The 60,948-nt window shown below is 39.9% G+C and overlaps 3 protein-coding genes and 1 long non-coding RNA gene across 7 annotated transcripts; 1 reads left to right on the top strand and 3 right to left on the bottom strand.

Moving 5' to 3' along the window:
- The first annotated feature begins 206 nt into the window (after positions 1 to 206).
- LOC130175205 (G-protein coupled receptor 37-like 1) lies at positions 207 to 11,127 on the top strand. The gene is made up of 4 exons (XM_056385556.1): positions 207 to 1,547; positions 4,779 to 5,087; positions 5,826 to 6,197; positions 6,955 to 11,127. The coding sequence occupies exons 1-4, from the start codon at positions 837 to 839 to the stop codon at positions 7,126 to 7,128; spliced, it is 1,566 nt and encodes a 521-aa protein (XP_056241531.1). The 5' UTR covers positions 207 to 836; the 3' UTR covers positions 7,129 to 11,127.
- Positions 11,128 to 19,718: 8,591 nt separating this feature from the next.
- LOC130174594 (ADP-ribosylation factor-like protein 8A) lies at positions 19,719 to 35,204 on the bottom strand. Its single transcript, XM_056384567.1, has 7 exons — positions 34,630 to 35,204; positions 32,605 to 32,685; positions 31,788 to 31,861; positions 31,003 to 31,096; positions 30,487 to 30,554; positions 29,637 to 29,707; positions 19,719 to 26,723 (listed from the first exon to the last, which is right to left on the bottom strand). The coding sequence occupies exons 1-7, from the start codon at positions 34,750 to 34,752 to the stop codon at positions 26,671 to 26,673; spliced, it is 564 nt and encodes a 187-aa protein (XP_056240542.1). The 5' UTR covers positions 34,753 to 35,204; the 3' UTR covers positions 19,719 to 26,670.
- A 1,756-nt stretch (positions 35,205 to 36,960) lies between these two features.
- LOC130174234 (tyrosine-protein phosphatase non-receptor type 7-like) lies at positions 36,961 to 54,494 on the bottom strand. 4 transcript variants are annotated; one of them, XM_056383887.1, is made up of 12 exons: positions 54,291 to 54,494; positions 47,786 to 48,055; positions 46,741 to 46,906; positions 46,036 to 46,216; positions 45,800 to 45,884; positions 45,625 to 45,704; positions 41,012 to 41,149; positions 40,538 to 40,729; positions 39,432 to 39,625; positions 37,844 to 37,957; positions 37,669 to 37,753; positions 36,961 to 37,523 (listed from the first exon to the last, which is right to left on the bottom strand). In XM_056383887.1, the coding sequence occupies exons 3-12, from the start codon at positions 46,845 to 46,847 to the stop codon at positions 37,437 to 37,439; spliced, it is 1,263 nt and encodes a 420-aa protein (XP_056239862.1). In that variant the 5' UTR covers positions 46,848 to 46,906; positions 47,786 to 48,055; positions 54,291 to 54,494; the 3' UTR covers positions 36,961 to 37,436. The 4 variants fall into 4 exon arrangements, with proteins under 4 accessions (XP_056239862.1, XP_056239863.1, XP_056239861.1 ...); XM_056383888.1 differs by lacking the exon at positions 54,291 to 54,494 and adding an exon at positions 49,850 to 50,045; XM_056383886.1 differs by lacking the exon at positions 47,786 to 48,055 and having other exon boundaries at positions 54,291 to 54,493.
- A 4,786-nt stretch (positions 54,495 to 59,280) lies between these two features.
- Positions 59,281 to 60,610, bottom strand: LOC130174340 (uncharacterized). The gene is made up of 3 exons (XR_008828583.1): positions 60,436 to 60,610; positions 59,452 to 59,493; positions 59,281 to 59,362 (listed from the first exon to the last, which is right to left on the bottom strand). It is a non-coding gene; the product is annotated as an uncharacterized LOC130174340 (long non-coding RNA).
- Between the last annotated feature and the right edge of the window lie 338 nt (positions 60,611 to 60,948).

Raw genomic sequence — 60,948 nt, 5'->3', positions numbered from 1 at the left:
CACCACCAGGGGGCAGCAGAACTGAGAGTGTTTAAGTTGTGTGTGTGTGCATGTGTGTGTGAGTGTGTGAGCGTGCGTGCGTGAGAGCCGAAAAGAGCAAAAGAAAGTATGCATGCATGATTGTGCAGACAAATGTGTGAGTTTGTGTGTGTGCCAACCTTGTTTGTATGCTTGTGTTTGTAGGCCTGTCAGTGTTTGTGTGTGTGTGTGTGTGTGTGTGTGTGTGTGTCCGTCCTAACAAAGGCTCCATCCAGCCATACTGCAGAGGGCTGCTTGTTCCCAGAGACCCTCAGAGCTCCAGGACGCCCAGTCTCTCTGCTGCCGGCAGTCCAGACACAGCAGCCCCGACGCGGACCCTCACCCTGCTGGCCCCCCTCCTCCTGGAGCTCCAGCACACCTGTTTGGATTATACTAATGGATGGGAAAAACAAAGAGTTTTAAATTGGGAAAGTTTTGATGGCTCAGAGTTTGAAGAGAGAAGTCTGAGAAGAAAAGAGAAGACCTTCATATTGTCTGGACTACAAATTCATAAAAACTCTAGTAAAAAATCTGCCACTTTGAGGTAAATCTACCAAAATTGTCCAGGAATTGTTGACTTTAATGAACAAATTATCGCCTGCATTTTCCAGGATTTTGGAACAAGATCGGACACTTTGCTGATCTCAAACTGATCATTTTGTTCCTGAATATTTGGGACTTTTTGGAAACATTGCCGGAATTGTACTGGAGCATTGCACCGAGTGCTGTTGTCACATCTTTTAAAGCACGGAAACAACCAATAGTGAACGTATCTGGTTTGAATTTAAGAGGAATCTTTCACATTTAGAATCTGCGTCATGGCTCTGTCTATCAGTCTGTGGCTGTGTCTGTACCTGCCACTGCTCTTCACGGATGCAAAGAGTGTTGGGCAACATGACAGTCAGCACGATACTGTTGATAAACCTCATGTCAAATTGGAAACCCTTTGGACCACCAAGCAGCTCAAAGCTCGGGAAGACACCTACACCCAAAGCCTCCCCCTCCCGGAGATGTTGGATCTAGACGTAGAACAGCACCGCCGCCTGGCCCGTGGTGCTGATGAGGAGGAGCAGCAGTCCACCTTCAGCCAGTCCTTCGAGAACGACTCAGTGACGCCACCGCAGGTCACTGAATTCCACAATGTGACAAGAGTGCCAACAGAGGGCGGCGGTAATGATGATAACGATGATGATGATGTAAATCTCCATGGAAACACCTCCAGTCCAAACCACGAGACACCAGGACTCTTCAACCCGTTCTACCCGCTGGTGGAGAGCTCGTACGCGGCCTATGCTGTCCTGTTCCTGGCTGGCCTGGTGCTGGCGGTGGGTGTGGTGGGAAACATGGCGGTGATGTGCATTGTCTGGAACAACTACTACATGAGGTCCGCCTGGAACTACCTGCTAGCCAGCATGGCATTCTGGGACTTCTTGGTCCTGGTACTCTGCCTCCCTGTGGTGGTCCTAAATCAGCTCTCCCATAGGCGGATTCTGGGTGACATCACCTGCCGTATGGTGCCTTATATGGAGGTGGGTGGGGCGTATGCTAAGATGGGAGGGAGTCACTGTGATTGCTTGATTGTTGTTCTTTTTCAATATGTTTCTGCAGTCCCCAAGGCTGCAGTTTCAGGACTTTCAGGATCACAGTCCTAAAACCACACTTCTAAGATGATAGTTTTTTGCTATAGGACCACCCACTGAACTGATTAGGGTAAACATTAGCGTTGTCCTACAGACAGGTTCAGAGCATACTGGGTTTCCGGTACGCTGGCAGTGTCACAGGTCTGCAGAAACATGCTACTCTTCCTTTTGGTTCCGTCATATAAACACTCAATGATGCTCACGTGTACTGGGAGAAAAACTGACATCTGGTCCTAAAGGTGGTGCTAGAGGAAAATGTAAAGGGTCGATCCTCTGGAGAGCATGAAGGTGTTCGGAATTAGAAAGAATTGTAAGAATTCGCTATTCTTTGTGCAAGGAAAAATTTAGTCCTGATATTGGCGCTTGAGGAAAGATCGGGAGTTGTTAGGAGGGTGATCATCAAGACTCCATTTATTAATATTTTATGTTAACTGTGAGCCCAAGTAAGATATTAAAGCTATCATGTGCACACAAGCTTTAAAATAAACAGATAATTCAGGACTCCGGGGGCCCCATAGGAATCGGGATCAGGAAAACTGGTTTAACAGGTGTAAATGGAGCCGAAGAATTACCATGCAATGGATTGTCCCGATGGTCTGACTTGCACTGTGATCAGAAGTCAGGTGTAAACATCTGCACAGTTTGGACATATAAGAAATTTGAAACACTTGACTCCTCCTCTTCTTGTTGTCTCAAACTGCCGGTCAAAATAAAACCTTCAGACAGAGTACAGCTGATACAGAAGTATCACTTCAGGAGACTAAAGACCTGTGGTCAGATGTCATTATGTAGATCCAGATCACAGGGGGAGATGAGGTCCAGATGGATTTACCAAACCTTCCTATTCTTTATCTCATGCAATTTTTTTTTTTTTTTTTTTAATGTATATATTTTTTGGGCTTTTTTATTTTTACGCCTTTATTTGATAGTACAGTAGAGAGACAGGAAATGGGGAGGCAGAGAGAGGGGGAATGACATGCAGCAAAGGCCGTCCGATGCGGGACTCGAACCGGGGCTGACTGCAGCAGGGACTGTAGCCTCTTCACACGGGGCGCCTGCTTAGACCACTACGCCACACGACGCCCCACGCAAAATTAATTGTCGTTTTTTTTTTCTTTTTTTTAAAGGTGCACAAATACAGTTTGTGTGTTTGTTTGTTTACATGTTGTGTTCTTGGCATGTTGCTGCCACCAAGTGTCAATCAGAGGAGTAGCATGAAACATGCATTGTGCATGTGCATGTGAACGTAGGCCACAAAATGAAAGAAACGGGCATTTGCCATATAATTGCTCCACAGTGTCACTATATGTCAAACAGGACCTAAACTGACAAATCTGTTTCATTTGGTGTCTGTCAGTTTTGAGGTTTTGGAAATCAAACTGCCCACAGCAGAGACTGAAGCTGGTCCTCATTGAGAGTCAGTTGCCATGGTAACCTGTTACCAAGTCTACAGGAATGTCCTGCTGCTGCTTTCATGGCTTGACAGGAACAAATTTGGGGTGGAAATGTGCTTGTATGATTTGTAACCCTGTCTCTGGCGGCCATATTGGAGGTCTGAGCAGACATGATTAGTCTGTTTGAGGTCTTCCGCAGAGTCAGTCAGGCAGACAGACAGGCGTGGAGTTGCTGAAAGGTGTATTTTTTCTTCTTTTAATTGAGCTAGCTAACAGTTTCCTCCTGCTTCCAGTCTTTGTGCTAAGCTAGGCTGAACGGGTCCTGGATCTGTCTGTACTAGACAAATAGCAATAAAGCTGAAATCTGGGTGTTTCATTAAGAGTCACAGTGAGTCTCTGTATTTTACTGAGCAGGTTTCCAGAGTGAGCATGTGGAAATGTATTCATCAACACAAAAGGCATATTAACAGATTACATGTATACACTTTACTTTTGTGCTGACCATTTTCTAAATCTTTACGTGATATCAGGAGATTGATCTCTGAACTGGACTGGCCTGGGTGACTGTAAACATGGAGAAGAGAAAGGAATGAAAGTTACAGAGAAAGACAACCTGCCATCCAAAGTTTGATTGCTGATTTGAATCCTCTAAAACTGCATCTACAATGAAACACTTCAGGTGGATCAGATATCTGATCTTGGATTTTAAAATCCAAGAAACATTCAAGACGGACTGAAATCTGATTGTGCAAACCACAAGATTCCAGATATCCATGGTCTGTCTCCTCTGTCCTTGTGATAACAGGTAAAATGACTCTGAAATTAGTCATTGTTCTGTCTCATTAGAGCAACAAGGAAAAAATGCTCCAGTCATTTCAACACACACAATCAAATACAAAGAGCTTTAATCTGATCCCTGATCAGTTCAACCCCTGAATGAACTTTGTCTCACGCGTGGTTGAAGAGATTCTTCTTCTCGTGTTTTTTTCAGTTTCCAAACAGCTTCAGGTGCATTATCACCTCCGTCTGGACGGGAGGAGAACCGACCCTGGTTTACACAGAACTAACAAAGATGTAATCAAATCAAATTGTTGATCTAACCAACAGAAATACAGATTTCTGCCTGATTGTAACTGTGGCCAATGTTTAGGAGGCAGCCTTCAGCCTTTAGGCAGTGATATTTTAGACTGATTCCCTACAACCAATGCAGCCATTTGGTGTGGGAGATATGTTGTTCAATCACAATAAACTTTTAAATTTAGTTATGTTACATGTCTGATGATACTTTATGAATGATACTTTGGTTTAAACAGCAACAGAATGATAACATACTACTGACAAACGTAAAAAACAAACGAGACACAGCATGTTAATCGATGAGCTTTATGTTGTAAGTAACTTTAGACAGATGCAATTGTTTCCCCCTGCTTTCAGCCATTATGCTAAACTAAGCTAAGCTAAGCTAAACACATCCTGATTCCAGCCCTGCACTGAACTCTGACATGAGGCTGAGCCATCTGAGCATCTCATTTTCACAGACAGGAGAATAAGAGGATTTACCTAAAACATTAAATTGTTGAATCATAGTAATCAGTTTAGTGCTCTGAGGAAATTACAGCTTTGGATTTTCAATTTTCTGCAAAGGTTTTTCACTTTGAGAAACTATTTGATGAAACTGAAAAACAGCTTTACTCACAGATGTATGTTCTCCTCCTCCTCTCCACAGATAGTGTCTCTGGGCATCACCTCCTTCACCCTGTGCGCTCTGGGTATCGATCGTTTCCACGCCGCCACCTCCTCATCCCAGCCGAAGGCCCGGCGGGTGGAGCGCTGCCGCTCGGTGCTGCTGAAGCTGCTGCTGGTGTGGCTCGCCGCTCTGCTGCTGTCCAGCCCCGAGATCTTCCTGTGGCAGCTCAGCCAGGCTGTGTCCCCCTCCACCGGCCGGCTGGTGGACTCCTGCACCATCACCCCCTCCTCTCCCCTGTCCCTCTACCTACCTGACTCCCTCCACTCCCTGCTGCTCAGGTATCACCAGGTGAGTCTCTGCTCTGTCCATCTAACTATACCACTACTTGTTTACACCTTTAGGGTGATGATGCATGTTAAAACGTCAATATGCACCATGTTGGGGGCAGTGGTGGCCTAACATTAAGAGAGGGAGGTTTGTGACCGATGTAGGGATTGAACTGGTGATCTTCCGTCACAAGCATCCTTCTTGTACCTCAAACTCTTGATGGTTCATCCTGAATAAACCTGGTTAGTGGTCAGATCAGCATTGTTTGATCCTGGACAAGCAGGATACATTTGGATGGAATTTAGTGAACAAGTGACCATTGGATCAGACTGCTGCATTGTTTCTAAAAGTCTCATTTTCAGCCGGTCCAGACTACAATTCAACCCTGGACTTTTCAAACTAAAATGAGTCCAGCAGAGTTTCCATACGTTTTAGGGTTGTCTAGACGCCAGGAGTAAACAGCAAAAGTACCATTGTGGATGAGAGCTTCTAGATGTTGGTTAGGAGACTTTTCCAGTTAATTACTCAGCCTTACTGTCTTTCATCTCTTTTTGCAAAGCACAAAAAGTCTAATGAAGCTACGCAAAACTGGGTCTTTACTGGGTTAGTACAGCAAAGTACCACCAAAAAGCATTACAAAAAAAGTCAATCTTCCATTAATAAAGGAGCTTAAATATTATCACACACCACCAAGTATGATTGTGTTTCCATGTCATGTAATCAGATTACTTCTGTACTGTCTACCTGTCTTTGTTTCAGGGGCGTATGTGGTGGTGTTTCGGCTGCTACTTCTGCCTCCCTGTCCTCTTCACCATCCTCTGCCAGCTCGCCACCCGCAACGTCAACAGTGATTACAGCTCCGCCCAAAAGCAGCGTAACCAGGACGACCGCTCCTCCAATCAGAAGCGTCAGCAGCACCAGGCGGTGGAGCGACAGCTAAACTGCACGCTGTTAGCATTAGCTGTGGTCTATGGCATATGCGCACTGCCTGAACATGTCTGCAACATCACGCTGGCCTACACACACATTACCGTCTCAGAAGACACAGCCGCCATGCTGGCTCTGCTACATCACTTCCTGTTGTTCTTCAAGTCATCTGTGACACCGGTGCTGCTGCTCTGCCTCTGTAAGGTAGGTCAGATGGTTAATAGTTCACCATGTCAGTCCAGACACATCAGGCAGGATCTGTCAATCACTCTTACTTGACCCAAACCCCAACACCTGCAATGTTTATGAGCAGGGGGTCCCAAAAAACTCAATTAATACCAAAGACCACCTGAAAATCTCAACATTCATTTCTTTGTGGGGTCTCAAAAATTTAGGCCACAGTACCCACTGTAGCCATTATACTTTTCTTATTCATTATACAATTACTGCTATTAACACTACTACTGGTTCAATTAGCCCTGCAACAGACAGAACATACTACTGACTCTGATAAGTCAAGGCTGTACAAACAGCAGTGTGTTTGCTTACTGTTGTTTGTACTGAAGTGGACTTGAATGCCAATGTGACCGCTTAGCTTAGGAAAAGAGTGAATCTTTGAATTATACTGATCAAAGTGATTTGAATCAGCTAATTTTTTGTGATTCCAACCTGTACCTGTAAAGACATGGTTACAGCACATAACTTCCCCTCAAAGCAAAACTGAATGTGTTTTTTACATTTCCAAAACGTCCGCAGGTTTATCTCTGACTTATTGTGCATTGTTCTCGTAAAGAATTTTAAAGACATATTTTGTGGACTGAGACACCAAAAGTGGGTGTGGTCCAGACCTGATGGTCAGATAACAAAAGTGGGGGAATAGCAGTTAACCAACACTCAGAGATGTTGTCATACTTTAATTAAGCTGCTGTGGTCAGAGACTAGAGATGTTGCTGTGTTTCAGGCTCTCGGTCAGGCCTTCATGGACTGCTGCTGCTGCTGCTGTCAGGAGTGTCAGCCAAACACGACTCAAGGCTCGCCAGGCTCCGCCCAGGTCAAACTGAAGGCAGCCAATGAGACATCCATCTTGTTCGACAAGGCTAAAGACACGTCGGCTATCTTGTCCATCTCCAGCTAGAGCCATGGGTCCCTCTTTAACTATCAATTCATCATTTTCTCCTCCATAAATCCTGTCCATTCATTTCTTCTTTTTTTACTTCCTTCATTTTTTCTTAAGTGGTCAGTTTCCCTTCTCCTCCTTCTACATATTCTTTCCATCCATACTTTTCTCTCTTTTCCAGAACACTCAATCATTATCTCTCTCTCTGTCCTTTCCTCCTCCTCCAGAGTTCTGTTTGTATGATATTCCTCTATGGACACTGTTACCCCTCCAGTTTCCTTTGTGCAGGAAATGAGGTTTAATCTGTAGTGAGATTAGAAAAGTTGCTGTACTTGCACAACCGGCTGTTGTAAAAGCAGGAGCCTGTTTCAGGGCACTCCCAGCGGACTCTTCCCTACAGCTTCCTGCCGTAACGTTCGTCAAGTATGATGGAAAAATCACAGGTTCAGAATAGACAGAAGACTCTGGATGTCCTGTTTTGGTTTCACTTAAGACGGATGTGAAGCTGAAGTTTAAATGTGTTTTATGGAAAAGCAGCAGCCTATACTATATACAAGGTTAGCTTGTTGCTGTGATCTGATGCTGCTTGAGCCAGGAGTGGACTTGATGTAGGGTTGGGTGTTAGTTTGAATCAAATCAATCAATCAAATCAAATAATCAAACTGATGTTAAAAGTATTGAACCGAGTTCCACTGGAATTTATTACATCACGAAAATATTTTCAAACGTGTAAAACAAAGATGTTCAGCTCATTGTTCAGTTTTTATTACAATTTGTTGGAAGTTATTAAATTGGATAATATTTTTTAAAATGTTGACACAATATGTTCACAGCAACAGCTTTGGCATGAATGTTAAAGTTACACTGTTGCCAAAGCTATATTACATATAATCTGCTGACTTTCAGCAGAATTGTACCAACAAAAATATTGCATTAATGCCCAGCCCTAAACGAACATTTCTTGGAGATTAAGTTGCTGATGAGGCAGAAAGAAATCCATCGGCTGAGTTAAACCTCAGTGGGATTATTAAACTCAAGAGGCTTAAAAGACTGTGCAGTTGTTGCGTACTTGTGGCTTTGACTTGTTTTAGACTCACTATTGTTGGGGTCAAAGGACATGATGTCGGTCTTGTCCGTGTTAGTAAGATTTCCATGAACTTCATGGTCCCCTGAGGATGATTCATCATTTTTTGGTGACCCCCTGACCTGTAATCTCACAGCCACTCCAAGGTCTGGTGAAAGATCAATGAAATTTAAAACTGATATTTTTCCATTTTGGTTATGAACTTTTTGTTACTTCACGTGCAGGTGGAGTCAGACTGGATTTCATCATCCCTGGCTAGTGAGCTACAAACAGCAGAGACAGTTTGTCTAGTGCCATCCTCAGGACAAACATTTCTAGATCCTCCACTGGTGACACTAAGATTATAGAAATCATCAGTATGTTGTTTGTTGTGTTGAACACTTTAATATTGTGGCTGTTATGAACCATGCAGCCTCTAGGGGACAAGTGGAACTTTAGATTGAAGGTGGAAGATTGGTAAGACCTTGTAAGGCTAAGTTGAATTATGTGCTAATGAGTCGACTCCATCTTTTCTGCCTCCAAAGCAGCTTCGGCTTCAAGAAATTTTCCCACGTGGAAGAATTTGATCACACTGTGATCCCAGAAATGAATGTAAGTACCTGTATGAAGATAAATCAAGGCATTTTTGAAAGGTTTGAAGTAATTGTTATGAGTTCTCTTTCTGTTAAGGATATGGTGCTTAATTAAGCTACTAATCCAGTCAGGATGTTTCTAAAGATGAAGAAAGTGAAGTAAACAGGGCAGGGAGGAGATGTAGAGTATTTGAACAAGACTCGAACCCTCTCAGTATTGAGGTGGCCTCTTTGTACAGGAAATTAAACTGTGTAGGAAGTTGTTAATTAATGTCTTTAGCACAGTGCTTTCACTGTCCAACTCAAACAACTAGAACAAATGAAGAAACAGTTGATATGAATGTAGCTCATTTTAATGCTAGATGTTTGACTAATTACATCTTTGTATGAAGGGAAGTGAGATAGTCATTCTTTTATGTCACGAGAACATCTATGCCTTTATAATATTCAGTTTCACAGTGTTAAAGTCATGGTATTATAATGTGTGTCAGAGCCGACTGTGCCTTAGCATCATCTCAGCCCTCAGCCCCAGACGGTCAGTCTTGAACACAGAAGACTGAACACCAGCCAGTAGCAACTAGTCAGACTAACTTTACTTTCACACTATGAGCAGATCCTTCAGACTGCTGCTGTAAGAGAGAAAACTGCTTGTACAGTATGTCAGGATCTGTAGCTACACATTTTCAACAAAACTCAGAGGTGTTAATTACATGGATGAACGTATCTTTAATACCGAATTGTCAAGCTGAACCGACAGAGCGTCACTGTTCAAAATCAAACTATATATATATATCTGATCTGTTCCTATTTAAAATTCAGCCTTCTGCATCCCTGCAAGTTTTCTTTGCTAACAGAGAAAAAAAAGTGGAAAATCACAGCACTAAACCATCACATTTTGGATTCGACACCGTACAGGGGTAAGACTGTTTACTTACTTTATAATAGTAACCGTAAATTCTACATTGAGTGGAGAATTATGCTGCGTGAGTTAACCATGTTCAAATTAATTCAACCAAATTACGCTGGTTTTAATTTGTCAAACTTGATTTTTTGAAAACGCAACAGTGAACCAGGTGGAGCTGGAAGGTAGAGTTTGGAAATCTAACCAACACTACACAAAAATTAGCAAAAGAAAAATGACAGGGGAATGTTGTGTATTTCTTATTAAAGTCACATATCAGTAAAAATAAACAAACTTTTTATTATTCCCCTTTTGGCTTCTTTTCATTACCCATATTATAGTTAATCCTAATGAAAAATGGAAATAAGATAAAGTTATCTTCTATATTTGGTTCTGTTGAGAAAACTGAAGTTTGCTGTCTCCCAATTCAAGGGCCACATCCTTTGGGAGACACGGCCTACACAGACGTGGCCCTTCGTGACCGTCGTAGACCACTGAGACTGAACTGAAATGAGATGGTTTTACCTACAGAGGATTTTCGCTTTACATCCCCAGCTGCGTTTGCCCTTACCATTGCGTCGCAAAGAGTGGCTCCTGTTGCCTAGCAACCTTGACAACACGCACCTTTTTCTTTTTTACTTGGTTTTAACAGTTGTACCGTTTTTGCTGTTGAGCTGAAGAGCTGAAACCCGATACTTACATTTAAAATTGTAATCCTCAGGCTCTCTGTGTTTTTGTTGTTGTGCTGGCATATTATTTTCATCACCAGTGCGCAATAAATCTTAGGATAGGTTGGGCCACAAAGGATCAACACTTTTGAGCCTTCGATGCCCAGGAAAAGATGATGCATTTCTCAGCTGCTTTTAAAAGAGCCTTTGAAATGGGACAGCCTAATCATCAGCTGTGACGTAATTGGTTTTCAAATGCAGCCTCTGAAGGATGTGGCCCCTGAACTGGGACACAGCTGTTGTTCATAAAGTGAGACAAGTCAGTGACAGTAGATTTTACCAAACCTCATATAATAATGCACATGTGGACCGTACAGACTGTTCATTCAACTGGTTTACATTGATAGGGCAATGCTGCTGTGAGACTGATCATGTTTTCATACAGATAGTGAATATGTTTGTGTCCCGTTTTGCAGCCGAACCTTCACATGCACTTTGGTCTTTTGATTCTTTACTTTGTCGTATCAATAATTGGACAAAAGAAATAAGTCATACTAACAGCTCAGGCCTCACTGGTGTTGTGTTGGAGTTTACTGTAAATGTGAACAAAGTTGACACAAACAGCCGCTACTCTCATAACGTTTTAATAAAGGGACAGTCCACACAAAACAAACTGATGAAGTCTGTTGAGTGTTGTGTCTCTCCAGGTTATTTTTATTTTGTGAGCAAGGCATGTATCAACCAATCGGATGTAGTTGGTAATTTATAAATAAATGTGTCATTCAAAATACAGTTGTCTGGAAAATTTATTGACGTAATAATGATGTTATTGATCAAGCTACATGTGGAGTCCCTCACAGTTGAATTCTCAAGCATCTATATTTTTCAATCCTAGAATGCCTCCTTTAGGCCAAATCCTGCAGTAGAGTCACAAATGGGAGGGTATTTTGGACACGTGGTTCTGGAAGCAAAAGTCCCATTCACTTTCCCAAAAGACAATGTTACACGACTCATAGTTGGAGCTCTTCAACAGCTTGAAAGTGAATCCCCATTAGAAAAGATGAACTGTGTTAAAAAATATCTGGTTCATTAATAAAAAGTCAAAGCTACAAGCCTGTGGACATAAAAACTGAAGGAGAGAAGTTTACCATGACTTAAAAGGTGCATTTTGGCCGTAAAAATCCAATCAATTCCGGGTCAGTTTTGGACGAATTTATGACATAGTTTGTTTACCACTGAAACCATGAAGGGATTTAAATTTGCTAATGCTCTTATTGGCTTCTTCTTCATGGCAATAACAGCCAAGGGTCATGAGTACTGTAATATTCTGCGCCATCCACCAAAATAACTGGCAAAACCTGATATCTCAGAAATGAGGTTGAAGTAATAGAAATTGGTGGCAAGAACATAAACCTATAGGCCTAAAAAATTCTCAGAGAGAGACCTGAGTTTCCATTTTCAGTAACATTGAGGAAAACATTTAAAGAAAATCTGAAGTGGGAACACAGACTGGAGAAACAGCTGCCCCTTTGCAACTCAATACAATATGAGTGCACATCTATGTAGATGACACTCAGATTTATTTTTAACAAAGGTTTATGCACCAGTAGACTCAGCAAGCCGATACATAAAGCAAGTAACTAACTAGAGCTGACAAAATATCATTCAATTAAAGACATTGAAGAAATAGTGACATCTGGAAACAAGAAGAGAAGGCTAAGGCCACAAATATGCTCAATGAAAGTAGATGATCAATCTTCAGTCCTCAAGGAGGCGATATAGGCCAGTTAGAGCCAATTGGAGCATTTCTACGACCACAGTAGTAAACAAACATGGTGTCCATGAAGGAATGTGTTTGCTGTGTGTAATGCACTGAAGAAAGAAAAAAGAAAAATAAAGGTCTGAAGTGCAATCTTTGAATCACTCATGAAAGAAGGCTAGAAAATTCCTGGATGAAGAGTTGACAATGTTCAAGTCGAGCTTTGTAGAATTGGTTGGTGTGATTATTTTTAGCTGAAGTGAAGCCAAACGAAAGTGGTCAGGTTCTTCCTGCTGTTTCATGCTATAGCATCCTGAGCTGCAATACTCAGACTGCAGCTTGGGCCTGCGTTTCATTAAGACATTTCAGGATCAGTATAATTTTAATTCTTTTAAACTTTTTAATCTTTTTTAATTTTTTTTTTCTTAATATCGATATTGATACCAAAATGATGGGTTTTTTTTTATGGATATTTTACAGGAAACAAAGTACAAACCCTTTTCTCAAATGTTAAATCTACACAGCTGTGCAAGAACTGTGTCTAAACTAAAAAGTATAAAACTGGAAAAATAGAGTTAAATCAGGAACTATCTGATCAAAAATGATCCATGAATTTAATGGCCTTCAGCTGCCACACCCAGGTAAAAAAAAAAACAGCAGGAATAATTGGTTTCATGTTCATAAAGGATTATGAGAAGCTCATTAAAGCCTTTGTCTATTCTGCAGTTTTAAATGGTGTAAAGGAATCCTTCCTCCTCTCTAAGAAGAGGCCAACAGTGAGGAGGATTTTCCCTCAACAGAGCTGCTGCTCTGCATATCAATGATCTCACTACTGTCCTGTCGCCATGGGATACCAGCCCAAATTCATGTGAGACAGAACACACACACACATACACGCGCGCATACACACATACATATGCGCGCGCACACACACGCATGCACACACACACACACTCTTCGGTTAATTTAGAAACTCAAACTCTTTTCTAATCAATGAGAGTCCCTTTCCTCCCCCATCTTTGCCTGGTTCCCCCTGGCAACCCATGAAGGGGATTTACAAATTAAAAAGGCTGTTGTGATGTTTTCTGTCCTACAGAAGGACAGACAGACAAAAGATAGACAGACGGACAGGAGGGTAGAAGATAATGTAAAATCAGAAAACTGGGTCAATTATGACCAAACTCTAAAATAATCTGAACTCTTGCCCCTTCTGGAGCTTTCAGCTGCATTTTACAGTCCTCATCTGTGAATGGATTTAGGCTGTGTCCAAAATCCCCCCCTTGTTCAGTCATTCACTACTCACTACATAGTATTAAACTGAGATTTCACCTATTTATTATCATGTTACATCATCACTGTACAGACAAAAAATGGTTATTTCCACATCTATAAAATAGGGAGCATGGCATTGTGGGATTGTTAGAGGAGAGCGTTGTACCGTGTGAATATGATCAGAGTGTTCCTGTAAAAGAGAAACTGCCTCTCCGGGAAACTACCCTGAATCAATAAAGCTTTTAATAAATAAATGATTTGGTGGTCATTGAAATATATTCAGAAGTAGCCAATACATAATGTTTCCACCGCACAAATTTCATAGACATCTTTTTCTCCATTACATGATAGCATAATAGCTGGTAAGTGGGCCTTGAGTTAAAGATTTTCATGTCAAACTGCTGTTTCCAAGGTCAAGAATGAACTTTCTCAATCAAATGCCAAGACTGGCTGAACCCAATTTTTTATTTTTTGCATGAAAATTAAAATATCATTGACGTTAGAGCTTGGATGATGAAAAGAAAACATAATGGAGCCCAAACAAGAACACAGTGTCTTCTTGGACTTTGTGTGTATGGTTCCTGTGTGAAATTTGTGCTTATAATTTCTTTTTTTTTTACATTTTCCCATCAGAATTTCTTTTTGCTCCCAGTGTGCAAACAGATACAAAGACAGACCCGTTGTCCTCTGGCTGTACATCAGTTCAGTATCAAAGTAAAAGTAATAGAAGATTAAATGATTGTTTTATCATTTTTCATACCAAAATGTGGAAGTAAACTCATAAGTTGACAACTCAGTCATGAATTTCTTTTATGATGTTGATTGTATCATTAGAAATTAATGTGCTTTTGTTATACGTTGAACTGTTCTCCTCATCCTGTTCTTGCATAAAGAGGTTAAGAGCTGCATATGCTTTGAATTTTTGAGCTTTTTCCCCTTATTGATCAGTAATAATCTTTTTTATTAATCTCTGGGTTGATCAGTCTGTGCTTTCATGTTTGTGTTTAAGTGTTTCAGCAGAAAATCCATGACACCGACAACTTGTCATGACAGAGACAGAGGAAGTTCTCTGATCTTTTATGTAAGTAAAAGTATTAATACCACATTGTAGAAATACTCTGTTACAAGTCCTTCATTCATTTACCTCAGAGTATAAACGTATTATATATATAATATAATATATATAATTTAAATAAATAAGTTTTATGTAATTTGGTGAAACCGAGCCTTTAATCCATGGGTGAATCGTGGACAGAGAAAAGAGAAAAACTGGAAAGAGGTGGAGAAACAGAGAGAGATTGATGTGGAGTTGGAGGAACAGAGTGTTTCAGGAGGATGGTGATGTTGTTCTCATTAGTAGTGATGAGAGCTCGCCCCTCTGATACAAACTACTGAACAGACCGCCTCTGTTCACTAATGAAGCCCCACACACACACAAACACACACACACACACACACACACACACACACACACACACACACACACACACACACACACACACACACACACACACACACACACACACACACACACACACACACACAGTCGACTAGACCTCCATTGGTCATGCGGCAATGTCTCTGGGACAGACTGGATGGGAACCAACTGCAGGCTGTGGTTATGTAACTACAGGAAGGTCACAGGTTCGAGTCCCACGCCTATCTTTAAGGTTCCACACAATGCCATCCAGTTCTCACTTACTTCTGGACTCTCTATCTCTTAGATTGTATGTGATATGTGTGTGGACTTGGTTTTACAAATTCTAATAAATTAATTAATTCATAAGAAAGAGTTGGTAAGAAACTGTTAATTCTTAGAAATTTTCCTGGGAAAAGTTGTGTACTTTGATGATAAAAGGGAAACAGAAATATTGTTCAGGTTGTACGTGGGTAGATACGTGCACATTATAGAGTTCAGTAGGCAAATAGCGGCCTGAGGGCCAAATCTGGTCTACCAACAAAAATATCTGGCCCGACAATGATGGCTGAGGTTTTTCCCTTCTATGATTTAAATCAAAAAATCTTGTGTAATTTCTCATAAATCTTCTGTAGGAAACAATGTTTACATAAGGCTTGTGTACACCACAATAAATATGATAATCTAACCCTAGCTTAATAATAATCAATAATATGCATCTCAGACACAAATAGGTGGTAGTCTAACAGAAACAACCTGCTAATAATTATCATTTCTAAGACAATAAGCATAACTGAAGTTGACTGTCTTCATTGTTGAGCTGCTTTTTATCAAACAAGTATTACATAAGCTGCTGTAGCCCTGTTAGCCCTCACCTGATTATGGAAAAATTACATCTGCATTCAAATAGAATCCTTAAACTACCAAATTATAGGACAAATTAAAACTCTGACCTGATGATAGCACTAGAGGAAAAATCGGACAATCATTAGAGTTATTACATTTCATCCAGAGGGGAACATGAATGTCTGAGCCACATTTCATCACAATCCATACAACATTTCAGTCTGAAAACAAACATTGTCGCCAACTGATCGTGCCCTCCATCATCCATAGAGCCACACTAGTAGCATGGCTAAAAAAAAGAACCTGTCTTTTATAGCATTTTTCCACAGCATGGTAGCAACTCAATTTGACACTGCTCGCATTTGGCACCAGATACTTCTTTTTCCACTGTAGTACCACCTCAATGCGGCGTTGTTACTATATTGATGCCACATTAATCATCTTCAGCATGACACATGCTGTGCCTCAATTCTCATACTCCCATACTCACACTTGCTGTTTTGAGTGCATAAGTGCATTCACATTGACAAGTATGGCAACACGCAACTACTATACTATAAGTACCTGGATGGTTCACTCAAAATGGTCAAAAAGTCAAGTGTAAAACGATGTGCCACCAATGTATTCTTAAATTTGTGAAAGCAGCAGTAGAGGAGGAGGACACGTTGATGGTGCCGATGGTTGCTTAATTTCCATGTCGCATGAAACAGGGGCCACAAACAGTAAAGTAAAATCAAGTGAGTAAAGCAGCCAGCACATATCTTGGAGGGCGACAATTCCAGTCACATGTTGCAATCGTCATTTACGCTCAATGCACAATGGGAGTGTTTGATTTGGGACACTACGATGTTGAAATTCACACACTACACCAGTGTGTACACTGTGTACACAGTGCACTAGATGTGAGTGTACTGACTGAAGTATCCATGTTAAGACACAGCAAGGAACAATGGAGTATATTAAAGAGATACCAGAGAAACATCTGCACCTCCTCATTGACCATGGCGTGTAGAGTATGTAAAGTATAGGACAAACAATAACTAACAGATGTAACAGGCTACAGTGAGCAATGAACAGTCACTTAGCTGTCTAAAAAACCCGGGTTTGTTCAGAACGTCTGGTCTTGCATAGCGATGACTCACTACTAATGATTCGCTCTGACCAATCAGAAGTCTGCGGTGATTTGGTATCCTACTAAAAAGAAATGCCAGGTACTATCCACAATTTTGTCCAATGGAAAACCAAAAAAGCCAAGTAGAGTCAAGTCCAGTTGAGCTGGTAACATGCAGTGGGGAAGAGCTAATAGTCTCTTGTATGGGTCAAACTCAAAACACTGGGTCTTTAATGTCCCATAATGTCTTTGTCATGTTCCTGGTATAACAAGCCACTTTGCCCAATTCCACACCTTCAGGTTAACCATAGTTTTTCTGCCATAATCAGAAGCTTTCTCAAACTTTAACCACACTGTAGTTGACCTAAGCACATACTGTGGAAAGAAATAAAACCTTAACAAATTAATTTTTTGGGGTTTCTGCAGGTTCGCCAACTTAAATTTAAGACTTGCAAGGTTTGGAGTTTGAAGACACTGAAATCGATGCTTTCTAAGACTTTTGAAGACCTGCAGATTCCCTGGTTTCACAGACTCTTCATTGGCAGAGACAGAAAAACATCACAGTGAATAATCAGGTTTTTAAAGTCACTTCCTTGTGTACAATTGATTTCTTTGCTTCTCTGTGTGTGAAAGTTTCACAGAAGTGTTGAACCTCTCACTTACCGTGTGAATTCCACTGATATGAAGCACTGCTTTTCTAGAGGTGTGTGTGTGTGTGTGTGAAACTTAGCCCTTTCATCAGCAGGATGAGGCTGAGTGAATGAAGAGCAACAAGTGTGTATTTGTGAGTATGTGTGTGTCTCCAAGCACAAGCTCAATGAACACAAACTAATCTGACCTGAATGTCTCTCACACACACACACACACACACACACACACACACACACACACACACACACACACACACACACACACACACACAGAGGGAAAATCAGGAACACAATGTTGGTTTTGTTCTGTGGGAAAACTGATGAGGGAAGGAGTGAGGGGGGGGTTGTTGTCATGACAACGAGCATGGGGTCCTGATGGAGAGCTAGGTTGACTCTCAGTGGGAACACACACACCACAGTGGTGGGACCACCTTGTACTGCAGACAGGAAACACTGAGGCCTGCTTCTTTGTTGACTGCTATAAAAGTAGTTCTCCCCACACACACACACACACACGCACACACGCGCACACGCACACACGCACACACACACACACACACACACACACACACACACACAGTTTTACACACTTGTTGACAAGTAGCACAGAGAGAAAAAGAGAGAAAAAAGGAGAGAGGCCCTGATGGAGAGGAGCGAGGAGGATGAAGTTAGAGTTTTTATCAGTGCGATCACGTTACAGCCAAGTGACCAGATGACCAGCTTCTTTCCTCCTTTCACTATCTTTACTTCCTCTTCTCTCCCACTGCTCCTGAGTTGCAGAGAAAGCTCGGCTCCAGACCCTTTCTCTCCTCTAAACTGTCAGTTATCCTCCAAAATAAAAGCCTGAACGACAAGAGAGCTGCAAACACAAGGTTCTCCTGAAAGCGATATTGATCTAAATGGAGACATTAAAATTAAAAAGGTACATCCTCTGGGAAACATAGTGAGCACATTTCATCAATGTTCCCTGTTAGTTAGCTAAATTGGAAGGGATTCCCTTGCAGAGTTCTGTAGATATTGTGTTCACAAGGCCAAACTCATGTTTTGTGAGGTCACAGTGAACTTAACCTTTGACCACCAAAATCTAATCAGTTCACCCTTAAGTCCTTAAGCGGACATTTGTGCCAAATTTAAAGTTCTGTCAAGGTGTTACTGAGATATTGTGTCCATGAGAATGGGACGTACGTATGTACAAACGGATGGACAACCTGAAAACAATATGACTCCAGCTCTGACAGTTGCCAGCACAGAGGAATAAAAACAAATGTCAGTACAAGTTTTTGTGAGCTCTGGCTACAGATGCTACAGCTACAGATGATGACCATGTGTTTAGAGTGAATGACAGACTTTCCACTTGAGTTAATGTTCCACAAACCAACCAGAGCCCAATCATCACACAGGTGATAATAAAGTAAAGTTTCCCCAAGGAAACTGGTTTGTGAAGCTACTGCAACAACCCCACCCCCACTGATCATTCAAGTCCAGCTGGTCCATACCAACTTTAAGACCAGACTGGCTACTGGTCTCGACTGTCCTTTTACATTTACTTCGTGGCCACCACCCACAGACCAGCTGACAGTCTCCATGACTGTGATGATGATTGTCATAAAGCAGCTGAACTGCTGAGCTCAGCTGCTGCTGCTCAAGAGACAAATTAGTCTGAATCTGACCCCCCCCACCCCCCGCGCACAACCACACACACACGCGCACAAACACACGCGCACAAACACACGCGCACAACCCCACACACACACACACACACACACACACACACACACACCACACACACACACACACACACACACACACACACACACACACACACACACACACACACACACACAGCTGTGCTGGGACCACACACTGGTCATAAAAGAAACACACAACACACTCAGAGATACACATTAACACAGTGATATAGTGGTACCACTGACTAAGTTTATAGATGTCTCTGTGTGTGTGCTGCCCCCTGCTGGTTCATCAGTAGCACTTCAGGTCTGAACCAGTCTGACAGTTTACTGTGATTGGATGGAAAAGTTTCAGTGTGGAAAGGAATAAGATGAAATACAGAAAATAACAAATTAAACTGCCAAACACTGTGGTATACAGTATGATCCTGTAGTCACAGAAAATACTAATCCCTGATTGGCTAGCAAGTAAACAATCTATTGGGACACACAAAAAAAGTTCCAATGAACTGTTTACCCACTGTCTTTAATTATGGCTTATTGTATGTATTGCATTGGTTTTCTGCTTGGATCAGTTTCACTGCGTTCATATAATCACAAAATACATTTTACAAACAGGTGAAATAATAAACATCTCCTGTTGTTTCTCCATAGTATTTTTATTAGTATCATACACAAGCATGTTTCTATTAAAACACATTATATCAACTGAATCAAACTATAATGTACAAACGAGTTCAAAGTGACAGGCTGTCTTCACCGTGTTCATCCTGCATGTACAAACCCCCCACCCCACCCTGTCTGCACCAACGCCGAGGGATCAGGAACAAAACCAGAACAACTTCAGCAATCAGTCAAACATGTGAACTGCTCAGGTGTCTTTGAGCAAGGCACTGCACAGCCAGCAGCTCACTCACTGTGCGTCTCTCTGGATAAAACTTTTTAAATTAACTCCAGGTTAGAGGACTCAGCAGAGGTTTGTGTTGATTTTGGGTAAATCAGTATCTCCAAGATGGTAAATTTCAAACCTCAAACTGATTTGAATTTGATCATGCTTAAACATTTTAAAATTTAAGATAATTCCAGGTGTCATGACAAACTTAAAATGTTATTAAAAATATTAGATTTATTTATTTCTAATTTTGTGATTTCTTTAAGGGCAGGTCCCACCTAAATTAAAACAAATACACTTTTTTTTATCATTAGACTCTTTGACATGAATGTATTACAAATTTCAAGTATAAATGTCAATTTAAACACTTTAACTTTGTTAATGTGTGTGAGTTTCGCACATCTACAATTCCATGACAACTGAGCAAACTATATCTGCCGAGGAAGCTCATGTCTTATGATTGAAAGCTGAAAACAGATCAGGCCACCGGACTGCCAGACTGCTCTGAAGGTATAGAAACTGTTTGTTTTAGGGTCTGATAACTCTAATTTACAGCTATGACTGAGCAAAATCCATTTGTCAGCGAAGACTGTATGGTATGATTGAAAGCTCCCAAACAACCCAAGTAAGTAAACCTTGAGTATGAGACTGTCAACATATTTTTGAAAAACACAACTGAAAAGTCATATTCAATAAAATTATTATCTATTGATGCATATGTCACACATTCATTTTCGTGTCAGTCGTAACAGTTAGTGAAAGAATAACAAGAGGTTTTGTGGTCATGAAAAGACTTTCAAAGGTCGCCAGTTGCACTGGTTCTCATTCTGTCCAATATACTGACAGAGTCCACACAGTGATGCTGCATGTTGTGCCTGGAATTTGTTGCTGATTCCGTTCTAAATCTCCAGTTCTTGACTTTTTGATGATAATTTAACTACACAGGATAATCATCAAACATTCTGCATCACATCCTGCAGAGCTTCAGTTTGTACATGCAGGATCACAGGTCGTAACTAGATTTTTTTCCATAAAAAAAAAAAACTGGTCAAACTTTACATTACAATGACCGTATTCCAGTGTATTCATCTGTGGGAGAAGTACTGTAAGCACACTTTCATTATGCACTTAGAAACATGTAAAACACAGTTTAAGCATAATATCAATACTTCTGTTTTATTGCACTGTTTCAAGTACATGTTGTGCACTTCTATTACTTCTCTGTAAGTTAATACTCAGGCTGATGCACTGGATTAAGGCTACTTTATGATAAAGTTGCACCAAAATAACGATTCACTTCATCAGGTCCCACAGATATACAATCCCTGCCCTCAGCATGCAAACATAAGAGACCGGAGCCGATAAGAGCAGAGCTGCACGGGGATTTCAAGGTTCACACGTTTGGCCTGATAAACAAAGACAGACAATACCAGCAGCCGTCATCTGAAGGTGTCGTTCCACTTTTACAGACACCTAGCAGGCTGGTAAACTAGTCAAAGTGGCTGGTGAATCTCAGAGTTTACCAGCTAGAGATGACGCATTTCAACTGTTCTGGTACAATCTGTCCTTTTGCTTTCCGGTGTGAGTTCAATTATTGTTGTTTCTGTATTTAAATAAAGAAGTTTCTAGTGTTAACAGGACTAAAACTGTGAACCTGGTGTCTTTCAGGGGTCGTTATGCTTAAAACAAAGTGTTTGTTGGTTCTCTGAACAGTACCTGAAACCTGGGGGGACACCATGGATGTCTTTGAGGTGAGACTGTGATTGTGCCCCATTATCCCCTTAGGTACGATTCATCAAGTTTTGCGCTCTCTTTTTTTTGCCGTTTGAAATTTACAGACAAGGTTTTAGTACGCTTCAAACTAGTTCCTTTGAAGCATACTGAACCTTTCTACTCTAGACCACTGAATTGCAACATCCCTGTTTCAAAGGCCCACGTATTACTGTTAACACTCAGCTGGATATTATCAAACAAAGGCAAAATCTCCCCAAAAAAGCCAAGATGTACCTTTGAAATTCCCTTGGCAATCTGATCTGTCTGTTAGCGACAATAACTAATAATCACTGTGCTGGCTGATCAGCAGATAAATAAATTTCAAGTGGCCCAGAATGGAGTCAGACAAATCTTTGCTGTGTTCAAAAAACACCAGAACCTGACATCTGGAGCAGCTGGAGGCTGAAAGAGATTCAGTTTTTACTTGCCAGCATTTAATGAAACGAAGTGGCTTGATACAACTGTCTGGTGCGAGTTTTGTTTGTTGCTGTCTGGTGTTTCATCTGGAAAGTCGTCTGGTGGGGCCTCCAGCTCCATCAGATAGACAGGCCTGGGTAGTTATTAAGAAATTAGCACTTTCCACTGTCGGGCTAAAGAGGACTAAACAACTGATTATGGGTGTGTTGCTCTGTTGTGGAAACCACTCTATCAAGTAAAACAAAAGGACTTTCTCAAAAAAAGGGTACACCAAGATCAAACTTGTGTTTTTGGGGAATATGATCTTGCATTCTTGGGAGTTCGACCTCTCGCTGTTGTTGGGAATTCTCATCAATCCCATTGCTGCGAGTTGGATGTCACATTCTTGGGAGTTCAAAGTCGCATTATTAGGATTCCAAAAATTGTTGGAAGGTTGCAGAAGAATTCGCATTCTACAGACTTGAAACTGGGTAAGTTAAATTTGGGAGTCCTAATGCACAAGACCACTCTGTCTGTACCTGGGACAGCATTCTTGCTGAGATGACCAGGTGAGTTCATTTTAATATAGCTGGTTCCTGGCATCTCTGAATACATTGGGGCAAATTCTTATATGGGAGTTGTTTTGATAAACTCAACACAAATGTCAAATTTAATCAAACAAAAAACATTTGGCGACAAAAAATGTCATATGACAAGGCGTGGATTTAGCTCTGTCCTCCACTTTAACCCAGTAGCAATGGTGGATGCTGCAGATCAAGTCTGTTAGAGCTGAAGCAGTTAGTTGTTTAATAGTTTAGCCAATCTAAAGACAACAATTTTGACTTGTTTTTAAAGGGGAAAATTTAAATTTGTTGACTAACTGCTGATTAAACGAGAGTGAAAATGGTCTTTAAGCACAGCCTGAGCATCCAAGATAAAAAAGCAAAAACATTTCAGGTAATTTGGACCATTCTTGGCAAAATGTGGACTTCAAAATAGAACAGCGTTTAGGCCGTAACGGATGATGTTCCACAAGAACACAGAAGTGTCTCTTCACCCCAAATTTGATGCCAGACTATCTCTGTTTGGCCCGACACTGTAAAGCAAGTGTGTGCTAGCAGAATTAATCTCCCATGTACACTGCTGACAGTTTGACCACTCTTAATCAAAACAACCTTAGAACAACAAACAGGTAATGTTTTTCCATTTCCTGTTTGTTCTGAAGTCTGATTGGCTGCTGTCAGGACCAGGATGTGTCAGAACGTGAGATGAACCAATGATGTTGCAAATGAAACAAACAGATGAATAAATATAAGTAGTGTGAAAATAGCATGAAGTTATAAGCATAATGCTAAAGATCTCTGTATGAAGCTACATGCTAATGTTTTGAGTCTTATAAAATATTCAAAGTACCTTTTAATCAGGTTTTCACAGACATTTCTCATGAAATCCAATATTAAAAGAGAATCAAATTTACAATTTCTAATTGCTCTAATTGTCTAAATGTAATTAACATGTTTTCAATGCATAATTACGTCCAAAACGAAAATGTATATAATACTCTGTGTGCTAAGTATAGCACAGAAAATAATTAAACTAAATGTAAGATGAATATTTTCAAATTGTCAAACATTGTGCAACATAAACTTAAAAGGTGGTGTTTTACATGTTAATTATGCCCTGATTTTGACTCACTTTAATTAAAATAGGAATATAGGATTCTCCCAGGTCTTTTCTTTGAAACTGACAAATAAGAATATTAGGAATTATTATTAGAAATGAGCTAAATCCAGGTTGTAATGAAAATTTCCACTTTGTCATTTCATTTTCAAGACTAGGTGCACATTTCCTGCCAATTTCATTTTCTGCATTCAGTTTCATCCTCAGTATAGCACAAAAATGTTAAAATTAATTCTAAATTTCAATATTAATTCAGTACTGGCAGCCACAGACTTTGACGTTTATGTTGCCATCTTGTGGTTAATTAAAAACAGGATGTATTGTTGGAATTTTTAATGATTTCTGGCATGACAAATGTATTTTGTTGTAACACCTGGAGTCATGAATCATGGAAGAGAAAAATAAATGGATGAAAACATTTAAATTAATAAATTTTTAAATAAAAATTTAATATGTAGATTTTTACGACTCAAACATGACTAGTTACATTGCTCCATTTTGTCAGACATGACGTGAACATTGCATCTGATCACGTGACAACCCTGGTCCAATCAGCAGACACCTCAGAGCAGAAAATACTGAACTCTGGCTGAACATCCAGAGAAGACTTACGAAGTCAACAGACAGCAATAAAAAATAATAATATAAAACAAATAAGAAATAAAAAGCTTATTACAGAGATATGAACAGAAACAATAACATTTCTCCTCCTCCGGTTAAAGTACCACTTCCTTAAATCTGGACAGACCAGGTTATGTCACAATAAGAAGATTATTAACATTATTCTCATTATTAATATCTTACAAAACCAAAATCAACAGTGCAATAAAAAGGTTTTTAATCCCTCGCTCAGCAGGAGAGAGAGAAAGAGTGAAAGACAGCGAGGGGCGGGGCTTGGCGACGAGGAAAGAGAGAAAGAAGGTAACATCCAAAAATAAGAAAAGGAAGGAAGGAGAGATAGAGAGAGTACAGAGGAGGACAAGCAGTTTACAACAGACGAGGAAGGAAGAGGGGCTTCTCAGGATTATATAAATGTGAAATAATGGATGGAGAGATGATGTGGAGGTAGAGAGGGAAAAAAGGAAGGATAAAGGGAGGAATTAAACTCAACAGAGGCGGAGGAGAGAGGGGATGATCATGGCAGATTTGTGGTTATTGGCTAAAAGGTGATGGTGGGGCTTTGGGAGAGGAGGATCATGGGAAAATCTGAGGGAGAAAACAGATCCACAAAACAGGCTCCAGCTGACCGGCTAATGAGGCTAAGTGTGCGTTTTTATGACCATTACAATGAAAAATGAAATCTGTGTCTGCTTTTTGACACTTACGGTGATGGTTAAAAGTCAAAATGGCTGACAGGTTGATAAGATGACAAATATACAAAGAGACGCTTAGTATAAGATCTGCACCAATCTAAAAATACAGATTATAATGGAGACCGTTGTGTGGATCTGTAAGATGCACTGACACCACTTTTTTGTTGCCAGTATCAAACTCTGATGTGAATGTGGTTGTATTTAAGTGATACTGACTTTAAATAAAACAACAACAAAAAACAGTTCCGTCTTGTATTGTCTGTCCACGCAGATGGTTTTGGTTTTATTTGTCCAGGTCTGTCTCTGAGATATCTGCCCTCACCTAAATACAAACTAGGTAATTGGAATTAATTGGAATTTAGTTTGTGTTGCTCAGTGTTGAAGAATTTCATTTTAAAAAGAAACAACGTCCTCGTTACTCCGGACAATCCGCAGATTTTTAGGGAGTATTTTTCTAGTAATTTGGTTAACAAACACATAAATTGATTTGTATATAAATTTCTTAACTGTAGATGTCTGTGGTGTAAGCTGCGAAACACCCCAGCAGAAAAGTATATGTCAGCCATGAGTTCAGAGTCACTGAAATGAACTCAGGTTAAATACAGTTAATGGGGGGCTTGGTACTTGCTGTGAATTCGTCCCAGGAAAAACGCCTTCAGGTGTTGTGTGCTGGTGCAGTGGAGACTGTTGTATGTGCGGAAACAAAGAAACCTCATTAACGCTTCATGGAACTGTCACAGACATAGCTATAGTTATTACTATTTTTACTGTAACAGTACTGTAGCTGCAGAGGTTTCTTCCACTGACTTTTCATGCTAAAATAGCAGCTTACTGTTCACACTTATGTTTCCACTCAGCTGAGTGCACGTGAACATCAGGTGCAGATAGTCACCTGAACATTATACTTCAACGATCAAACCTCTTGGCTGCATGTGACAAAATTTCCCTCGGCCACTTCACTAAACATCCACATATTGTCCTATCATGGATGCAGACACGGACAGTGGTTGCAGTTGTGTTTACACTACACTGGGTATCTGCATACATGCATGTGTTCACACATACTTTTCAGCACATATAGTCCATACAAACAGTCATGCAGTCATACAATTTTGAGTGGCAAGCAGATGGTCTGTAATCATTTTAAAATCACTGGAAATTCTTTGACCCTGACCTGAACTGATGGAGGCTGAACGTGTTCGTCTACATGAGGACACAGACGGAAGATCAAGAGGTTTTGCCTTTGGTTTCTGACATGTCCCACCTGCTTCTGGGTGTCAGTTTGATACTTCACTCAATACTTCAATAAGAAACAAAGACCCAGAGGTATCAATGCATCCTCCATCAATGTGAGGGTAGCTGGGGGGTGGAAGGTATTAATGTTATTTAAGGATGGGGTATATGGAGAGGAAAGGGTGAATAGTTTGGGGTTAGGGAGAAAAGTTTTTGGTGGTGGTGGGGGGTGGGGGATTGATCAAAGAGAGAAGATGTGTTAGGGTGGGTGGGCGTGGCCTGTTCGGTTGGGGGCATGTCTGTTCTCAGGAACTCCTCTTAGTCCTGGAGTGCTGGATCAACCACTGGAGAGTGATGTCTGCAGAGAGAGAGGTGTGACATCAGCAGAGCTCAGACAGAGAGAGTGTGTGTGTGTGAAGAGTGTGAAAGAAAAGAAGGAGGTAAACTAACAGTGAAGTGTAACTGTGTGTGGGTTTGACTACGTCCGCAATAATGCGTTTTTGTAGTTTTTTAAAATGACCATTTGTAAAGGTTTCAGTTTTGTCCATCCAGACTACAACACAACCCCAGAGTTTTCAAAATGAAACAGTGCCAGCAGAGTTTCCAAAACTCTCTGTTTTCGGGGCTCGAAAACTCTGGAGTAGTGTGGACTGCAGGAGGAAACATAGCAGAAGAGATGCATTTACTGTGGACGTAGCTTTAATTTCAGACTCTGTGAAGAGTTAAGACAGTCAGTCACTGGACAGGCTCAGGCAGTACCTGTTTTTAAATGAATTACTTAATACCGTCCCAACATTTCACCAGGGTACACGGCATATCATGATATTTGTTAAATTAGTTCCTTTTGAAGGTAAAACTCACAGATATAAGATTTTTATAAGCCTACATTGTCTCATGCCAGTTATTTGGACAAGTCATTCTGCGATTAAATACATCTGACACCATGTTGCAGCACCGTGAATAAAGTTAACAACCCAAAATGACCAAACTTGCAATCATTTTCTACCTCTAAATCATTCTGCTGGCCAAACTCCCTGCTGTAACAAATTGATAATCTTTTTTTCCTTCTTCCTTTTCATCCTATTTTATTTACTTGAAAATTCTTTAAAAAAAGTATTTTATTTGAAGTGTTGAAGATATATTTGTGGTTATAAGAACCAAAAACTCTTCTGATTGGCTGACTGTTTTCTGAGTGATCTAATATAAATATAGCAGACTTCAGGTAAACACTCAGACACCAAATCCTGCAAGGTTGGATGGTGGGTCCAGGTGGGTTGGGCTTGGGGCGTGGCTGAGAGCGGTGACTGCTTTGTTGTAACATAACAAAGTTACAGAAGTCCTGGCAGCTCATTTTAAGGCTCAGTTTCAGAATGTGTGCATTTCTTTGTGGACTGAGCGCATTGATACTTTCACAGTATTAATATAGAACCTAGACCTGCTGTATAATCAAAAAAGACATGGAAATCTACCTTTATATTATATGGGACCTTTAACATAACTTTATTGCAGAATGTGGCACTCGACTGTGGGAAAGAATATATTGTGTTCAGTTAAAGGTAAGTCCTGCAGGAGTTTTGGCCAAACAAGACAGAAAAAATGGCCTATTCAAATAAAAAAAATCTAAATAATTGTCTTAATAGTCTAAACAATTGATGTGTTACACTCTTTCACCACAACTTCCTTGTAGCAAACAGCTTCATGAGTCTTTGCTAGCTCAGCTGCATCACCTGATCAGAACCCAAAACATTCCCAAATGGGGAGAACTGGATCCTCACCAGCTGCCTGCCTGACCTCTGGTGGAGCGTGTTGTGCACTACAACACATCACATTAATGATGCGTCTGTGTGGGTTTAATAGAAAATGGAGAGTATGTTTTTGACAGTGTTGAAAATCACCACTTAATGATGTGATACTGCCTGAACCCATCAGTGAAGTTTGAGTTGGTTCTGATCCTTGATTATACTGAGGTTTCGGATTTTTTGTTGACACCATTTACATACAGGAGGGAGCAGACCATTAGAAAACACTTTAATACAATGTTCCAGTACAACACGACCGAGAGAGAAGGTTTCTGGCGTGTATTCTCTTCTGCTATGTCTGTAACCTTGTTCTTATCTTCACCCTGTAACTAAGCATCCTCCTTGAACTCAGCAGAGATGACTGAGACTAAGACGCTCACGTTCTCCCTCCTGCTCTGACGAAACGGACAACAACTCTTTTGTCCACTTTTATATCACACTGTTAACACGTTCTGAGAAGCGATGACATTACACCAATCTTCACTTTTTACCTGTGACTTTTAGAGTTGATTTCAAGGTTTTACTGCTCGTTTTTGAAGCCTTGAGACTCCTGGTCTGGCTCTTGCTTATATCTGTGATCTGCTGACTCCCTATGAGCCTGATCACTGCTTGAGACCTTGTGACAGGGGCTGACTGAGAGTCAAAATCAAACTCATCTACTGGCTGAATATTTTGTTGCAGATATGGGTTTTGATTACATATATGATGGATTTTGCTGGTAGTAAAGAATTCCTGTAGATGCTGCAAGTTGAAAATACAGTCAAAACTGTAAACTGTTAACTGTCATCAACAAATCCCTGAGCTTAAACTAAACACTAAATATGAAGTCGAACTCTGGGCTGAATGTGAAAGTCTGCCTGGTTTTTATTGAGGAGACAAAATGCACAACAATAAAAGCCTCCTGTTTAGTGTGAAGCAGCAGGAAGTGGTGGAGTTGTATAAGTAGTAACACAGCTTGGCTCTGATGCAGCTGATTGGTAAACAGTGAAGTCATGCTGTTATCTGGAAGCACAAGCAGGATCACAGGAGTGAAACTAAACCGAAGAGATTCAGTTAGCGTCACTGACAAATGTGACCTGGACACTCTGCTCCCTGCACTACTTTGTGATTCAAACTCTGAACAGAGGTTTGTAATACTACCACTCCAGAAAGTTATTACAGTAGTGATCATTCATCCTCTTCCTCTACTGCAAGATGAACAGCATTAATGCACTGTTAACTTCGGTGGGGGCTCTACCAAAAATGTCTATTTTATGTATTTTTGTTGCCAACGCAGTGCCATTCTGTTTGATGCTGAAGTTCAAGTTTTTTCTGGTTCAACTTTTTCACCAGATGACCCCGTGTTTTGAGACCTTTACTCTAGCGCCCCCACTGTACCAAAGCAGCAGTCTGCCATAGCTTTAGGGTTTCATGAATGAAAATGTATTATATCAGTGAGGGTCCTTGCATGTGTGTTTGTGTGTGTGTCATACCGATGTTGTCTTTCTCCTTGCAGGAGATGGAGTAGCAGCAGATCTCTCTGTCCTGGATGGCCGACAGGTTCCTGAGCAAAAACACATGAAGAAAAATCAATTCATACACACAAATAATAGACGCTGGGACAGTACCTTAGGGGCTCTTTTGGACCTTTACAAGGACTGATGAAAACTTGGGCACCAGTGACTGAGCAGGACATTCCCTCCCTTTTTATTGTGAATTGAATTTCTCACTTCCATATATGCGAGTTAGAATTTTATTTATTTTTCTTTTGATTGCTCATTACATCTCTTCTTTATGCACCATGTTTCACGATATCTATGCCAGAACCAGTAGCTGTACCAACAACCCTGTGTTAATGTCATTTAAATTCAATAAATATTTAAATAACAAAAGATGGACATGGATATGGATGGATATTCATCAAACAGGAAGACCAGGCCAGAGTCACAGCTCACATGTCATTTTGTGTGTGTGTGTGTGTGTGTGTGTGTGTGTGTGTGCGTAGACATGTTAATAGAGAGTCATTATGTATTCCACTAGATTTACTGAGGTCACACAGTTTACGACGGTAAGACCCTAAGGCAGGAGAGCTACTGAGTCGAGGTGAGAGCAGATGATAGACACAACTGTTGGGGGAAAAAACATGTGACTGGAAACCAGTCACGTGACACTGAACAGGAGTAGGCAGCAGTGTGTTCAGTGTGTCATTATCAACAAACAAAAAAAATGGAGCTATATGTTTGCTGCAGATTATGCTGTTGAAGGAAAGATACTGTATAAAATATAATGTAGAAATATGTACAAACACACTAAACCTGGACCAGAGTTTTGGTGTGGACTTACATCCTCTCTATGAGCTCCTTCTCATCCAGAGCTCCTGGAAGGTCCCTCTTATTGCCCAGAACCAAAACCTAAAGACACACAGACAAAATACACATCAGCCAAACACACAAGAAAACACAGCAGCTGTCTACATACTGGTAAACACACTGTCTGCATTTCACTATGTCCAGTGAAGTTGGTTTGTCTTGTTCATTGTATGTGGTGCAGTGTCGGCGTATTCGGTCACAGGCTGAAGATCAGGTGGCTTTGTCAGTTCATCCTGGTTCACTCTGAATCAGTTAGCTCAGCTGGCTCAAGTCCGAACTGTTCAGGAAAGTGTAGCTAGTTTATTCTGGTTCCCTCATAGTTTTAGATTTGAGCTGGTTTGCTCAGGTCAGTTTGGTTCTGTCAGGTTTACTCAGCTCTATTTAGTCAGGTAATGGGACATGGTTTTGGTCCTGTCAGGTTTTGTTGGAGAACATTGTTGTGGTGGGTCTGGTCTGATTTGTTCTGAATCTGTTGTGGTACTGTTCTTACAGGGATTCCCTGCAGCTGAGGTTTGTCCAGCAGGTTGTGAAGTTCGTTCTTGGAGGCTTCGATTTTCTCTGGGTCTGCTGCATCCACCATGTACCTGAAACCGAAAGAAATTAAGTCAACATCTGTAAATTCATTTTAAAATGTAATCCAGAAACTTCAACTTTAAAGTTTCATTGATTATTAAAACTGTCTCTAACTGATGCTATCTAACGTCACATACTGAGACAACATCATGGAGCTTTGTTTGGTTCAGTGGGAACACGCAAAGGCGGCAAAATATGGGGTCTTTTTAACAACAGTATAGCAGGAGCTCTGTTCAAAAGTTTAAGTATCTAAAATCGTATCATGCTGAGTCCTGCTAAAACTCAAAAAGAGATGAAAGAAAAAGCTGGCACAACTCATCAGTATCACTTTCACTACAACATAGCCGTGCATGCAGAACAACTTTGCTCTTTGTTACATAAATCTGACCCGTTTGCCCTGAAGCCTTCCTGCCCCATCTCACTAAGACAATTGCGCTAATATGACACAACTACACAGCAAAAGACCTGAGGACACTTCTGATGATCACATTCAAGGATTTAGATTTTTAAGATCTACACTATGATTGGACCAAACGCAAACTGTCAGCAACAATTTACAGATATCAGATTTATCACTGAATATCTGCAGAACTTGTCAGTTTGAACAGAAGGATGAGGGTCGATGGACAAACTTGCCCGGCAGAGACGTCCCAGCAACCCCTTTACGTGACAGTAACCACAGTTTAGCAAACCGGGACTTACACGATAGCGCTGACTCCTCGACAGTAACGCTCCCACATGCTCCTGAACCGAGGCTGACCTCCAATATCCCACAACTACAGACACAGAGAGAGAACAGCACATTGTTAGAGTATGTAATGTATACAGTGTAAAAATTAATTGTCTCTGATATCTGTGCGTGAGTGGATTTTTCAAGGTTTACATGTGATGTAGTCGAATATATCTGTTATGTATCTGTCTTTTGTGAGAGGGTGAAAAGGAAAGTATAGTGGACATTAATGATGTAATCTAAATATTAAAGAATGTAAATAAAATAAAAAATGTTAAAGTATAATAATCATCATAATAAATCTAATAAAATGTAATAAAATATAATGTAGAAAACATAATAGTGAGGTGGTGTTATGATGTTAGTATGTATTATTTATATAATATAATAATTCTAAACATGTGACATAATGTAATATACATTATTATTATGTAACAATTAGGATTTAACAACGTGAAGTTACTTAGTAATGGATCCTTTTGATTTTAATATTTTACTCAATCTTAACAGGAAAAGAATGATGTAAAAAAAAAAAGGAATTAATTAAATAAAAAAGTTTTGTTGTTGTGTTGTTATTATAGATGTTTAATAAGAATGTGTTATAGATATATATAAAAAATCCATTATATTAATATGGTATTATATCTACTTTTCCTCTGAATAAATAATGATAACTGGTGATGTTTGTTAAACCAGAGATTAGTCCACAACCAGACAAACTGCCATACAGTATGACTATGTACAGACAGTCAGCAGAGCGGAAGCGAAGCAGGGAATTGAACTACCAACCTTGATGGTGACGTTGCCCTTAGTGATCTTCCTCATGTTGAATCCCACTGTAGGAATCATGTCTTCACTGAACTGCCCAGACTGAAAAAAACACACACACACACACACTCCTTACTGATACATACACCACTGTTGATTCAGACGGTGTATGCCACCGCTGTGTGCCACTCATTAAAGGTATATGAACATCATCACAGACAGTGATCTGTGGTTTCTACCAGAGGAAAATGCCACTAAAAAAAGAGCTCAGATTATCACCAATGTACAGTATAGTGTTGATTTGTATGTCGACAAGTAAATAACAAGAAATTGCAGTAAAGAAATGTCAAAGAAAAATTTATGGACCTCCTCGTGGCCTATGGGATGAATGCAAGGTGCTGACCATGAATCTGGATTAGAGTCCACCTGAGGATCTTCACTGCATGCTGCCCCCATTTCTCTGTCCCCTCATTTCCAGTTTTCCTGATTTCCTGTCTCTCTACTTAAAATTCTCCAATAAAAGGCATAAATGAGCCTCTGTAATTTTTCCACTGGAGAAAATCTGACAAGTAATTCTGCAAATGTTTATTTGTCCGGCTCCATAGATTCTCTGAGAATCAAATGTAAGTATCTTTATCATGCTGTTTGCTGTTATGTTGAATAACAAACGTTGGCCAACTTCATCATTATCATATTTTAAAACTCACATTTTGATATTAATATCAGCCTCAGCAAAACATTATTGGTGGGGCTCTAGTTTCCAATTCCAATATGCAATGTCAGACATTCACAAGTCACAATTAACAAAAATGTCTGGGATGAGTCAATCTGATACACTGTGCTGATCCACATTAAATGTAATTACTTCATCAACGTCATTATAAGATACAGTGTTTCTGCCATTATGTCACATTCATGCAGTTATGTTCATTCAAGGCTGTTGACTCAGATTTAGGAGTAAATCCAACCCCTGCAGCAAACAGACATTAAAATGAGTTTTTATTCAAATGTTAAAATGCTCTTACTTTTTATTTGCTTAAATAAAAACATTAAACAGTAACTGTGGCATGTGGGAATGTTTGATCACTACTGAGGAACACCTCTGCCCCCTTTGCCGGCTGATATCCTGCAGTCAGTCAAGAAAGTACAAGTGAAGAGACTGACTCCTACAACAGGACAGTGATCCAAAGCAGACCTCAAAATCCACCATGAACGACTTCAAGAAACACAGGCTGAGGCTTTTTAATGTCTGCTTGCTGCAGGGTTTGTTTTAACTTCTTCACATTTTAAAATCAACCCAACTATATCTTTTACATATACATATCAGACACTGCATAATCATCTAATTTAATATATCTGAAATACTGATGTCGGCCCAGCATCAGATGGGTTCTGTACTCAAAACTGCATTTCAAATTTAAAAAATGGAAGAAACACAAACAAATCTCTTTGGGTGGAGGCAAATCTATGTTAGTGGGTCACTCAAAAATTTAATTTGTACATGGGAAGCAGAGGAGGGTGCAGTCAGGGAGGGGTGATCAGCTGATGGTGTATGGCAGGGAGTGACTGTGACCGGAGAGGGAAGGTCACTCTTACAGGAGGAGGGGGTCGTCCCTCTAACACTGGACCTACAAATCCTACCTCCGTCCCCGCAAATAACACCAGGGATGGGAGTGGGGAGGTGGGCAGTCCTAAAACGGCCTTAAATTCTGATACAAATTTCTCCAGTTACGGTGGAGGTTAGGACCATCCACCGGTACTGATGTGAGAGCGGATGTGCTCATTTAAATGACACTTTAAAGCTCAGTAAGCATAACGTTAGTGGTGCCTGTACTCAGTAAGAAAACAAACCCAGACGCTGGCTATTTAACAAAACTTTAAGTCACTAATGTACAAATAACACACTGAATCGTTGATCGTCTTGCTGAAGTCGAACATCGACAGCTAGCTGACCTCACCACCGCAGGATAACAATGGATGAAGCCAGATGCTAACTGGCAGCTGACGTTAGCACATCTGTTAGCGGTTAATTTAGCCCACCCTTACCGCTATCACATTGACGAAGGTCGTTTTCCCGGAGTACTGCAGCCCCACCAGGGTCAGCTCCATCTCCTCCTTCCAGAAGAGCGCCTTGAACCAGTCCAGCAATTTGTTAATTAGCGCTATCATCTTTGTCGTCTGATGCTGATGCTAGTGCTAATGCTGCTGTTTCTGCTGCTATGGCTAGGTGGCTATGCTAGCTAGCTAGCTGGCTAACGCCCCGGCAGTCTTTTTTTGAGACGCTGACAGTCACTGAGACAACCCCGGGCGGTAACGGGAAAACGGACGACACCGACTGGCGTTATATGAACCGAAGAGGATAGTCAATAAGTTGGTGTTTTCAGGCTCTGGTGTCCGCTGTGTGTTTTCCGTGATGTTTACTAGCTACGCCTTTTCCCACAGTACTGTCAAGAGATTTATCAACTCACACCACATCCGGCACAGCCCTTCAAAATAAACCTCGAACCGAAAATAATTTCCTGAAACATACAATCAAATAAAGGCTCAACATGGACATAAATATGATTCATAAGAAACAAAATATTGTAATTAAAGTGTTTTTAGTCCAAAATTTCCCTTTTATTGGTAATGTTGTCAGATTTGATTTAATCTGTCAGCAGGTTGTCCGCTCTGCTTCCTGTTTGGGTGGGGTTGATATATGAAGCAGAGGAAAGCAGAGAAAAGAGGAGGCATAGACTTCTGTGTGATTGAACTTCTGCCCTCTGCTGTAAACACAAAGTAACTACAGTTATGATATCCCGAATAAACACGAAGACCCTTTTACCTCCATGTGGAAGGTGAAGTTTTCACCTCTGTCTAAATCAGCCATTTCATCACTGCTACTCAACTGGAGGTCATTGTCGTCATATCTGAGGTTCAACATGACTCAATTAAACCACGTTGTCAGTAGGGTTAAACGGATTTTACAGCTCAGACCATGTGACTCATTTCTAACAGTTCAGTTCTTTCAGAAAGACTAAACTGTGATAATTAGCAAACAAATGTAACAGTGGTCATATCTTCATTATATGACTTGATTTGGGTGACTGATTATCTGACAAACTGAAGAGGTCAGTGTATGAACAAATGTTGGAGCAAATATCTGCAGACATGAGGTCAGTTTATTAGTGATGGAGACAAAACAGATGGAAAACATTATGGCACTGATACCCACTATATATAATGTATGATAATGTAATTGAAGAATTATTGATAATTTTTTCAGTTTCCTTATTTCCTATGGGGCTGTCAATACCTGTTTTTGCAGAGATGTGTTACTGGTTACTCTGAATGTACAATAGATCATGTAAAAAATGAACACACACACTGCTGCATTAACATGTAATCTGACTGAGAACGATACAGGAAGTGCAACTAACTGGACGTCCGCTTCTCTGTCTGACAGTTCACCACAGATTATTATAAAAGCAGACAAAAATTACCCTTTACTTATATTTTAAAACAAGACTGCACCCAGAGTAGTTGACCTTGTAGACTTCAAAGGGTCACTTCACCTACATAATAAAAAAACATATCACTCACTTACCTCTAGTGGCATCAAGTCATGCAGATAGTTTTCTGCACACTGTTGATACTGTTGACATTTATCCCAGATTTGAAGAATTTCAGCCATGGGATTACTGAGATATTGTGTCCATGAAAATGGGACAGACAGATGGACAACCCCAATTCAATATTCCTCTGGTTCTGACTGTAGCCAGCACAGAGGGAAAAAAAAACGAGACAGACTGGATGGAAATAACAAAGAACTGAAGTTTCTGGACACTGACTCTGGGTTCAGGTACTAGCAGAAACATAAAGGTTTCTGGTTGTGGTGGTGGTCCTCTGCCCAATTGGTGTGCTGACTGAGACTTAAGTAACTGTACTTTCAGCTTAGACTGAACACAAACTGTTACTCTAAAATATCAGAAAAGACATTGCACCAATATGGTGGCTCGGAGTTCTGCCTCTGAGACTCAGCATGTACCTGTTATGGTCACTGACATACATCCTCTGCTGCCTACCTCTCATTTTGTGCTTCTGTCTCAATTGCTGCAAATCTGAATTCTCTTGATGAACCTGCCTGCAGCTACAGACTGGTTACTGAATGCACCTACTGGTCACAGGACGGGGGGTCTGAGGGCCTGAGGCCCAGAGCCTCTGCAGGAACTGACTGAACATTTCTGGGTGGGTTCAAAACAATCATAAAACGAAACAACTACAAAGACATACAAAATCACAACAAAGAGACACAAAAGAATCACGCTGAGAGGCAAAGCAACCACAAAAGATGCAAAACTACAAAGAGACAAAATGACCACAAATAGAAATAAAAAGTCCATTAAAGACGCAAGTAAATATCTTTAATTAAAATAAAATTAAAAAAACACAATGACTGTGTCAAAGAATATTTATTTTTTATTTCATTTGATTTCATCTGATTTTAATGTTGGGAAGGAGATTTTGTAGACATGATTTTTTTTCTATTTGGTTGTTTTGGTTCAAGCTTCTTGGTTCGGTCCTGTTTTCTGAGATTTTCATTCCAGGACCAACATGATGCTCTCGGTTCTCTGCTGCACCGGTTCTTCAGGCTCTCTTGATGTCCAGTCTAGCACTGAGTTTTTGGGGTTCCTGTGTGTTCCTGCTGGTTCCCCAACTCTTGATCCATAAGTGTATCAGGTCTTTGGGGTCTGCTGCTGGTGTCATTTTCTGTCTTTAAGTTCTCTTGTTTCCATCTTTCTGGTTGTGTTGGTTCTGAGGTCTCCCAGGTTTCATTAGGTGTGCATCTGCCCCCCTGGAGGTTCTGTATGGTATCAGTTACTATGGTTCTGTGTGTTGTCCAGCTGGAGGTTTTGTAGCTGTATGCTGACTCGGTCCTCTGGGTTCTGCTGGTTCTGATTCTGCTCATGAAGAGAAAACATTTTCCTTAAATGTCAATTTAATGACTTTTACCTAAATCATACACTGTTGCAATAGTGTCTGGTTGGTCAGATAATTTTCAGGTTTCTAAATATGATTTAAATGCCCCTCTGTGGGGTTTGGTACCTGGTTGTGTTGCAGCTGGCAGCTATACTGGGCCAGAGTGGAGTACAAGAACTGGTACTGCTCTGTTGTTTGGATCATACCACCCCTGCACAGGACGATGTGGAGGTATGCAGTAAACAAAAAGGCAAAATGACAGAAGAGAGAAGACAGGTGTGTTTTTTTTATTTTCACTCACCTGTCGAGTCGGAGCTGACACACCGTCTCTAGGATGTCAACCTGACCTGTTTCTCTGAGCTGCTGACAGCCGATACTGCTGGCTATGAAACAACCTGTCCTACCTATACCTGCACTGAGATTAGGAGAGGAGGGAACAACAGAGAAGAAGAAGAAAGAAGAAGAACAAGAGAGGAGGAGATATCAACCGTGGAAAAGGTTAATTGAGACAAACTGACAATAGCCTGAATGCTAACACACCGCGGCCCAGTCAGATACCAGGTTTGGACCTGGTCTTATTTGCATTAGTTGGTCAGGTCCACACCACAGCTCTTTCTCTCTCAGACTCTTTCATCTACCTTTTCAGCTGTGGTTGGCTGCTCATCTACGACTATCCACTCTCTCACACAGGAAGAAGCTTTGAACATACCACAGTTGGTTTTACTGTTCACTGACCAAGATCATAATCTTCTGCTGTTTTCTAGACAGTGTGTTCATACTAGCATTCAATGTGTTGAGCTAGAAGAGAAAACTACTGAGTGATTTCCAAAGGTGGAAACACTCATTCATACCAGTGTTTTTACCACAAACGTTACATTTAGATTAGATTAGATTAGATTAACTTTATTAATCCCACAACTGGGAAATTCATTTCTACTCATTTATCTCACTGTGCTATATATTAGTTATTAGGGCCAGTGTGAGGGGAACATTTTTCAAGCGCAAAATCAGTATAATTTAGTTTCTTTTACTATTTATGGTCCAAAGTATAAAACTGACAACTGTTATTCGGTATATGTTTTCTTTTTCTTTTTTACTAAAAAATAGAATTAGATTTAAATTTTCAAGAAAAGGGTTCTTAGTTTGAGAAAGAAGTTATAACTTTTATAATGTTTAGTCAAATACTTCTTGATGACTTTTTCTTTGTTATTTAGATTTTTTTTTTTTACATAACCTTATGACAACTTTCTCTATAAGTTTTACATACAGTAAAGTGAACAGGTCATGTGACATTGCTTCTGTATACCTTGCTCGTTAGCAAACACTGTGTAAACCAATGACATTCTGTAATCATTTAGGTGACTTTGTCCTGAGCAGAAATTACAACACAAGAGATCCCCTTCACTTTTATTAAGGATGTCTCAGCTGACTACAGGTCTTCATCACCTGTGGTTGACCAACATTGCTGGTTGGGCGAGATAATGCAGATGGATTTCATGGATTTATGTTTTTTTTTTTTTTCATTTACATAATTTTTGCGAGCAGCTGCTGCACCTGTTGCATCAAGGGTCTTTATAAGATTCATAATATTTGGTACAAGTAGTGTGATTTTCTTGCTAAACCAATGTCTGTGGTGTATTTGCAAGTCAGCCAATAAAACCACAGCATTATGATCAGTTACATCTTAGTGCAGAAGATATTCATGCAGCACAGTAAGTAGTCTCCTCAGGACCATCAGTCTCTATATTATAAAACAAAGAGACAAGATCATTCAGCTGTTTAAGTTTAACCTAAACTCTGAGTTTTCTCTTTTCAATACTCCCACAATCCTTTTCTGCTGAGGAACAGCTGGTGAAAGCACCAAAAACTGCATTTAATAAGGAGCCAACCTGCAGTGGACGATGATTGGTCCGGGACCAGTGACGGGGTCTGTGATTGGCTGAAAGCTAGTTGATAGGAGGGACCTGCTGTACAACTCGACCTCCTCCACCAGTCTCAGCAGAGGAGCGGTGCATTGTGGGATGTGGTGGTCAGGCCAAGACGTGAACCAGTAATGTCTGACGGGACGACGCTCTGAATACAGCTGTAAACACACACACAAATAGTAAAATGTCATTGTCATACAGATGCACAGACACTATGATACGCTTCGTGGCCAAAAGTATGTGGACATTGTAACATGCGACTCCATTTTCATGAACCTGCTGCAGGGATTTATTCCCATTCAGACACCAGATGCAACTATACATCTATCTGCGTAGATGCAGAACAGTATTTCAACTGGTTAATTAAAAACAGTTGGTGCTGTCATGAAACCAAAAATGATGTTTATCTCACTCAGCACAGGATGTGGTTTGAAAAGCAGATAAATTTGCTGCAGCAGAAAAAAAGTTATTTTCATTTGAACTTTAAAAACCATGGCAAACTTTCTTTTTTCTTAATCAGCTCATTTAGTTACAAATATTTGATATTATAGAGAAAGATTTAAAAGCAGGTTCTGTGCCACATTACAACCATCTTCCATACAACTGAAGCATCATTATTTCATTAACTGTATAACCGATAACCAATAATCTTTATCATCTTTACAGAAGATGTCACATCCAGTGGGCAGAGCTGTTTCACAGGAAGCTACAGCTTTTCTTTTTTTTTTTAATTCACCTGTCCAGGTGGGATGAAGTGACCTAGTTAGCATAGTTCTATGTGGACTGTGCTGATGTTTTCGATGCAGAGGTCCAGTGTAACTGCTGTACAAGGAGCCGGGGAATATAAGTCATTTCTGGTCACTTCCAGCAGATTGTGGTCACATTCACAAAATTCACTGAACAGATTCTGTCACACAGATATTTTACTCTGATATGTTTGAAGATGTGTCAGTGAACAAACACATCACTGAATATATGAAAATATGATAGTATTCTATTGTATTGCATTTTATATCCTATCATTTGATAATTCAGTCAGAGAGGGTTATAGTACACAAAGGTGTTTGTACCTGGATGTCCATGTCAGTGACAGTGAACCCGTCTTTCTCTTGGCTGTCTCTCACTCTGAGGAAGAATCTGCCGAATCTACCCGTGTCTCCTTCCTCCTCGTCTTCTTCCCTCTGCCCCTCCTCGTCCTCCTCATCCTCCTCCTTCACCCTTGTTGTCCTCTCCGTCGGCTGAGGCCAGTACAGCTCACATTTCTGGAACAAACATACAGTCAGGTGTTCAAGGACATCTTTCTGTTCCTTACTCAGATGAATCTGTACTTGTGTACTTCAGTACAGTTTGGAGGTACTTGTTATCATTGTTATTTCCATTTTATGCTACTTCATACTGCTACTCTACATTTCAGAAGGAGATATTGTACTTAAATGAATGTAATATTAAGTTTACTAAGTAAGTAAAACACTTTCAGGACAAGTCAGGAGTCAAGAAAAGGAAGATATGATTGAAAGCAGAGAGGAGGGGTAGCGTCTCCTCACCTCGTTGTTCTCCTTGAGTCTGGTAACCATGACGATGATGCTGCTCCTCTCCTGCCACACCATGTCCCAGAAGTCCCCCACAGTGTGAACCATCGGCCCCTGGGTGGCGATGTAGGCCCTCTGAGCCCCTCTGTAACCCTGCAGCACACAGACTGGCTCTGTCACAACTGTACAGCTCCGTTCACACAGCTGAGTGCAGGTCAATGTGCTGCACAGGTGAGTGATGAGCAAATAGCAGCACAAACGAATCATTAAGAAATGTAAAGATATGGAGTTGAAGAGAAGCCAAATAACCATGGAGCAGTTTTCTTTTTAAAGAGTCGATGCAATGTTTTTTGTAGGAGATGCAGTTCATGCCAGTAGTTTCACACTATACCACTGACCTACAGGGGGCAGCAACATGCCATGATACACAGCAAAGTACCAACAAAGAAGGGGGAAGAAGAAGACTGGACACTACTGAACATCAGTGAACGAAACAGTTTTCAAGCTTAAAGAAAAATCATCTTTGAGAACGATTTATGAAGAAAAACAAAATATATTCAGTAGATTTGTTCTCACTGAAGGATTCACACAGTGTGGTGGGAACATAACTGTTGTTTGTGTATCAGTATCAGAAAACTCCACAGGGCTCCTTCAATGTTGAACTCAATTCACAACAGTGATGTACCTGTATTTTACTTTGAAAACCATGTACATGAATTTCTCTCTTTGAATTTAAGTTGTTCAGTTTTAAAACTAGATTTAAACTGGATTTAAAGTATTTTTTTAGGTTTGCAAAATCAAAGAAAATTGCTTTAAAAAATACATTCAACTATATTGAAGTAAAAAACTGAATTGGTCAAATCTGGATCTAAAAGTTCAAATGAAAACATAATTTTCAAAACGTTATTTTTACCCCCTGTGTTTCTGTGAACATCTGTCCAGCTGCCAAACTCTAGATGAGAGCGCAGAGCTGATCGACATGTTAAATGCGTCTGAGTCACCTCTGATTTTTCCTGTGTACGCACAACAACAGTGAGCATGAACTCTTTGCCCTCAGTTTTGCTTCTCAGGCAACATAAACGCTGTCCCAATGTTCACATGCTACTGATTTGGAACAGCAGATCTATTTAGAAAGACGTGTACTGCTGCTTGAATGATACACAGACTAACACAACAAAGAAATGTTTTAATGACTGTACCAGTCAGCAAAATATTCATTCTGAACATACTGTACCTGCTGAATAAAAGTATTTCATTGGTTTCCCTACAACAGCTGCTTGTGGCATAAAACATGTTTACACAGGCTTATGTTAAAGATTGTTACAGATCTTGGTTAAATAATAAACTGTGAGAATGACTTCAAGTACAGCTGAGGATGTGTTTAAAACTAGAATCCTTCTCTAACCTAAACCAAAGTGACTAAACACGTGTAGGATTGTAACACAACACATCACTAACTGTGTGTTTTTGGAAAATAACTCTTAAAGCATCATTTAGGTTAAGTCCAGTATACTTCAACATATTTCTCAAAAATGTGGCCTTCACGGGTCACGCCAACTTTGCACTCTCCACGTTCGTTGTAGAGATTTGGAGAAACAAGGACTCGAGGAAAACAACGCATATTGGGGCAAACTTACAGCTTCTTCTTCTTTCAGTCAGACTGAAACAAACAGAAACTATCTGCCTGGAATCAGGCTAAAAAACACGGTTTGTCTGTACTCCCTGGTTAAACACAACAGTCTGTGTCACCTTATTTAAAAAGGTGACACAGACGAACTTGAACTTACACAGATAGTCACTTTATAGCACTGCCCACTGATCCTGGTCCCATTTTATTACAGTGTTTATTCCGACTGGCGTTAATTTACTTTTTCAGAGAAAATCCAGTAACCGATGTTTGTGGCAAACTGACACCTTTGTATGAAAAAATGTCATTTATATTCTAAAAAAAATCCAGGCTAAAGACACAACTCAAAACTGATTTTTGACGAATAAAACTGTGTTTACCTCAGCGGTTATGGTTTATGCCATGTCTGTTTGTTTGTCAGAAGGATTACACAAAAAGTTCTGAACCAATTTGCATCAAACGTGGGGGAGGGATGGGGGAAGGACCAGGGAAGAACTCATTACATTTTGGTGCTGATCCAGTTAAAGGGATGAATCCAGTTTTGTTTTATCAGAGCATTTTTCTACGTTATCATCAATATTTCTCCCTGGCAGAGGCATTTGCTCTACTGGGTTTTATTTGACTTGATTCTTTTATTGTGGTTAAAGATGTAAAGAAAGCCTTAATTACTATCCATAAGACTGTCAAATTTTATTTCTTAGTAGATTTGGTGCATTATTGACTAATGACTTACACATGCTGTGTGACTTAAGGGTGGACTTCATTATGTTTTATTTGCCAGGTTGATATAAATGTATGTAAAAGCATTTTTTTTTTGTCTAACTGAATCAAGACACCCAGAACTTCATCATGTCCCCTCCATTTTTGAAACTACCCTACATCTCTGACCTCGTAAGACAGGAAGTGAATGATTAAGACTGTTCTGTTCATCAGTACCAACCACCGAGCACCTCTGCAGTAAGTTACCCATAGGAACGTGTTTACCTGTAAAGTTTATACATGTAAATAAATGTGTATGTGTTTGTATCTTCTTCTTGTATTAAATAAACTGCAGCAGGTGTCTGCTTTAAAAACACACATACATGGCGCTGAGGCTGCAAAGTGTGAGGGATGCGTGGGCCGGGGGGGAAGGACGGGGGGAGGGGGGGGTGAGTTAGGGACGTGTCACTTCCTCCCTCACTTCCTGTGGTTTTCCTGGTTGTCAGACTCCCACGCTGACAAACCGATGGCTCATGTCTGAGTTTCTGTTTGTTTAGCTGTCCAACACACACACACACAAACACACACACACACACACACACACACACACACACACACACACACACACACACACACACTCACACACACACACACAAACCAGAAGACGCCCAAGCTGAGTGACAGCGTTGTCACACTCTATCAGCTTGTTTTCTTTTTAATAAAACACAGAAGGAAACAAATTTTCTTCACTAAACTCATTTAATCTGCGACTAAATAATAAAACAAAACAAAATAAAATAAAATGGCTCCTCCAGTCTGTGTGTTGAAGTGTCCTTGTGCAAAATACTGCCCCCCTGATGGCTGTTCCATCAGTTTATGTGTATGGGAGTGATGTGAAAGTATCAAAGATTAGAAAACTTCCATTTAAGAGCAGTCCATTCACCATTATAATCCTTTTGAAGTGCATATAAACATCTGCATTATCAAATCCATGTAGCATGTGACTCAGTTACACAACTTTCAACTCATTTTTGTACCAGCTGTGTGTCTCCAAATCCTCCTAATCTGAACCTGGGTTCACTTTCTTTCTACCAGGTTACCACAAGGATCTGTGCTAGATCCCCTTCTCTTCTTTAAGACACAACCTCCCTACGTCTGATTATCTGCTCACTGCCATGTTGATGATTCCAAACTCCATCTGTCATTCCCACGTAAATGATATCTCAAAATGAATGACAGAAGACCACCTTCAAGTCTCTTTGAAGCTGGACTGATTCACCATGATTTCAGCCTTGAATCTGTCGCCCACAACTAATTTTAGAATCAGACCAAATTTCTGCCAGACTGGTTTGTCTTAATTTTTAAACTATTCTAGATGATGGTGACACCCTGTATATGCAGGCATCAGCTTGACTTATTCATTCCAGTGTTTTATTATGCCTCCGCACCATCCCATTCTCTCATGCACATGATATCTCAGTAACGTTGACGGAACTTCCTTCAAGGGAATCACTTCAAATTTGGCACAGATGTTCACTTGGACTGAAGGATGAATTGATTTGATTTTGGTGGTCAAAGGTCAAGGTTAATGTGACCTCACAAAACACTTTTTAACCATAACTTAAGACTTTTTATATGATTCTGGATAAAAAGGGATGTAATCTGAAACTAGTCTGAGTGGTGGAGGCATACAACTGCAAGGTGGTAATTTTAATTTTGAATGCTGGTACAAGAACCCATCACTGTGATTAATACAAGTTAACTGGATGGATTTTAAGAGAATTACTTATATGTGCCTATTTATCTTTGAAGCCATTTCTGCTAAACTTCCTGTTTACCATGGTGAAATGCTTTTTCCTGTTTTTATTATCAGTAAACAGACCAGATCATCTACATGGATCATCTTCAATGCATACATAATACGTGCATGCACTGCATGGGTGGCATGTTCAAGTGTCCACATACTTTTGGCAAGAATTTACCATGTGTTGATTACCTGATGCTATTGAATATTTATGTCATCTGTAAACTGTTGCATTAAACAAAATGTGTGAATTGTTTACTACAAAAAAACCCAATACAAAACTTCCATTTAAAATATGTCATTTTAACAGTAAGTATAGAAAAATTCCAGACTGGTCAACAAGAAGACATCACTGCTAAAAACTCATTTCTACAGAGATGAACAGGAACAGTCAGCTCTATGTGCAGACCGCAACATGAAGGGGCTTGTTTCACCATACAGAAACACCACAAATTGCAAAGTAACTTCACTCTGTATGAAATAACGTTAGACTCTAACCCGGATGTAGTTGGCGTTGATGTAGCGGTCTGGTCCTGCCTCTTCCTCTGGGCTCCTCAGGATCACCCGGCTTTCAGGGTCTAAACAGTTAACAACAAACAACAATGATAAACAAGAGTGAAAACAGTGTCTACTGTGTTTCTACTGAGTACTGAACGACAGGTGAGTCACTGACTGGGTAGGATGGTTTTATATCTGTCTTTCATCGTGTGTCCTGGAATGTCAAGTTCTGCAGTGCTCACAAAGTTCATAGGGATCTTCTGTGGAGGAGACAGGGACGGGCTGGATGTTTAAACAAGCACACCTCATCTCTTTTTTTTCTCCAGTACAGAATCAAAACTTAAGAGTTAGTCTGTATATATTGTGGATAATGTGGATTTGGGACACTTATATACTGCACATAACTTTTACCTGGTACTCCACATTCAGTGTGTTTGTGTCCATGGCGGCCTGCTGCAGAAGTGTGTGTGTGAGCGGTCGGGTGGAGGTGTGAAGCAGCTGAAGCCACACTTCCTTTGGGGTGGAAACAGAGCAGACAGGCTCCACCCCCAGGCTGTTCATGTCCAATAGCAGCGACAGGTTGGAGCCCCGCCTACAAAAAAGAGCCCAAAAAACAACAAAAAAATAACCCAGTGACAAGGTTTGTTTGTATACCACCCACAGAACATGAGAACTTTTTTTTTTAACTTTTTTTAAAAGTAAGGACAATTTTACACAATAAGGATGTTTCTAGAAAAACAGGGATTTTTTTTATAAAAAGAGGACATTTTTAAAAGGGAGGAAATTTAAAAATAGCGGGTAAATGACCACATCTTTGGAAGGTGAAGACATTTTGGAAACGTATACAGGACTTTTAACACTTTTGAAAAGTAAAAACATTTCTGTATCTTTTTGTAAAGTGAGGACATTTGTGAAACGTGAGGATATTTTGAAAGAGATCTTTTAGAAATCTGGGATACATGTGATCACTTTAGTAAACCAAGGAGGTTAGAAAATAAGTACATTTGAAAAGGGGACTATCTTTGGAAGGTGGTCAAAATATCTTGGAAAAGTGAAAATAGATAGACATTATGATATTTTCAATACACACAGGCTGTGTGTGTGGTGAATACCCACCTCTCCTGCAGGCGGACTGAGGCTTTGCGAGGAGGTGTGGTCATCGGTGGGGGTGTGGTTGGGTCCTCAGTGGGAGGGGAGGCTGGGGGCACTGCCGACATACTCATAGTGTGTTTGGTGTTTCTGTGTGTCTGAGTCGGACTTAGGTGTTCATCACAACATCGTGCTGCAGGGGAGAGAGAGAGAGAGCGTTTTGCACTGTGACCCACTGAATCCGCAGGAAAACTGCTGTACCCACAAAAACAGAGGGGGGCGCTGTTCCTCCTTAAGAAACAACATGTAAGCTATTAGAGTTTCTGCTGACTTCCTAAGTGTCATATATTTCATATTACTGCTAACTGTATTGTAAACTATTGAGTGTCTGTTTGAGAGATTCTGGACTCAGCTCAAAACAATTTCAACTCTTCCACAATTTGAGTTTAAGACTAAATTAAAACTCCACCAATATATCTATTATATCAACTGTCACTTGCTCCAGGAAATAGACAACACCAGGATTTGTTGTTACTGATGAATTAATCATCGTCTGCACATCTAAGAGCACTAACGCACATAACCAAGAGGGAATAAATGGACCAAAGATAAACCTTAAAAACAGGCAGTGTGTCACCTTTAACTTAAACCTTAACGGAGTTCAAAAACTAACTTTCTTTGAACTTCATGTGTTTTTCTGAAGATAAATGTAACAACTTAAAGGGTCCCCATGCAAAACAGGGGCAAACTAATTCCTACGTCCTACATAAAGCCAATAAAAGTATATATAGTAAAATAAATCATATAAATAATGTATGCAAACAAAACATATAAAATGACAACATAAATATATTTTTAAGGCAGTTAAATCAACATTCAATGAAATGACTACATTATATGAAAGAGGTCACTTGCTGTGTTGATGTTCACCAACTCTGCAACTTTACAGAGCTTTTTAGCCTCTTTTAGATCCTAGTTTTGGTTTTATGGCACATTTCCTGTCTGGCTGAGCCTCAATGTTTCCAGCAGCAGTAAACACTTCTCTAAAAACTAAAATACTGATCGCACTCACCATTTTGTCTTTTCTCAAGTCTCTGGAGTCTCACTTGTCAGATCCATTTCAACTCAAAAAACGATCTGCTCTGAACTTATGTGATGGTTTTGTCACTAAGGAGCTCCCTTACAAAATGAGAAGTTACGCTCACACTCCACGTGTTACTTCTGGCAGCTCTTGCAATGGAATCAGTTTGTTGTTGTCACCAGCCTCAATGAAGGAAGTTTGACGTGACGAGTGAATTATTGATGCGACGACGAGCCGCAGCTGCTGTCAGACTCCACAGATCTGCCATCAGTCAATTCACAAACAAGAACACATGTTATCCTACAAACTCGACCTGCCTGAACTCTGATGAAGAGATTAAAATAATGAGTAAGCTCTGTGTGTGTCTGTGTGTGTGTGTGTGTGTGTGTGTGTGTGTGTGTGTGATTCAGTGTGTTTCCACATTGGTTTGGATCCGAAACGTTTCAGTGTGTCTCCATCGGAAGAGAGTTTCCTCATATCAGGAAGTCAGCACACCCACAATGACTCAAAGCACAACACACAACACAAACACAGACAGCACACTCAAACATAAAGTCCAAACTGATGAATTCCAGTATTTTCTATTCTTATTTAAAGAACTGAATTCCACATAAAAGAAGCATAATGAGCAGAGGAAGTTGTTTTATCTGTATGAAAACAGCCAGAGCCTGAAGTGACTGATGTAACTGAATATGACAAATAATTAGAGATATGAATCCTGTGTTTGTCAGTTCTTGTCTGCTCTTGTTTTCTTAAGAAACACCATCACATCCTGAGTCTTGCTCCAATTCACAACTAAGTCCACATTGATCAGTTTACCAAGAAATCTATCACATGAACCAGCAGCTATGTAGGAGACTCATGAAGGCTTCAGTTTGACCTTCAGAAAACGCACTGCAATTAACACCTTCAGTATGACAGCACCTCCACCACTTATTGCTCGTTAATGTGGGTGCATCAACGCCCGTAAACTAGCATATAGCAAGTTCATTAGCAAACGTTGTGTATCTATCAGACATTTACCCACATACGGTAATGCTCCAGAATCTTTTCAATGAACCATTAAGGAGCTTCCACACACATTTAGTTCTCATTTCTCAAATAGTCTACATTTTGACACAATGGTTTGGGACTTTTACATTTCCTGTCGGCTCATAATCAGGAAAAACATTATTTTCCAATGGTCAGGTTTTCCTGGTATGTGCTGGATTCCTGCTTCCCAGAGGATTAACGGTTTAGATTTGAATGACCCCATGACCTTCTCATCCTCAGGACAAACTTCATTTTTAGCTCCACTGCTAGTACAACGCTACAACTAGATTTTAGATTATAATGACCCATGGTTGCTAAGGGACATCTAGTGGTTGTAGTAATCATGACATGAGCAAAGGGAAAAGTGCGGTGACTAAGATAAAGAGAGACAGTCCATGTCAGGAGGAGGTTGTGGTGGATGGATGAATATGACACAGGAGAGTGGTGTTCGATTCCACTGTGAAAGAAGTAGCTGATGTTGTTTCTAATATCCGTTGACCGTTCAACAAAGTTAACCATGTTGTTATCATCGTAACTATGACAACAAAGGTTATCTAATGTTGAGGAATTACTTATTTTAACCCAAATCACCATCTTTTCCTAAACCTACCCGAACCATGACCATTGTTATTGTAACCGTGGCGATGATGGTAGGGTACACCACTCTCAGTACAGTCTGCGTGTTTATTACTGTAACCATGACAACCAAGATCCTGACCCGTGGTTAGAGTTGTTGGCGTTTCTATTCATTGTGGCTGTAATGAACACTGCAGCCTGTAGGGGAGCTGTAGGGCTTCATTTGTATTCGCTAACAGTTTATAAAAACATTTTAATTATCATTTTAATGTTAATAAATATGTTAGTTTTGCTGATTTCACTGGATCAAACACATGTAACCACATTTTTATGTCAGATGAGACAAACTAGAGCAGTTACAGAAAGTTTTCAAGAGATCAGATTTAAAAAATAAAGTAATGACACCTGTCAGTAAGTGTTAATAGCAAATGTATTGATCAGGCTTACCAGTTATTTGACAGCCATGGTGTTCTGTATGTGTGTAATTCTGGGTAGTAAGATGTGAATCCTCCTTTGATACTAGAGCTGCTGCTCACTTTCTCCAGCTCACCTACAACAACATTAACTGACCTCACAGCTCACACACCTGACTAATTAACCAACTAACCAACTGACTAACTGAGCAGGTAACTAACTAACTTACTAACTTACTAACGAACCAGTGAAGAGAAGGGAGTTCTCTGTTTCTTCCTCGCCCTCTTCGAATGAAATCAATGACTTACTGACAGACCAGGGGCAAGAAGAAACAAGTGAACGAGGAGAAAAAGGGGGTGAGAGAGAAAGTGATAGTGAAGGAGAAAACAACAGTATATGTGGTGAAGGAGAGAGAAAAAGCAGCAGGAATAGACATGTCCTGTTTTTCTGGCCGTTATTACCCTGATTCCAAGTGTTCAGTAGAGAGAGAGAGAGAGAGAGAGAGAGAGAGAGAGAGAAAACAGAGAGAAAATGAGTCAGAGAACGAATGAAGATAGAGAGAGAGATAATGAAAGAGAGACAGAGAGATGCTCCAGGCGTTGATTATTAACACACCAAGAACAGCTGCTCATGAATCATTCATATCAAATCATACAACACACACCGCTAACACCAGCAGCACAAAAACATGCATAACACCCATTCATACAGCACAACAAAATAACAAACACTAATATAAACCTGCTCTCCCTGACAGTTATGGCTATTTACCACAGAGGAAGTATGAAAAAAAAATCAACCTTTTTTATGAGCAAACAGTGACTCAACCTCACACCTCCGCATTGTTTTTCACTCTTCAGTCCACAATGGAAAATTCTACCCTTTTGAACTTTGAACCATAAACTTATTACTTTGTTTAGTCGTCTTAAATAAGCCTAGCAGCAACCCCTAAAGCTACTGATGCTGGATATTTGCTGAACTCCCTAAACAGCAAATGACCAATCATAGCTTAGCAACAGTAGCTAAGCATGTTGATGCGGTGCACATGGAGCTGCAGTCAGATACCCTGACTGGTCCTTTTTCAGCCTTTCCAAAAACAAGACATAAATAGCGTTTTTATGTCTTTTTTACGATCAGCTGCTAATGTTAGCATGCCTGGCTTATTACCAAAGGCTGAGGGTTAGCAAATAATTAGCTCAATGCATCGTTGTTTGGGGGGCACAGACATGTGAACCCCCCCCCAACCCTCAACAAAACTCACAAAACCACCACAAACATAGCGGGCGTGTTGTGCTCGAGATGTAGCTGTTTTGTGGTTGTTTTATGTCGGTGATGGTTTGTATGTTTGTGTAGTCGTTTTGTGTCTTAACTTTGATTGGCTTTCCAAAAAGAATATTAACAGAGGCTCTCTGTTTATATCTGTGTAATCCATCCATGGTTACAGTATCATTAGACAAAGCCTCATTCTGGACTGGAACATCCAAGTTGCCGTAACATCAGAGTTTATGCTAATGTTAGCACCTCTGTCCTACTATTTATCAGATGTTGTGAAGTTTACACTCCTGTAAACTGTAAAAGCAGATTGTGTGAAAATATGAACAATAAAGCATAAATGTAACTTTTGTGTTGTTTGTCCAAGCACATTATTATTTATATAGCAAATGTAGAAGACATTTAGCTAGAAAGACATAACTTGGATTATTAACTGGTGAGGAAGATGATATTTTACTTGGGACCTGTTGGCGTTAGCATTTAGGCTTTTTTTTGCATCATTAGGCTACATGGTGCTGTGTAAGCACTGTCAGCCATCCACTGGGGCTTAGTGAACAGTCAATTTGCAGGGCCGTGTCAGAAATCACTCCCTCACTCCTCCCTATATCACAGACACTCAGTACTTTACAGAGTAATCAGCAGTAAATTCAGATTTCATTTCATGACATTTTGCATCATCACTGAGCTGCAGAGCTGCTCAATTATCATTTTTGCATGTGTGCTGAGTGTTGTATTGTGCATAGATGCCATGAACCCTACTTTTCCCATTACATTGTGGAATTTTTGAGGCCACAATGTAATAACAAAATTACACACTTTAAATGCTGCAACTCTGTCATTCACTCCTTTCATTCATCCATTATCCATACCGCTTATCCTTATAGGGTCACTCTTTGTAATCACCTTGCACCTGTATTTTAGCAAATACCTGGGCGGTTTTTATGATCTAAGATGCAGCGTGAAGGACTGACAGAGCTGGAAGATTTTCAGCTGCAGCAGTTGGATGAACATGAACCATGATTTATACAGTGGCTGATTAGATCAGTTCTCCTGCGCAGCTCTGGGATCAGCTGGTCATGTTTCATGTTGTAATAGTATAATAATGTTATGGTGACTGGTGTGTTTTCATACATGTTTCTAACAATATTCATATCATAACAGAATAAGATGTTAATACGGTTATTTTTCCAGTGGAGACTCATCTGGTTTTAGTTACACTGTTACACACAGTCCAAGTTTATAAAACCTGGGATTATTGTTGTGTAACAATCTGAATATTCATATTCTATTATTAATAAAATACACATTATATTTATAGGTTAAATGTGTTTTAATTCATGTTGATAAAAATCCGACTCCAGTCCAACAAAGTAAAAATCAGTGCGATCTCTGCCTAATAACCTGCTGCTGCAGCACACAGGAACCTAGTTGAGCTAGCTGTAAGGTAATTAATGCCAAACATTACTTTGTGCCAAAGACTGTATTTTTAATCTTATATCTGTGAGGCATCAAGTCACATGACCCTCCTCAAAATGTGGATCACATGTTCCCAACTTTGAGAAGTGTATGTGTGAACCAATCAGGACCGCCACGTTTTATTTATATGTACTTATAATCAGCAGAAGCTAAAAGACAGAGCAGGAAATGGAAAAATTAAAGTAACAGCTGTGAAGTAAACAACTCATTATAATTCTGCTTAAAGATCCTCTCCAGGCACATTCAAAGATAAATAAAAACACTTTTCAAAACATGGTCTACGGAAGCTGAGAAAGGCCATATGTGCAAATTTTTTTATCTATGAGATATTATCAGGAGAAAACAATTTTTTGTTATTCCGAGATAAGGACATAGGAGAAAACTATTTTGACTGAACCTCGTGTACTAAGTTGCAAGTAACACACAGTCCAGATAATCTGCTCTTCTCGTGTATCATTTGGTAACCATGAAGGCTTTCTGATTTTTGCCTGAGTTAGCCCTTGAGTGAAATATTCTATGATGTGTTGACATTTTCAGTTTACAGCACTAGAAGTTTCCATATGCATACTGGCTTGGCACATCAGATCTCTGATTAACAAAGTTATTATATCGAGAAAACAAGCTCAGAATCTATGAATATCATGTTATTATTCTAAATTCTAAAAGTTTAACTACTGGATACAATATGTCTCCTACATCACTCTCAATGCATGTGTAATGCAGGCTTCAAGTTTCATACTGGACCTTGGTTGGTTTCAAATATAGATGGATGGATGAAATGGCATAAATGTTCACGGTGCAGCAAGTTCACTGCACTGGGGCCCCGGAGCTGTTAGGGGCCCATCACAACTACATTTTGAGTCATAGTCTTTGAAATTCTTATTGCCCTTATTGAAATGTTGTATTGAAATTGTAAAACTGCATTATTTTTGAGGATACCTGGTAATAATTATACTGTAATATTTGGGCTGCAATCAGTGGTTGAAGAATTGCTCAAATCTTTTGCTTCTATAAAAGACGTAATATCACAACATAAAAATACTCCACTACAAGTAAACGCCATGTATTCCAAATATTTTTAAAGTATCAGGAGCAAAATTGACTTAAAATATCAAAAGTAAAGGTGCACCATTAAGAGTGTTTTACTTGTCACATATATTATTAGATTATAATTTTACTCATGCATTAACATGTAACATTTTCAAGGTGAGCTAAATTTGAAAAATTTTACATACTGTTCAACAATACATCACAAAAGATGATCATATATTTTTTTATGTAAAACTTAACCTGAAAAGTAACTATAACTGTCAGTTAAGAAGAATCAAGTAGCATAAAAAGGAAATACTCAAGTATTAGTGCCTCCAAACTGCACTTCAGTGCAGTACTAGTCACTTTACCTCATATGTACTCTGTAAGTGATACTGTAATTATCAGGCTGTAGTATAAAGCATTTTCTACTTGACTAAAGAATCTATTTCCTCCACCTTTGATGATTAAAATACAACATTATAATTTTCACAATGATAGAGTGATGATGATCTTGTAGAGAATATAAAAAAAGTTTTCTGTTGTAAAATGAACTGCAACTGAGATTACAAAATATAAATAATGTTCATCACAAAGACTTTGAGCTAACATTTCACTCTACATGTTTGTATTCATCCACCTATCCATTCAAAGTTATCCTTCAGGTTACTAAGTTTTCATCACTCCTCTTCCTCACCTTTGTGTGTTTGGTTCACTCCTTCGATCCTTCCTCTCTTCTTTCCCTTCTTCTTCTTCTTCGTCTTCCTCACCCTTTCTTCTTTTTGGTCCTCGTCTCGCTTTTCTCTTCTTCCTCTTCTCTCATCTGTTGCTGTTGCTTTCTGTCGTTGTCTTTACTTCTACCTTCTCTGGCACTTCCTTTTCTGCACCCACCCACTCTCTCATTATCACACACACACACACACACACACATACACACACATACGCATGCACACACTCTTTTTCGCACACACATACACTTTCTATTCCCCTCATCCAAGGTTATGGGTCCCCTTTAGACCGCACGCTACAGGCTTCAACATTGTTTCTGTGTATTTGTTCTTGTGTGTCGGTGTATCTTTTGTGTGTGTGTGTGTATATATGTGTGTGTGTGTGTGTGTGTGTGTGTGTGTATGTGTGTGTGTGTAAAGCCATCAGCAGTTTTTCACAGTGGGGCTGTATAAACTGATTTTCCACGTCTTTTTCTCTCCAGCTGTCAGATGAACAGCAGCAGAATACAGTCCTATCGGGACGCAGTCAGGAAGGCTAACCTGCTAGTGTTATTAGCAGTCACCATAGAAATAAAATTAATAGAAGAGACTGTTCACCACAGCTCTGTATCAGAAGAGAGGATAATCACGCCGCGGGGGACATCTGGTGATTTTTCAGAGCTGTGAGGTACCAGTTGCTGATGATGTTCAGGCCTGTTAGTGGCTGTTGTTGCGCCATGTTATTCTTCTCGTGGTATTGTGTCAATCACCATTTCACATGAGTAATGTTCAGATGTTAAATTAATGGTTCCTTGGTAAAATGAAAGTGGACAACACACTGCATGAAGGAAAGTAAAGTGACACAAGATGGAAGGCCAGGATGACTCAATGAGACCTGATGTAATGAATTTCCAACATCGAATTTAACGTAGCACGTCCAGGTTATGTTTTTATGCCATCATATCATGTCAACTATATCACATTAGATTGTGAATTTTCAACTGTCTCAAATTCTAGTTCTACACTAAGATTTATACTAAATATCCAGTGTTATTCTAGCTGTGTGTGGCTTTATGATGCTAGCTAGGAAGAGCTAGCATATCATAGTTTAATGTACTGAGTTAACAATCTATATTCCACGATGAAGGAGCATCAGGTACTGCACTTGACATTAGAAGATACAACCTTTTTAACCAATAATTAATTTGTTACCATACAAACAAAAAAATACCGTTCCTATGAAAATTTTATAGTGCAGCGTGTACTGTAGGTCATTGTAAACTTCTTTCTTTTAAGTCAGGAGTATCCAACCAGTGCTTTTCTCTTCAGCTGTTATCTCCACTGTTTAAGGCCAGGAACACACTGGCTGTGTGACGTGTACATTGCGGCTGCGGAGTATCTTTGTTTTCATTTAGGCACACATGTAAACGGGTGCGTCACATGAGCTAGAGATTCTGCGTCTCGCCTATTTTTCATGCCATGACGCACATCCCCCAGCAAATTTAGCAAGGCCCTGTTGGTTGTCGTATTGACATCATACCAGCAACATTACATAAAACTGACATATTTCACTAGTTTCAATGTCCAGCCTGAGTGTCAACATGACACAGACATGAAAAAACTAATTTTTAAATCATTTTAGCAGCTGCATGTAGCAACAGTGACATTTTACTGGCATTTTCTGTCAAAAATAAATCAGAAATTAATTTTTAATGAAAAGAAATCCAACATTACAGTAACCTGCAAGCTCAAGGTAGAGAGATAGAGCTGACAGGAGCAACGACGCAGAAGGCACGCAGCTGGTGTGAACACACATACGCATGCGAGCACCAGCAGGTGAGCGACGGAGCCGCCATGCATACACAATGCAAGCAGTGTGTTCCTGGCGTAAAGGTGTGTTCAGACTGAACGTGAGGTGGACAGAGAAAGTCAAAAGTCCACTCAAGGCAGCATAAAGTAAGACTTTTTACGACAGCTGAACACGCTTCACTTTGACTTTGCGATTTTAACTTTATTACTGATGTTTTATCATTGGTATCTGTGATTATGAGAAACCTATTGTTTGCTAAACTCCTGTAACAGGCTACCGTCTCTTGCTTTAACTGTAACACTGAGTCTACAAAGGAGATGTGAGCAGGCTGTTAGAAGAGCAGCAGCTTCAGTTAGTCTCTAAATAGGATGTGTTCAGGCACAGTACTGACTTGACTACAGGTAACCAAGCTCATATAAAATCCTCTCTCTTGATTGGCTGCCAGCAGCACTGTTCGAGCCATCTTCATTGATGTTAAGCATCGGAGCAGAGAACGTACACGAGCTGCCCTGTCCTCCTTTCCTATCACCCTTCTTTGATTCCATCCAGTTTGTTTTGTACTTCGGTAACGTCTGCAGAAGTTTAGCATCTGCCATGTTGGTATCCTGCAGTGACTCGGAGGCTGTGACTGATGGTCTACGACTTGTGGCAAATTATGTGCTAAAAACTTAATTAAATAATTATATATGTATATATTTAATTGCCATGCTTGTCTTGATAATTTGTGTTTTTCTTACGTCTAACAGAACACAGCTTACATCACTGTAAGTGGAGGCAGCCTCCCTTACAAATTCTCCCATCTGGTCTTCGATCACCTTAAAAGTTCACGTCACTCTGCTACTCATCCGACCTAAACTGGCCACCCATGGCCGCCTGAATCAAATTCAGTCACTAATGCTGTCTTCAGAGTGACTTCTGGGTCTGCTTCAACTACTTGAACTCAATCATTCAGCCTTATGCTCCTTCTCAGACACTGTGCTCCTACAAGGAATGTAGTCTGTCATTACCATCCCTGCACACAAGACAGTCTCCGTCCAGACTGTTCTGGTTTGTGGTTCCCCGATGGTGGAACAAGCTATCAGAGCAGGGGCGTCTCTCTCTGTCTTCAAGAATCTGTTGAAGACTCTCCTAATACCTCTAATAACCTAACATGTCTAACTAACACTTATTAAATAGATGTACTACTTAGTGCTTACACCGAGGTCTCTTACTGCACTGAAGCTGTAGTGATGTCCCTCCCTATAAATCAATTTGGATAAAAGCATCTATTAAATGAGTAAATGTAAAGTAAATGTAAAGTATTTGTGTAAATAGAGGTCAGAGGTCAATTTTATTGAATCAGTTTTGCTTTAAAGGGACTATTTGTGCAGCACATGACTGTATCCCTGTATCCTTACACTCAATTCCATAAAAAAAAAAGACAGCCCATATTCCTTTACAAAGACTGAAAACATGCGTGTTGTTTAGTAAAAGAAGCGGCGACTCGTTTATTCCCGCTGCAATCACACATAGAATAATGAAGCCTCTCGTGCCTCTATAACTACTTTCTCTTTTGCTCTTATGAGTGACTTTGTTATTGCCCCACACTCCCTGTCTGCTCTTGTTCTCCAGCATTTACCTGTATGATATTCTGTATGTTGTGTGATGAGCTCCAGTGTGATTTCAGTGTGTGGTTTCACTCTTAACTCTGTCTGTAAAACCAAATTTCCCCCATGAACAATAAAAGGCAGAATGACTGAATGAATTAGACCGGGGAGTCTGAGTGAACTACAGCAGACTTCAGTGGCTCCCTGTGAAGTTGTTTCATTATAGTTTCTATGGCAATTCAGCACCAGGATGGAAAACAATTCACTGTAGACTCACTACTGAAATACTTTAATTCATCTGCTAATGACGGAGGGAGCGTTTATACTGTCAGCTGTGTGATAATGGGACATGGAGGATGGGAGAGAGAAGACATGAGAGAGAGCAGAGACGCAGAAAAGAGAAAGAGTGGTTGACAGCAGAAGAGAAGAGAAGACAGGAAGTTAGAGAGGAAAGAGATAAGAGAGAAGAAGAAAAGAAGAGATAACAAAAATAAAAATAATAAATATGATGAAAAAAGGATACAAAGGCAAATGAGAGTGAAGGAGATAGAAAATAAAAAGGAAGTAGAAAGAATTTGGACTTGAACCTATGATGTCTCGAATCCTGGACCTGCACCTGAGTCAAGTCATTTTTTAATCAATTTTACCTTCTTTTTTTTTTTTAAAAATAGCAATGTTGCTTTAAGTCCACGACTATTTACTGTTGTTCTTTAGTTTAAACCAACATGCAAATTATATCTTTTCATATCGATGTGTTTTAATACATCACTTATTTAAGTTTTTATTTCCTGTATGTATAAGTAAGGGGGTTGCTTGATGCTCGCTCAATAACATCGTTAACAAACCACAAATTGAGTTGTTTTTGTCTCGTTGTCAGTTGTCAGCAGGTGTTATTGATCGTTACTATGGAGATGCACATTGTCTCAGGGAGGGGGGTTGGGTTGGTGAACTGTTTCTGGCCTGAAATTAGTCAAATCACATGAGATTTTCATAAACAAATAAACATGGAAATGATCAGATTTTCTTTTCACTGCAGCTCCTCCAGTATAGAGAATAAAAACTGGTTTTTTTTATTTTATTTAAGTCAGTAGCTGTCGAGTTAATATATATCATCTTGTCTTTTACAATAAAATAGATCTGTTCTAAAAAAGAATGGAACAGAAAACAAAGTGTCAGTGTACATGTCAAAATTAGGTAAAATTTATTTTGATTTTCATGTAGTTCACAGTTTTGTCCACTGGGTGTCGCCTTATTCTGTGGTGAGTTGTACAAAAGTTGACTTTTTGGAGGAATTTTGTTGAACGCTTTATACCTGCCGAACACTTAATTGTAATAAAACTATTATTACCAGCTGATTTTTCATTTTCAATTTAACTAATCACAAATTAATCAGCAACAACTTTAATTTTTGTTTTAATCATTTTATCCAGTTTTTAACACAAGAGTTTTGTTTTCATCTTATTAAATGTGAACATTTGTTGCTTTTCTGTGTCTTGTGTCATATCTCTGGACTTTGTCAGAGAAAACAAGTTGTTCTGAAGGCGTCATCTTTTTATTTCTGGTGAGACACCGTTGACTGATGAAGGTGGTGATATTTGAGAAATAACTATCATAGCGGCAATCTTTGTTCTTGTTCCCCCTGCTGGCAGAGGTCCTTGTGCTGGCCCTGTGTTTGAGAGAAAAACAAACTAATTATTTGATAAACTGTTGGAATATGGCAGAGGTATTTTCTTACAATGTACTTCACATACTCACTTCAGTTACTACAGTAAGGTTGCTGATCGAAGACACCGGATCCTGTGTGTTAAAACGTACAAGTTAATGCTTCTCTGTTAAAAGCTGAGTTATATCTCATACTCTGGGACTTTAGTGGTCTGATATATAACAAGTGAATCCAGCCATCAGCTTCATGTAGTGGACTAAAAAACATAGTGATTCCCTCTGAAATGTAGAAAAGCACTAAGAACAGAACTATTGTAGGACAGACGAGGTTTTAGTGGCGCTGGATGCAGGTTGGAATAAAAACTGATGCAGCAGCGACCTCTAGTGACCTCTGTGTAAATTACATGCCCACTCGTCTCGGTGGAGAGGAAACTGTGATTCTCAGAGGTGGACAAAATCCACAGCTCCATTACTTGAGTCAAAGTATAGATCCTCCTGGTCAGATATTACTCCAATCCATTACTTGAGTTAAAGTACTGGATTACTTGATTTAAAGAGTACTGAAGTGTTGTGTTGTGTTTTTCATGTCAACACATTGTGTTGTTCCACATTTGACTGACTGTAGAACCTGTAAATAAAAAGCTTGTAGAATATGATACAAAGACTATAGAAATGGCCATAAGTAGTCATGTGACCAACCACAGCATAAAAACAACTAAAAAAACAAAATTCATCCCTCTGACTAAAAGCTGCTTCAAAGTAACAAGCTCTTATTAGAAATATAATCGTGTTAAAAGTACAGTATTTGTCTTTTAAGTATAGTGGAGCAAAAGTAAGTAAGTAAAGTACAGATATATACTTATGTACAGTACTTAATGTACTTTGTTACTGTCCACCCCTGGTGCCCATTACACATCACAGCCATTTCTGGGGTTTTATTGTTATAGATGTAACTTCACAGTTAATGAAACCATAATTGATCATTAATAATCATCACAACCTGAGTCTCTAATAGAAACACATTTCCCTGAAAAAGAGAAACGAACACATTAATGCCAAAGAGGTTTTGATTCTTACCGAGTGTTCTCCTGTTGGGTCAATGAAGTCTTCAACAACATCCAAACATTTTTCCCACTCTCCTTGAGTAATGTAGTCATTAACTCTCTTAGATAAAATGCTTTTCTGTCTTTCTTTCATAGTCTGTGACACGATGTCTTCCCCGACCTCCAGGATCAGCTCGTGCACCAGGACTTCTCTCTTGCAACATTGCAGAAAGCAGTAATCAGCACAGACTGTCCAGGTCGACAGCAAAACGGCGCCCACTAAAGTGATGCCGAAGAGTAAGGAGATGCCATACATCTGAAAAACAGGCATTAAAGATGAGGTTATCACTGCAGTGAGGTGAGATCATGTTACATTTACTGCCTCTGGATATTTTCTCAGTCTCCCATTCTCTTATCCTACAGAGAGCTGAGGTCATGATGTCACCTCCTTTTTACAGAGCCCAGAAGGTCTGTCTTTAATTCAGCTCTCTGATGCAAGGTAACAATAAATACACTGAGATGGTTTTTGGTAGTTAAAACCAACTTC

Source organism: Seriola aureovittata, chromosome 9, assembly GCF_021018895.1.
Source record: "Seriola aureovittata isolate HTS-2021-v1 ecotype China chromosome 9, ASM2101889v1, whole genome shotgun sequence".
Lineage (NCBI taxonomy): Eukaryota > Metazoa > Chordata > Actinopteri > Carangiformes > Carangidae > Seriola > Seriola aureovittata.
The sequence above is the reverse complement of the archived record's forward strand: the minus strand, read 5'-3'. Positions and strand labels throughout refer to the sequence as shown.

What these genes read in the sequence shown, in the direction of transcription:
- LOC130175205 (XM_056385556.1), top strand. Translation starts at nt 837, where the DNA reads ATGGCTCTGTCTATCAGTCTGTGGCTGTGTCTGTACCTGCCACTGCTC. An exon ending in GTATGGTGCCTTATATGGAG is followed by an intron (nt 1,548 to 4,778) that starts GTGGGTGGGGCG and finishes TCCTCTCCACAG; the next exon opens with ATAGTGTCTCTGGGCATCAC. An exon ending in TGCTGCTCAGGTATCACCAG is followed by an intron (nt 5,088 to 5,825) that starts GTGAGTCTCTGC and finishes TCTTTGTTTCAG; the next exon opens with GGGCGTATGTGGTGGTGTTT.
- LOC130174594 (XM_056384567.1), bottom strand. Translation starts at nt 34,752, where the DNA reads ATGATAGCGCTAATTAACAAATTGCTGGACTGGTTCAAGGCGCTCTTC. An exon ending in AGGGCAACGTCACCATCAAG is followed by an intron (nt 31,862 to 32,604) that starts GTTGGTAGTTCA and finishes CTGTGTCTGTAG; the next exon opens with TTGTGGGATATTGGAGGTCA. An exon ending in CAAGGAGAAAGACAACATCG is followed by an intron (nt 26,724 to 29,636) that starts GTATGACACACA and finishes CTCTCTCTGCAG; the next exon opens with ACATCACTCTCCAGTGGTTG.
- LOC130174234 (XM_056383887.1), bottom strand. Translation starts at nt 46,847, where the DNA reads ATGAGTATGTCGGCAGTGCCCCCAGCCTCCCCTCCCACTGAGGACCCA. An exon ending in TCAGTCCGCCTGCAGGAGAG is followed by an intron (nt 46,217 to 46,740) that starts GTGGGTATTCAC and finishes TCTTTTTTGTAG; the next exon opens with GCGGGGCTCCAACCTGTCGC. An exon ending in ATATAAAACCATCCTACCCA is followed by an intron (nt 45,705 to 45,799) that starts GTCAGTGACTCA and finishes TTAACTGTTTAG; the next exon opens with ACCCTGAAAGCCGGGTGATC.